Source organism: Gossypium arboreum, chromosome 13 (genome assembly GCF_025698485.1).
Source record: "Gossypium arboreum isolate Shixiya-1 chromosome 13, ASM2569848v2, whole genome shotgun sequence".
Classification (NCBI taxonomy): Eukaryota; Viridiplantae; Streptophyta; class Magnoliopsida; order Malvales; family Malvaceae; genus Gossypium; species Gossypium arboreum.
Genome location: NC_069082.1, coordinates 24707957 through 24780045, shown reverse-complemented (window position 1 = coordinate 24780045; position 72089 = coordinate 24707957). Strand labels below are relative to the sequence as shown.

The window sequence follows — 72089 nt, the reverse complement described above, 5'->3', positions numbered from 1 at the left end:
GTCTGCATCTTATCCCATGTTTGGGGCTATTGAATATCCTGTAGTATTCCAAATGGTTCAACAGGAGATGTATGGTTTATATCGAAATGATAGAGCTTATGGCTATGTTATGAGTGGTACAGGCACTTACATGAAATTTATGATATGTGAATTTAATTCATGATGCATGATTAATAAGGAATAAATATGAGAAAGTATATGAGCATGTTGAGTAACACAGGTATGTATGTCAAACTCATGAGAAATGATTTAGGTTTATGATGCACATTTGGTGAGGATGTAAATAGGTAAGTCATGCCTATGAGAATGATTTTGTGATGACCTTATGATTATAGGTCTATACTTATGAGTTATAAACATGTAATTTTACCAATGTGGTGAAAATGAATTAATAAGGTGTGATAAACTTAGTATCATTAATTTACATTAAAACAGTTTTGGACAGTAGTAGTAGTCCAAATTTGAAAATCCACCAAAAAATTTGGAAATATAATTAGAGGCTGAATAAAATATTAAATTAAATCTTAATGAGTCTAGTTTCACATAGAAGAAACAATGTAAGCAAAGGAGTCTCATACTATGAAATATTTAAATTATGGTGAGACAGAGTCAAAATGATTTCAAAATCCCCTATTTTGATTTACGAAATTCATTGAAAATTGTAAACAAATAGTTATGGATTATAATTTATATGCTTAGAATTCTTAATGATTCTATTTTCAAGATAAATAGACGATAACACCATCTGAGTCCCATATTATGAGATAAATAATTTTTAGTGAAGAGGGGTCGGAACTGTCAGATAGCAAAAAAGGGATAACTTAAAGGAATATAATGTACTTATTGGCTAGACCAAAAATTTTGAAAATTTTATGGTAAGAAAATATGTCAGTCTAGTTTCAGGGAAAATTAGCAAATCTTAATTTGGAGTTCCGTAGCTCCAGATATAAATAATTTAGTAACTATGACTCGCAAAAATAGCTTGACTAGAACATAAGTAAAAATGCAAATAGGGTTGTATTACCTTGAGAAGCAAGTTGATAAATTGCTTATTATTTTCATACGGTATTACTAAGCTATAAAGCTTACCCTCACCTTTCCATTTCTTTAGTGTTGTCAGGTTAGCTCGGGGTTGGAGATCGTCGGAGGCAGCATCACACTATCAAGCGATCACCTTTGGGGTATTGTCATATGTTTATTATGTACCTTCAAGTGAGTGGCATGTATAGGAACTTAGTTTTAATAATAGATGTTGTTATGATCAGCCAAATGTATTGCCTTATATTGATTGTGGCTTGTAAGCCTAGTTATACATGATAAGTTCTAATGCTTGTGATTCGATGATGTTTTTATGCTTGTGGGACATGCATGTTGGGTGTTAAGACATGTGTGTATGATAAATGTTTCATGACCAATCAAAATGGTTATAGCCATGAAGTAATTGTATAGTATAGAAACAAGTCGATGATGATTGAACATGAATGCTTAATGTTTAAATAAAGTCACTCGACAAGGTCAATGAATATGGATTTATTGTGTCTAGACTTGATATTATATGAGGAGGTGAAACTTGTGTACGATAGCACATTGCAGTTGAGAATACACCTTAGTGAAGTACCCTAAATCATTAAAATGATGCCATGATGTATAACTTTGATGTGTTTACAGAAGTGAGGGATTAATGGTAACAAAAGGCTTGGAAAATAGCCTAAGTGTTAGCCATACGGGCAGAGACACGACCATGTGTCTCTGTCGTATGGATGACACAGCCTAGCACATGGGTGCGTGGCCCGACTGTGTGGTTCGATTTGCATGCTGACATCATAAGCAGAGAGTTACACTGCCTGAGGACACGGGCATGTCAAAGACACACGGGCGTGTCCCTATGTCCACACGGGCGTGTGACCTGTTTCATGGAAAAAAATTTTAAGTTTTCCTGAAACTTCTCAAAGTTCTCAGTTTAGTCCCGAATCAATCCCGATGTGTGTTTTGGGCTTCGTAGACCCAAATAAGGGATGACATGCATGTGTTTGAAAAGTTTTGAATTAAAATAAATTTTACGGCCTAATTTTTGCATGTATGTGTATGTTTAAGTCCTGTAATGCCTCGTACCTTGTCCCGGCATTGGACATGGGTAAGGGGTGGTACAATCTTTGCTCACCGTAGATATACTATTAATTGATAGGTGCACTTACCTTAGTTGGATTTCTAGTTGGCTTCATGGACATCAACCCCAAAAATGGTGGATTTTCTAGTAGTTGATCATTCGGCCACCTAAAACACCATTTTCGAGAGGCCAATCATGCGGATGACAAAGATGGTGGTAGTCACCTTTTGCATGATGGCGAAGTTTCCAACTCTTACAAGGAAAAGGTACATGAAAGCTAATTAGAAAATAGCTCGAGGGTGCCTATTGTCTCCCTACAACTCGCTAAGAAAGACCAAAACAATTTGCCTCCCCTTCCGACTTGTTGCATGTCGCACTTTCATGAAACTGCCAATGCCAATGTAATTGGAAGAGCAAAAATTTATTTAGAAGGTCTCGAACCTAGACCAAAGACTCAATTCCTCAAAGCACAACTGACAAATGCATCAGAGCCTGTCAGTTTGTACTAAGAGAAGCCCGAAAAGGTCACTTAAATCGCCTCAGTCCTTTCCCTCAAAGAGAAAGAAAGTTTGAAGTCCCTGATAATAGAATGCTGGGACGTTTTTGCCTGGACAATGACAGACATGCCAGGGATCCATCTTTCAATCATGTAGTAGTCCTTGGAAGTGGATCTTAGTTCTTGACGAGTGAAGCAAATTAAGAGGCAATTCTTCAATGAGAAGGTCTCGACTACTAGGGAAGAAGTGAAGAATATGCTAGCTATAAGTTTCATCCGAGAAGTCACCTACCTAGATTGCGCCTTGACAAACACTTTCTAGGTCTACAACCCAATTGCAAGTTATATTCAAGTAATAAAATCTCGAGAGTCCAAGATCGATCCACAGGGAAGTTGATTAGAACTTAGAAGATTACAAGTATTATGTTAGAAATATATTTAATACTTAACTTTGGAATGGGTGTCGAAAATAAAAGCAGGAGCAAGAAACACTAGAAATAAAAATAAAAATCAAAGGAAGAAATTAACTAAAAAAAGCAAATACCTAGAAGAAAATATGTTGAGGTTAGAAGATCCACTTTTTGTGTCATATTATGATTAAATTTTAGTACTCAGTGTTATTATTCAATTAGAATCCACACAAAATTAATGGATTTTTTACTATTATTGATTTTTCTAGATTTTTTTTGCACCTAAATAAAAATCAAGTACTAAACCCAAAATTAGTGGCATCTTATCCAAGAATGCATCAAAGTTAAACACACAAGTATATCCATTGGGTACAGTGTCACTTAGTGAAAGTTTAGGTTAAATACCTTAAATAAATTATTTAAATATAAAATAAATAATTATCTAAATTTGCAACTATTATTAATTATTTAAATAATATCTTAGCACCTTAAGTAAATGAGTACAATATTAAAATCGAATGATTATGACAAATTATATAGGTTATGAAATTAATTAAGGTTACACACAAAGAGAACATAAGAAATGATGAGAACATGGCGATGCACAAAAAATATACAAACACTATGTATTAATGTGCATATATATAATCTAAAGAAAAGTAAGTTTGCAACTTGTTCAAAGATACAAGTTTAAATAAGATAGAAGATAAAGATAAATAGTAAAGAGAGTAAAGAAAAAGATAACACTCAAAGTTTGTTAACGCAATTCGAAAAATAATTCTACTCTGTTAAGTCTTATTCAATGAATGATTTATTCTAACATTTGACCCAACAACCTATTGGCTCAAACCAAATTTACCTTACACATAAAACAAATTGTAACTCATAACTAGTCCCAACTTATTACAACCAATCACCCAAAATCTCAATTACAATTAGATTCAACTTTCACAAATAATGCCTATGTGCTAAGTGCAAGAATACAAGAAATTTCGACAAGTAAATCAAAGAGATAAGCTCATGCACTCTTCAAAGATGCCTCTTCAACATGCAAATTGCTGCCTATTTATAAACCAAATGAGGCAGCCTTCTAGATCAGTTGTTGTAGAGATAAATACTTCAATTTAATGTATAACAGTCCAGGATAAAAGTCTCCAAAATGTATCCTAAATATAGCTTGATTATCCACGTAATTTCATCCACAAGACAAGGCTTAAATGATAAGGATAACACACGTTGATATCATGGTTTTCAAAATTGGTCAAATTTGATTACCATAGTTTGAGATGAAATAAAATACGTCAAGGGATTCCTTTGCTTATGGAAAAACAATCATGGAGACTCAAGTAAACAATACCAACATCCAACTTCATCTAAGTTGTCATGAAATTCTGTCTAGGCTATTGTTCAAATGTTTGTCTGGATAGCTGTTTAAACAAAGGAATAAATAGACAATTAAGATGCTTAAACAAAGATCAAACAATCAACATTGGACAACTGTAGTCCCAACAATAATCTATAATCTATAGTACATATAATCACGAATTGGGAGAAACTTTTAAACTGACATATATATAGCCTTTTTATTCATTATATTATAAAACTTACCATTTTAAATCATTTTTATTATTTATTAGATTTAACACATTTATAAATAATAATATTAATTTTACTAAAATATTTGGTTAAATAAATTTAGTTGATGATAAAATTTTTCATGGTTATAAATAAGAATTCTGATGTATTAAAAATTTGTTAAATTACTTTATATTTACTAAATTACTTGATAAATTTACTTGTTTAGTTTAATATAGGTTGATGTGATTAAAAAAAATGACGTAAAATGAGTAAATCTTCTTTCCATGGACATGGCCATTCGTATACAACGTAAGTTTGAAGTAGTGGAAAAGACAAAACAATTTCGATTGTGGAGGCCTGCATTCAAACCATTTTAAAGTTTCTTATAAAATGACTAAACCAGAAAGCCCACTTATTCCAGCCCGGTCCGAATTGGGCTGGATTTAGATGAGTTTTTTATCTCCATTAAGATTAATATTTTATGCACTTTCAATTTTAAGTGTATAAAACATATTTTAAATTTATAATTATAAAAATATATTATATTTTTTATATTTTTAAAATTATAAAGATTAAATAATAAATTATTATTTTAATTATCATCATTTTCTCATTTCAATAATTTTTGCTAATAATATTTAAACTACTTTTTTTCCATGTTGGTACCTCTAATAGTCCACTGTTAATCAATCAATAATAATGTGGATCAATGGCATCAAAGTCACATAAGCACCACTTGTTGATCAGATGTTGGCCGTTATTGACTGTGTATTGATCAGCCAATTCTAATAAATTTTAATTTAATTTTTAATTTTTAAATATTTTATCATTTCTTTCAATTTAAACTTTTTTGTATTTTTGAAATTATTTGATATAAATAAATACATGATAATAGTTAAGTAGCTTTTGTGCCATGGGAAACTTCTAATCTGTTTTTTTTTTTTTTTATTGTTAGAGATAAATTTAGATAACGAATGTATAATTTAGATACTACTTCTAACAAAAGAATTAAGTATCTATAATTTAGGTATCATAATTTGTAATTTAAGCTAAATTATAATTTAATAAAATTTTCAAATTCGCTCAAACGATTTTGAGATATATAGAGATAAATATAAGTTTAATTATTGTTTTAGCCCTTCAATTATGTTTAAATTTGATATTTAATCTCTCTACTTTAATTTAATACAATTATTTATTATCATTAAAGTAAGGGTCAATCTTTAAACTATACATGAACTTTTGTTTAATATGCAATTTTATATATAAACTTTGATTTTGTGCAATTTTATACAAGAAATTTTGATTTAATCTAATTCTCTCAAATTTTAACACAATTACTAATCTAGCATCATTTTACATTAATTATATTTATCCAATATAACAATAAATTAATGTATTTATTTCTTTAAATAAATATGACTAAATTAAAATTAAAATTTCATGTATACATTTAAACCACAATCAAATTTTCATGTGTATAATTACACCAAATTAAAATTCACGTAGTAAATTGTATATTGAATCAAAGTTTATGTATCATTTTAAAATTTATCCCTTAAAAATATTATATAGATTCTAAAAGAAAAAAAGGAAAACCTTAAACATTTAATTCACATATAATTTTATTTTGTTAAATATAATTTATTAGATTTTCATGTAGTTTTATGTGATCAAATAGAAATAAAAAAATCTATATCATCACATGAATTATATCAACTAACAATATTATGGATTTGAAACAAATAATAACATTAAAAAATAAAACAATGAGAAAGGAAATTTCAAATTTTAGCAGTACTAGAATCCAAAATTAGAGCAAAAATATTTTGGGGGTCAACTTCATGTAAGATAAGGAGTTCCGAAAAGCTACGGTCCATGTTGGATGAGGGGACGATACGGTCAGCAATCAAAACCTGCCCAAAATCCACCCTCACATTTTGCTCCATTAAATGATCTTCAACTTTTCCTTATACTTTTTATCCAAAAATCATGACCTCCTTCACTAATTCAACATTCTTCATCCATGTCAACCAGAAATTCCCTACACCCCAAAGTCACCATTGCAGCAGACTCTCCCTCCCCATAATCCGAGCATCGTTTCAACCCCAACAAAACAATGTAATAATCAGCAACCGGCGAAAACTTGTAACAACGTTTCTTGCTACTTCACTAGCAGCACTAGGGCTTAATGGCACACCTGTAGCAGTAGCAGAGAATTGGGGCACACATTCGTTTCTCAGGGAACGGTTTTTCGAGCCCGGGTTGTCTCCGGAAGATGCCGCCGCCAGAATTAAACAAACTGCCGAGGGGTTACATAGCATGAGAGACATGTTGGACACCATGTCATGGAGGTATGTCATGTTTTATATTCGACTAAAGCAAGCTTATCTTTCTCAGGATTTGAAGAATGCCATGAGTACATTGCCTCAAGGTCGAAAAGATTTATACGTGAAAACAGCAAATGAATTGGTGGATAACATGGCTGAGGTACGTTCATAGATTATGAATTGGTGGAACCAGCCTATGAAATCATTTGTGAGGTCAATTTCTTATGTTTTTCTTTTTTTGTTCATCTTAATTTTTGTAGTTCGATTATTACGTTCGCACACCGAAAGTATACGAATCGTACTTGTACTACGAGATGACATTGAAATCCATAGATGATCTAGTTGCATTATTGGGGTAGAACAATGGTAGCAGTGCCGGCTGGAGATATTTACAATTTGCTTCATTGTGACCATAATTGTGATGCAGATGTAGTAAGACCAGGAAATGTTGAGTTTCAATCAATACTAAGATATCATCAACTTTTAGGACATGTGTTATATTCTTTTGCAGCAATTTTTCATACGCTTACATGAGAAAGGCTGAAGCTACCAAGAGACTAGTTTCAGTTACTTCAACTAAAATGAGGTTGAATTGCTGTGTCATTTCTTATGACACGAATTTTATAGATTTTTGCAAACTAGTTTGAAAACTAGACCATTTTCTTTCCATAGACGGTTTAAAGAAACACAAATGGTAAGAAATTTATAACTCCAGGACAGTAAAAGTCTCAAACCAGCTTCTAGAAGAGGAAGACAAATTCAGACTCAAAACCAGCAAAAACTTGGAGATGCAAGACTCAATCTTTCACCGCTGCTTGAGATATAGCAATGGCTGATGAAATTATTATCAGTTCGCGTTCCCGTTTTCCTTGCGTGCTAAGCATTCAATTGTTGCTGCAGTATAAGGTCCAGCAGAGACCAAAGCCAGCAATATTGCCTGTATAATAGATTACATGAATATAATAGCATAAGTTCCGGTTGAAAAGAAACAAATACAATGCCCCAGTGTTAAAGCTCAGTATCATCTTCAGTGTGTTGAACATAACCAAGATGATTCAACTGTTTTTAGCTGCTCTCGTGATAAATGAAAATTTGGTCGAAACTAGAAAGAAAAGTGAGGAGAAAGCACAAGATAGGCACAGGAAACTGGACTGGCGTAAGGGCATATCATGGTGTTAATAACTCAGGTTGTTGGTGTTTTGAACAAGGCTGAGTTATGCTTCAGCTTTGACTTGTGCAGCAAGCCTCGTGGCTTGGGGAAGAAACAAGAGCAGAAATGTTGCCTAAGAGCAAGAACAGAATCGAAAGCAATGAAACAATGGAGAATATGAGTGGAAAACAATTATTTTTCATTAAAATTGAACATTGGCATATTGCCATTACATATACCAGACAATGGCTGGTCAAAATGAACTAAAACTCACCTAATGACTACCTAACTCCACTTAGTACATTGGAACTAGGTGAATTATGCTTGCACACTTAAACAAAGCTGGAGATCAGCTCTTTCACTATCAAATTACATCAAATACAAACTAAACTAAGTTCAAAATGAACTACACAGCATTACATTAACTAAAATTACAAAATGAACAAAACAAAGCAGCTGCAACACTTGGCTCGACAGCTTTCTGCATGGCATGAGCTGCTCGATCTACTTGTTGGTACATGAGCGGCATGGAGAGCCATTCTCTAACACTCCTTCTTGGTCTCCATGCTGTTAACTCCTAACTGCTTCCTCAATTTGATGAACCTTGACACATTAAAGGCCTTTGTGAAGATGTCAGCAATTTGTTCTTCAGAATTGCAATGAATTAGCTCTATCTCTCGAGCTTGCTCCATTTCCCTTACCACATGTAGCTTGATGCTAAAATGCTTCGTTTTTCCATGGAAAACAGGGTTCTTTGCAATTGCAACAGCAGATTTGTTATCACAATAAATCTCTGTTGCTTCCCTTTGATGTAGGTTCAAATCAGCTAGGATTTTCCTTAGCCAAATGGCTTGATTAACTGCACTTGCAGTTGCAACATACTCAGTTTCTATTGTTAATTAAGCCACCATCGATTGCTTCTTTGAACTCCAAAAAAACATTACTGATCCAAGTGTAAATGCATAACCAAAAGTGCTCTTCATATCATCCTTTGAACCAGCCCAATCACTGTCAGTATAGCCTATCAACTTCAAGTTTTCAGTTTTTCCAAACTGTATTCCATGGCTCAAGATTCCTTTGATGTACCTAAGCACTCTTTTTGCTGCTTGAAAATGCTGCTTGTTGCAGTAATGCATAAACCTTGATAGCATACTTACAGCAAACATGATATCTGGTCTAGTTGTTGTCAAGTATAGTAAACAACCAACTAGACTCCTATAAGCAGATTCACTGACCTGTTCATAATCCCTTTGGCTTGACAGCTTCATCCCAATAGCTATAAGTGTGCTTGTTGGCTTGTAATTCTCCATGGAGAACTTGCTTAAGATCTTTACAACATATGTTTTTTGTCCGAAGAAGATTTTAGATTGTGTTTGCAGCACTTCCATTCAAAGGAAATATGTCATCTGCCCTAAATCAGACATCTCAAACATGTCATTCATTTTGGCTTTGAAATCAACCAACATAATCTGGTCTCCTCCTGTCACCAAAAGATCATCTATATAAAGGGACACAATGAGTTGTGTTTCAGCTTGATCCTTCTTGACATACAGTGTTAGTGTAACACCCCTATCCCGTAACCGTTGTCGGAATAGGAAAGGGGTATTACCAGACTTGTAACTCATGTCGAAACAAAGGAAATTTTTTTACTTTTCTTGAAATAAAGATCATTCATTTAGATAAATGCTAAATACTGACCGAGGATAAAATTAAACTTCTATAAGTACACATTCAAAAGATGTCATTTTTGCATGGCTTATATACATTAACCAGAATATTATTCCGCTACTAGTTTATTCTATACATGCCATAAAATAATCCAAAACATAGTAGTACCAAACAAAGGATAGTGATAGTGTGACGAGTTGTTGACGATCCCCGAGCAAAGGCCAAATTTGATAATCTATAAAACAGAAACGTAACAACAGAGTAAGCTTTCAAGGCTTAGTAAGTCTTAAGTAAAACAATTAACTTTGTTGGATTAAATACATTTATAACTTACATAAAATCCAAGTGAAGTCTCGATGGGCTTAATAAGCCTACACAAGTACATAATACATACCGCCAACTTAATGTGCCGATCATCCGTAATTGTTGATTTATTACTAAGTCGCTTAAGATTAGGCCTTACACAAATCACGTTTTGAAATGTCAAGATATATCACCATTCGGTCAAATAGATTAAACCCTATGTATGCACATGTAATTCATCTATTTCATCCAAATTTCAGAGTATATACCCCTTCGCATTTAAAAATATCCATGCTACTTTTAGTTTAATCAGTCGAACTAAAACATAACACTATAATCACATTCGGTTTCCATATTTGGAAGCACATATTCATGTTTTCATCTTACATAAACAATTTGATAGAGTCAATACTTGTTGAATATAACTTATAACCATCTCATAAGTGATTCCCCAAGTACATTTGTAATACAAACGAAATCGAGTTCACATAGCAAGTAAGTGTCACTTACCATATACTTAACCTTTGTACACTTACCGTTTCCATAGTTACCAATTACCAATTCAATCTTTCAATGTGACAGCCTTAAAACGACCCTAGTCGAAATGTGGTTTCGGGACCACAAAACCAAGGCATAAAAATAATTTAATATTTATTTTATTGCCTATAATGTGTGTTAACTCATGTGTGATATTTTTTATGCTTTGATTTAGAATTATAGATGTGAATTTCACTAGAAAGGACCTAGTAATAAACTTTGAAAGTATGAGGGAAATGTGTGATGACTAATTAAAGGATGCATGCAAAACAATGGACTTGCATGTCAAATTTCCCCATAGCTAGTGGCCGGCCATGACAAGGATTTATGGGCAAAATCATGTCATGAAACATGTTTGGTAAATGGGTTATGATGGAAAGAATAAAATAAGGGTATGGAATAAACAATTAATGTTAGTAGATGAGAAACAAAAAAAAGTGTCCATCTTCCTCCATAGCTTGGCCGAATGTCCTAAAGGAAGAAAGAAAAATTTTGTTCATCTCTTTTCACTCTCTTGTTGGTAAAAATACTAAGGTTAAGGAAGGAGTTTTGCTTCATACTTGGTTTGGAAGAGGATTAGGAAGAGGTTGGCTAAACTTGCATCAAGATTAAGGTATGTTTGAGGTTCATGCATGTTTTTAGTTGCTAGCTTAATGTTCTTGTTAGCCCATGGTTCAAATCCTTGTTATGTCATGGGAATGAAATTCGCCAAAGTGAATGTGGTGTTAATGCCATTGCATGTTAAATGACAAGCTTGAAAGTGATACATGTGATGGAGGATTGAAGATTCTTAGATTTTCTTTTAGCATTTTTTTGAATGAGATACTAAGTTCTTTGTTTCACCATGACCAAATTGAAATGGTGTGGTGTTGTGGTATTCGCCATGATATATCCATAAGTATAATTCATGCATGTTGCATGGTAAGTAAGATTTAAGCTTTGGAAATGTGTATATATTTGGATATAAGCCATTTGAGAATTCGCCCTTGCACCTACATGAATATATGTTTGCACATGATGGATTGGTATGACATATATACTAATTCAAAGTGTATATTTGCTTGTGATGATGTGTTGATTATGAAGTAAATAAGAGATGTGCAATGAATTACGATATGTAATGTGTTAGTAGTAAAATGTATGTGTTTTTCTTTTGTGTGGTATTAAGTGTATATTCGGCCACATGAGGGTAATTAGTGTGCATGCATTCGGTTTGAGGCAAGCATATTGATGCCTATTCTTGGCTTAGAAAATTCGCTAAGAGGAATATTAACTAATGTGTTGAGTTCGATTTATGATTTCGTACATATGCAACTTTGATGCCTAATGTATATAAGGGCCAAGTACTTTGAACTTCACGTTGATGTTTGAATGTATTGAATTGCTTGTTGTGATGTAAAATGTGCATGACCATTGTGTATTTGAGCTAAAGGATGGCCATATGACCATTTACACTCCTTGTCATATTCGCCATAAGCTATCATGATGAGATTTTAATAAGTTAAATTTGTGTGAATTAGCTCAAGAGCAAAGGGAGCTAAATCCGATAAAGGGAAGGAAAAGTAGTTGAATAGCCGTCGAAATCGCTCGACAACATCCAAGGTAAGTCTTGAGTGATGACCCTACTTGAATTATATCAAAATTATGCTCCTTGTTTGTGTGGCCATTGAGCCGAAATAGTAAAGGTTGATAAATATTTTGTGTTAGAGCTTTAGTAACTAAAATGAACTATGGACGTGTCTTGAATATTGATATATGTGTAAGTGAACCTTGAAAATATATCCGGCTAAGACCAAGGCATTCGTATGAAGTTGATATATCCGGCTAAGACCAAGGCATTCGTATGAAGTTGATATATCCGGCTAAGACCAAGGCATTCGTATGAAGTTGATATATCCGGCTAAGACCAAGGCCTTTGTGCAAGTCACCAAATCCGGGTTATGACCAAGGCAATCGTATGAAGTCGCTATATCCGGTTAAATCCGAAAGTATGTGATTCGAAGTGAGCAATCTTGCTGTGAAAATTTCAGCTTATACACTTGTGAAAATTCCAGCAATGAGGTATGTTTGTATGTACTTGTACTAATTGAATTCTTACAAGTAAGTATGCGCTAAGTTGATAAACGAGCTACCGCCTTGGGCTAAGTTGTTCTTTTGTGTATGAACATAAGGGTCGGTGATGTGAAATAAGTATGAGTATGGGAATGTGAATTAGTAAAGTGGTTTAATTAGCCATGTGAATAAAATACCTTAGTCAAAGCTGATTTCATTGCTTGAGACTTACTAAGCATTAAAATGCTTACCCGTTGCTTTGGCTCTCTGTTTTATAGGTTTCGCTCGTTAGCTATCGGATTCGGGATCAAAGAAGTCAAGTCATCCACACTATCGAAGCCCCATTTTGGTACAAATTTTGGTTGAACTTTGAAATGGCATGTATAGGACCATCCTTTGTTGAAGGTCATGTACCTTCGGTTTGTGTAAACTTGGATAGCCATGCGAAAATGGCTTATATACGCTTTTAGCATAGAACTATAATCGTTTGTATGTTGACCCTTATGAGGTATGGAATTATTTTGAAACGATTAGCCATTGGAATGGTTAATCATGATCACGCTTTGTGCTATGTATGTAAAAAGGGCCAATTGAATCATGGAAAGTATGAAATAGGTAAAGCCTACTAAAGGCAGATGCTGACAGCAGCAGTGACGTGGATGTGAAAAATCACTAAAAATAGTAGGAATGGTATTAAATAGCAAATAAATTATGTAAGTGTACCTTGATGAATCTACCTTCATATGGAAGAAACGAAATGGTCATATGAGTTATAAGTTAACAGATTTTAAAGTTCTTGTGAAATAGGGCCAGAACGGTTTCTGGATCCCTGTTCCAACTTTAGAAAATCATTGTAAATTAACCAGAGATAATTAGGAGTCATTCCATATATGTGTAGATTCCTCTCTGAGTCTAGTTTCTATAGAAACAAACGGCATTAGTATTGAAGCCCTGTACAGGAGATATCCAATTCGTAACGCACAAAGGTCAGTGTAGTCGATCCCTACAACAGGCGAGACTTTAACTAATAAACTGTACTAATTGGCTCGACCAAAATTCTAGAAAAAATATGTAGATGGACATATGAGTCTAGTTTCAGGAAAAATTTACGGAACTGATTTTCGAGTTGTAAAACTCAAGTTATGAATTTTGGAGCGACTAGTACTCAGATTGGCAGCTTGTCTGAAAATTGTCAATAAGTGGGTTGAAGTCATTAACACCTCGCGTTCGACTCGGCATGACGGTCTCGGGTTCGGGTGTTACAATTTTATTGGTATCAGAGCTACGGTTTAGTCGATTCTAGGACTACCGTAATGCGTTTGGGTCTAGCTATACATGCCATTTTATGTGATTATATGATAGTGTGGTGATTTCGACGTTTGAACTTGTGTTTATTTATAGTAATGGATCCCGATCCCAACCGAAGCGATAGCGATGATGTGGAGAGTGTGGCGCTGCTCCCGCACAAGGGACAGCGCTGGCGGACTCTCAACCTGTTGCTAGCAATCCGAATGACGAGGCTAGACAAGCCTTTTATAAGCGTGATGAATGATTGGTTCAACCAATACATTCGAACTAATACTACTGCTCCACAACCTCCATTCCCAACAAACACACCCAAGACCTACAATGCCTCCTAATTGACCAAATAAGGTCGAATAAGCCCCAGTTGATAGAATCCGAAAACATGGGGCTACTGAATTTAAAGCTACGGATAGTGATGATGCCGAGCAAGTCAATTTTGGTTGGACAACACGATCCGGGTACTCGATGAGCTATCTTGTACACCGATGAATGCCTAAAGTGTACCATCTCCTTGCTACGTGATTCTGCCTACTATTGGTGGAGTACTCTGACTTCTGTTGTGCCCCGCGAACAAGTAACTTGGGAGTTCTTCCAAACCGAGTTTCGGAAAAAGTATATCATCGAGATTTATGGACCAAAAACGAAAGGAATTTCTCGAACTTAAACAAGGTTCCATGTCGGTTATCGACTATGAACGAAAATTCGTGAGGCTTAGCCAGACGCGAGAATGCATTTCTTCGAAGTCGTGTGTAAACGCTCAAGATGGACTGAATGATGAGATAAAGTCGTATGTTGGCATTTTGGAAATCCGAGAGTTTGTGACTCTCGTCGAGCGAAAGCGGCAAAGCCGAGGAGTTTAGTATGGAGAAAAGGAAAGCGAAGCGGAGCAAGGAGTTTCAGAAGAGGTATTCGGGAAGCCCTTCCAACAATCATCAAAGAAACTTAGAGATGGCTTAGGCCGATCTAGAGACACTTCGGGCTTTTCTAGACGAGATCGCGATCGACCCCTGTGACCACACGAATCACTTGATCGCCAGAGTGGGAATGATCGACGAGAGAGGACGAGTGCCGATTGTGGCAAATGGCATTTTGAAGTCTGAGATTCCGTGACCGCTCCTGTTACAAGTGTGGATCAGTTGACCACTTCATTAAAGATTGCCCGAGGTTGTCTGAACAGAATGTAGATCGGAGTGGGAAACCGGGTACTACCACTGCTCGAGGTAGACCATCTGGAAATACGGGCAAGGCTAGTGGTGGTCAGAGAGGATCTAGAGATGCTGCGACCAGATCCGAGGCTCGCGCTCCAGCTAGGACTTATGCTATACGCGCACGCGAGGATGCCTCCTCGCCAGATGTTATTACGGGTACTTTCACTCTCTTTGATACTAATGTGATTGCTTTGATTGACCCTGGTTCTACTCATTCTTATATATGCGAAACCTTAGCATCCAGTAAGACTTTGCCTATTGAGTCTCATCGAGTTCGTAATTCGGTGTCAAATCCTTTGGGTCGTTATGTGCTGGTCGACAAAGTGTGTAAGAAATGCCCCTAGTAATTGAGGTACTGCTTTTCCGCGGACTTGATGCTTTTGCCGCTCGATGAATTTGATGTTATTCTTGGGTTGGATTGGTTGACCGTGCATGATGCGGTTGTGAATTGCAAAAGCAAGACTATTGATTTGAGATGCGCAAACAACGAGATGATCCGAGTTGAGTCTACGAACTTGAAGGGTTGCCACCGTAATATCATCAATGTTGGCCCGAAATATGTAAGAAAAGGGTGTGAAGCATACCTTGCGTATGTACTTGATGATAAGGAGTTAGGAATAGAACCCAAATCTGTGCGGTGGTTTGTGAATACCGGACGTTTTCCCAAGAATTGCCGGTTTGCCACTGTTCGGAGATAGAGTTTGGCATTGAGCTTGTACCGGACCACACCGATTTCGATAGCTCCATATCGTATGGCACCAACGGAATTAAAGGAGTTGAAAGCTCGATTGCAAGAGTTGATGGATAGAGGTTTTGCTCGCCTGAGTTTTTCACCTTGGGGTGCACCAAAGTTGTTTGTGAAAAGAAGGACGGAACCATGAGGTTGTGCATCGACTATCGTCGCCTTAATAAAGTGACAATAAAGAACAAGTATCCGTTACCACGTATCGATGATTTGTTCGATCAACTGAAGGAGCCTCGGTGTTCTCAAAAATAGATTTGAGATCGGGCTATTATCGATTCATGAATCCGAGATTCGGACATACCCAAAACCGCCTTGAATCGAGATATGGTCACTACGAGTTCTTAGTGATGCCGTTTGGGCTCACTAATGCCCTCGCGTATTTATGGATTTGATGAATCGGATCTTCAGATCATATTTGGATCGGTTCAGTAGTTGTGTTCATCGACGACATCTTGGTCTATTCAAGAGATGAGACCGAACATGCGAGCACCGAGATTAGTGTTGCAAATTTTACGGGATAAGCGGTTATATGCTAAGTTTAGCAAGTGTGAGTTCGGTTAAGAGAGGTTAGCTTCTTGGGTCACGTGGTATCTCGCATCGGGTATTCGAGTCGACCCAAGCAAAATTTCAGCCATACTTAATCTGAAACCTCCAAGAAATATTACCGAGGTTCGAGCTTTTTGGGACTTGCTTACTACCGACGGTTTGTAAAAGGATTCTCGATGATAGCCACACCCATGACGAAACCGCTTCGAAAGATGTCAAGTTTGAATGGACGGAAAAGTGTCGAAAAGTTTTGACCAATTGAAAACTCATTTGACGGAAGCTCCAAGACTAGTACAAATTTCGAATCGCAAAAGAGTTTGTCATCTATAGTGACGCCTCCCTACTTGGGTTAGGTTGCGTATTGATGCAAGAAGGTCGAGTTGTGGCCTATCGTCGAGACAATTAAAGCCACATGAGAAAAATTATCCGACCCATGATCTCGAATTGGTCGCCATCGTATTCGCCTTAAAGATATGGCGACATTACTTATTTGGTGAGAAGTGCCATGTGTATTCGGATCACAAAAGTCTCAAATATTTGATGACTCAAAGAGACTTAAATCTGCGACAAAGACGTTGGCTCGAGTGTTAAAGGATTATGAGTGGTCATTGACTATCACCCGGAAAGGCTAATGTGGTTGCGGATGCCTTAAGCCGAAATCACCGTTTGCTTTACTGACGATGAATGTACACTTGTCTATCCTACCCGACAATGTGTTAGTAGCGAATTAAAGGCCAAACCATTGTTGACTCATTAAATTCGTGAAGCTCGAAAGTTGATGAGGAGTTGCGTGCAAAACGGGTGAGTGTGTTCGAACAAGGAATCGGAGTTTCAAATTGATGATGACGATTGTTTGAGGTTCGAAGTCGTTTGTGTGTTCCAAAGAATTGAACTTATTTCGATAATTCGAACGAAGCTCATTGTAGCCGAATGGCAATCCACCCGGGAGTACGAAGATGTACAATGAGTTGAAACGTCGGTTTTGGTGGCATGGTATGAAACGAGACATCTCCGACTTTGTTGCAAGATGTTTAATATGTCAACAAGTGAAAGCGGAGCATCAAGTGCCTTCGAGGTTACTTCACCGATCACGATACCCGAGTGGAAATGGGATCGAGTCACAATGGACTTTGTGTCCGGACCGCCGTTGTCGCAAGTAAGAAGGATGCAATTTGGGTTATTATTGATAGACTAACTAAGTCGGCTCACTTTATCCTGTGCGTATGGATTTTCATTGGATAAACTAGCTGAATTGTACGCTTTCTCAGATTGTGAGATTACACGGGTACCGATTTACATTGTGTGGGATAGAGATCCGAGGTTCACCTCGCGATTTTGGAAGAAATTACAAGAAGCATTGGGCACCAAGTTGCATTTCAAAGACCGCCTTTCACCCCCAAACCGATGGTCAATCCGAGCGATAATTCGGATACTTGAGGATATGTTGAGATGTTGCATCCTCGAGTTCGAGTGGTTCGTGGGAACGGTACCTACCTTTGATTGAATTCGCTTACAACAATAGTTTTCAATCAAGTATTAAGATGGCGCTTACGAGGCTTTGTACGGGCGTAAATGCCGTACACCATTGTTTTGGACCGAGCTCGGTGAGAACAAAATTTTGGAGTGGATTTGATTAAAGATGCTGAATGAAAAGTAAAAGTAATCCGTGAAAATCAAGATAGCCTCCGATCGTCGTAAATCGTATGCGGATTTGAAACGAAAGGACATTGAGTATCGTGGGAGATAAAGTGTTTCTTAAAGTTTCGCCGTGGAAAAGATACTCAGATTCGGCCGTAAGGGCAAGTTGAGCCGAGATTCATTGGGCCGCATTTAAATCTCCGAACGAGTTGGCCCGATTATGTATCGTTTGATCTTGCCCCGAACTTGAAAAGATTCACAACGTCTTCCATGTTTCAATGCTTGACGCTATAGATCTGATCCGTCGCACGTAATTAGTCCATCAGAGGTTGAAATTCAAGCCGATATGAGTTATGAAGAAGAACCGATTCGTATCCTAGCTCGTGAAATGAAAGAGTTGCGAAACAAAAGGGTTCCGCTAGTGAAAGTGTTATGGCTCAAACACGGGATAGAAGAAGCTACTTGGGAACCCGAGAACTCTATGAAAGAGCAATATCCAAACCTATTTACCGGTAAGATTTTCGGGGACGAAAATTTCTAAAGTGGGGGAGAGTTGTGACAGCCTTAAAACGACCCTAGTCGAAATGTGGTTTCGGGACCACAAAACCAAGGCATAAAAATAATTTAATATTTATTTTATTGCCTATAATGTGTGTTAACTCATGTGTGATATTTTTTATGCTTTGATTTAGAATTATAGATGTGAATTTCACTAGAAAGGACCTAGTAATAAACTTTGAAAGTATGAGGGGAAATGTGTGATGACTAATTAAAGGATGCATGCAAAACAATGGACTTGCATGTCAAATTTCCCCATAGCTAGTGGCCGCCATGACAAGGATTTATGGGCAAAAATCATGTCATGAAACATGTTTGGTAAATGGGTTATGATGGAAAGAATAAAATAAGGGTATGGAATAAACAATTAATGTTAGTAGATGAGAAACAAAAAAAAAGTGTCCATCTTCCTCCATAGCTTGGCCGAATGTCCTAAAGGAAGAAAGAAAAATTTTGTTCATCTCTTTTCACTCTCTTGTTGGTAAAATACTAAGGTTAAGGAAGGAGTTTTGCTTCATACTTGGTTTGGAAGAGGATTAGGAAGAGGTTGGCTAAACTTGCATCAAGATTAAGGTATGTTTGAGGTTCATGCATGTTTTTAGTTGCTAGCTTAATGTTCTTGTTAGCCCATGGTTCAAATCCTTGTTATGTCATGGGAATGAAATTCGCCAAAGTGAATGTGGTGTTAATGCCATTGCATGTTAAATGACAAGCTTGAAAGTGATACATGTGATGGAGGATTGAAGATTCTTAGATTTTCTTTTAGCATTTTTTTGAATGAGATACTAAGTTCTTTGTTTCACCATGACCAAATTGAAATGGTGTGGTGTTGTGGTATTCGCCATGATATATCCATAAGTATAATTCATGCATGTTGCATGGTAAGTAAGATTTAAGCTTTGGAAATGTGTATATATTTGGATATAAGCCATTTGAGAATTCGCCCTTGCACCTACATGAATATATGTTTGCACATGATGGATTGGTATGACATATATACTAATTCAAAGTGTATATTTGCTTGTGATGATGTGTTGATTATGAAGTAAATAAGAGATGTGCAATGAATTACGATATGTAATGTGTTAGTAGTAAAATGTATGCTGTTTTTTTTGTGTGGTATTAAGTGTATATTCGCCACATGAGGGGTAATTAGTGTGCATGCATTCGGTTTGAGGCAAGCATATTGATGCCTATTCTTGGCTTAGAAAATTCGCTAAGAGGAATATTAACTAATGTGTTGAGTTCGATTTATGATTTCGTACATATGCAACTTTGATGCCTAATGTATATAAGGGCCAAGTACTTTGAACTTCACGTTGATGTTTGAATGTATTGAATTGCTTGTTGTGATGTAAAATGTGCATGACCATTGTGTATTTGAGCTAAAGGATGGCCATATGACCATTTACACTCCTTGTCATATTCGCCATAAGCTATCATGATGAGATTTTAATAAGTTAAATTTGTGTGAATTAGCTCAAGAGCAAAGGGAGCTAAATCCGATAAAGGGAAGGAAAAAGTAGTTGAATAGCCGTCGAAATCGCTCGACAACATCCAAGGTAAGTCTTGAGTGATGACCCTACTTGAATTATATCAAAATTATGCTCCTTGTTTGTGTGGCCATTGAGCCGAAATAGTAAAGGTTGATAAATATTTTGTGTTAGAGCTTTAGTAACGAAAATGAACTATGGACGTGTCTTGAATATTGATATATGTGTAAGTGAACCTTGAAAATATATCCGGCTAAGACCAAGGCATTCGTATGAGTTGATATATCCGGGCTAAGACCGAAGGCATTCGTGCGAGTTGATATATCCGGCTAAGACCAAGGCATTCGTGCGAAGTTGATATATCCGGCTAAGACCGAAGGCCTTTGTGCAAGTCACCAAATCCGGGTTATGACCAAGGCAATCGTCTGAGTCGCTATATCCGGTTAAATCCGAAAGTATGTGATTCGAAGTGAGCAATCTTGCTGTGAAAATTTCAGCTTATACACTTGTGAAAATTCCAGCAATGAGGTATGTTTGTATGTACTTGTACTAATTGAATTCTTACAAGTAAGTATGCGCTAAGTTGATAAACGAGCTACCGGCCTTGGGCTAAGTTGTTCTTTTGTGTATGAACATAAGGGTCGGTGATGTGAAATAAGTATGAGTATGGGAATGTGAATTAGTAAAGTGGTTTAATTAGCCATGTGAATAAAATACCTTAGTCAAAGCTGATTTCATTGCTTGAGACTTACTAAGCATTAAAATGCTTACCCGTTGCTTTGGCTCTCTGTTTTATAGGTTTCGCTCGTTAGCTATCGGATTCGGGATCAAAGAAGTCGAAGTCATCCACACTATCGAAGCCCCATTTTGGTACAAATTTTGGTTGAACTTTGAAATGGCATGTATAGGACCATCCTTTGTTGAAGGTCATGTACCTTCCGGTTTGTGTAAACTTGGATAGCCATGCGAAAATGGCTTATATACGTTTTAGCATAGAACTATAATCGTTTGTATGTTGACCCTTATGAGGTATGGAATTATTTTGAAACGATTAGCCATTGGAATGGTTAATCATGATCACGCTTTGTGCTATGTATGTAAAAAGGGCCAATTGAATCATGGAAAGTATGAAATAGGTAAAGCCTACTAAAGGCAGATGCTGACAGCAGCAGTGACGTGGATGTGAAAAATCACTAAAAATAGTAGGAATGGTATTAAATAGCAAATAAATTATGTAAGTGTACCTTGATGAATCTACCTTCATATGGAAGAAACGAAATGGTCATATGAGTTATAAGTTAACAGATTTTAAAGTTCTTGTGAAATAGGGCCAGAACGGTTTCTGGATCCCCTGTTCCAACTTTGGAAAATCATTGTAAATTAACCAGAGATAATTAGGAGTCATTCCATATATGTGTAGATTCCTCTCTGAGTCTAGTTTCTATAGAAACAAACGGCATTAGTATTGAAGCCCTGTACAGGGAGATATCCAATTCGTAACGCACAAAGGTCAGTGTAGTCGATCCCTACAACAGGCGAGACTTTAACTAATAAACTGTACTAATTGGCTCGACCAAAAATTCTAGAAAAAAATATGTAGATGGACATATGAGTCTAGTTTCAGGAAAAATTTACGGAACTGATTTTCGAGTTGTAAAACTCAAGTTATGAATTTTGGAGCGACTAGTACTCAGATTGGCAGCTTGTCTGAAAATTGTCAATAAGTGGGTTGAAGTCTGTTAACACCTCGCGTTCGACTCCGGCGACGGTCTCGGGTTCGGGGTGTTACATTCAATACCTCTAACCACTTAATCATATGCACTCATTTCGTGCACATACATAATTGTATATATGTATTTAGGAGCTTAGTTCTTTAGTTCATATTCACATTAATATTTCAAATAATCAAATCATGACAAGTATTAAAGTTTCGTATACGTATATAAAGGACCAAACATATTCCTTATCACATATACATAAATGACCAAACGCAATCCATACCTTGTATTTGCACATCCTGCCGAATACAACTCAAATTAGTAAATTTTTATGAAACTAATTAAATCCTTATCTTAAAGATATACAAATGGTCTTCGGTTTGAAATATTTCAAGGCACTTAGCCATAGCCTGCTAGGTTTTTAAAAAAAATCCGAATCCAGTTACCAGTACCAAGCTTGCGGGACTTTAAGCCCGGATATATCATCATAGTTAATTCACAAATTTGTATACACATCAATTCACATACCTTCGATTTTTCCAACACGGAAACACATTAATAAGGTATCACTTCATTCGAACTTATTCGTATCTCAATATAGCTAGTCTCATTTCACAAGAGCCATTAGGCCACATCACGTAGTAGCGAGTCTTAACCCGGATACTTTCCAAATTCCATGTATATTTAATCACATGTTACCACATTTCACACAAACTATCACCATTGTAATTCATTAACCTCATTCGAATATAAGCATATAGCATGTACCTTAACTTCATGTCCTAATATCATTCGACTTTAACACATATTTATATATATATATATATATATATCCCTTTCAATAAACTTCCAACTAAATAAGAAAATACACACATGACTTACATTCTTCTCATGACAACCATTCGGCTAAACAACATATAAGTCACCACACCTTCAATTTATAAAACTATCAACACATATTACATATACATTGCTTAGGTTTATAAAATAGCCATTCGGATAACTTGCACACATTTAAATTTTAGCCATTTTGGCCTCACCACCTATATATTTATCTTGTACATCAAATCAGCAATAGCTTATAAGCAACTCAATTAGTTTCATCAATGTTTACAACAAAATCATAGATTCACTACAAGCTGTTTTCTTGAGAACAATCATTAAATTATTTGTAACTGGAGCTACGAAACTCCAAATGAAGTGCCATAAATTTTCCCCGAAAATTGACTCATATATCTTCTATCCATAAAATTTTCAGGATTTTTGGTTCGGCCAATCAAAACCAGAATTTTCTTAAAGTTTCCCCTATTTCACTGTTTGACTATACTGACCACTCTTCACTACGAATCAAATTTCTCATTGTACAGATTTCAAAATATGTTCTTGTTTATTTCATTTGAAACTAGACTCATTGAGGAGTCTAAGAATATAAATTTTATCTTATAACAATTTTTGTACAATTTATGGTGATTTTCAAAAATCATGCTACTGCTGCTGTCCTAAGCAGATTATTACAATTTGCTCTTAAATTTCCAAGTCCAAACACTTAAGAACTTACCATTTGAGTTTAAAACATATCATCATATATAAGTACTTCTTATTATCACATACAAATCATAATTTAAATATCACTTTTCTAATAACCAATCGGCTAAGGCTCATAGAGGTAACTTATTCCTTATCATTTTGCTATAGGTAATTACACCAATTCATAGTCCCATCTTTACCCGTATTCCATATCATTCTTCATTATAACTAAACTTATATGCTAGAAACTTATTTATTTCAATATGTGATTCAAGTAGAACCATTAGGTCACATTTTATTTATTATGTTCATATAAATATATATCATCGTTTATCAAATCTTAAGCTAAGTTCCATTACTCAAAGACTTACCTTATGTCGGATGAAACAGTTCCAAACGGCTACTCAATACACTTTGTTTTGCCCTTGCTTGATTCTCCTCCTTTGGGTTCTTTAGCTTAAATAAATAAATTAACTAGTTTAATTACCTTGCTAGTTATTTATATCCCATAACATTAATAGTTTCATATCAAAAGAATCATACGGCAACATTTGATTTTTTATTCACCTTATGCTTTTACTAACTTTAAGCCATTCGGCTATTGATCACCTAAGATCCAATTACTATAATTAACCCAATAAATATTTCAATAAAACACACATAAATATTATATACATGGCAACCACCCTTGTTAATTACTCATATATATTTTAATAATTTTCGTTTCATCTTACAACCATTCTTGTTCAAAACATTAGAACCTTAACTAAAACTTATAGATTGTCTCAAGGCCGAATGCATTCTTACTTCCAAAGTAACATAGTCTATGATATATTTTATTTCAAGGTACATATTCATAAATCAAATTTAACCATATAAACCAATATCACCCACTTGATCAATTATAGAGAATTAAAGTTAATATCACAATGTGTACCCTATATGGCCCATTATACATAATCAAATTTAACATCATCTATATATTTACTCATATGGCCGAATATACATACCCCCATATAATATTATTTTCATTTCATTTAACACTAAATTTCCACCACATAAACACTTGGCCGAATAATCCTAAACTAGCAAAACTCCATATTTGTTCATACCATCTTTTAAATTCACATATATCTATTTAGGTAGCTCATATTTTCCCCTTTCTAATATTTATATCCAAAACATCAAAACACTATCCTTTTAGCATTTATCCAATAATACCGTATGCACAATTTGTCACCAAAACTAAAGAAAAATCAACATATGGGTTACAATAAGAGCTTGACTACTAACTAGATTCTCATAAAAAGCAATAGAAATAACATGAACTCGTACCTTATTTAACCTCCAAGATAGCCGAATGCCCTAGACAAATTCCTTCCTCTTTCCCTTTTGTTTCGGCTTTGCAAGAAGGTAAGGAAGTTGAACACACTCTTACCTTTATTTCTTATTTTATTCATCTTTTTCTTATAAATTTATTACATCATTTTCCAATTAAAATTGTTTTTAATTTGACTTAGTGGAATAGCATCATTTCATGGCCGGCCACTACATGCTTTAAGGGTAAATTGACATGCAAACCCAAGCTTTCTCACCTCATTGTTTTTGGATCCTTACAAATTACCTACCATCTTTTCTAAATTTTTCAACTAAGTCATTTCAAGAAAAATTTACATTCCTAAGACTAAATTGAAACTTTTAATTTTTCATACACTATCACACATAAATATATGCAACAAAAATTAAAATGAATTTTTGTGACTCGATTTTGTGGTCCCAAAACCACATTCCGACTAGGGTCTAATTAGGGATGTCACAGTTAGCTCACTGATGCTTCTCTCGAATTCCAAGCTAACCAGGTGGCTATCAATTCTAGCATATCAGGCTCTAGGAGCCTGTTTCAGGCCATATAAGGCCTCTTTAAGCCTGTATACCATATGTTCTTTGCCAGACACAACAAAACCTTGAGGCTGGTCAATGTAGATTTCTTCTTCAAGGAAGCCATTAAGAAATGCAAACTTCACATCTAGTTGATGAATGATCCACTATTTTTGTGCAGCCGAAGCAACTAACAATCTGATTGTATCTAGCCTGGCTACTAGTGCAAAAGTCTCCATGTAGTAGAGGCCATATCTTTGACTGAACCCCTTAACAACAAGTCTAGCTTTCAGCTTGTTTAAACTGCCATCAGCATTTTGTTTGGCTCGATAGACCCATTTCACACCAATGGTCTTTCTGTTGATAGGCCTTCCTACCAATTCCCATGTTTGATTCTTCTGAATCATCTTGATTTCATCAACCATGGCTTGCTTCCACCCTTTATGAGCTTCAGCTTCTTCAAAACTACTTGGTTCAACCTCAGCAACATGAGCCCTTTTATAAATTTCAGCTAAGGGTTTGGTGCCTCTGACTGGCACATCATCGATGTTCATTTCAGGACCAATTTGATCAGTTTCAACCTGATCAGCCATTAACTCTTCAGAAAAAGCCTCTGGCTCATTTCTTTCCCAGTTCCAGCATGCTTTTTCATCAAAGACCACATATCTGCTCACTTAGATTTTGTTTGTTGAAGGATCTAGGATCTTACACCCTTTCTTGACCATGCTGTAGCCCACCAAAATACCAGGCAGAGCCTTCTTAGATAGCTTGTCCCTCTTCACAGCTGGTATATGGCTATAACATAGGCAACCAAAGACCTTTAAATGAGCTAATGATGGCTTAAACTAGAACCAGGCCTCAAATGGTATTTTGTGAGCTAGTGCCTTTGTTGGAAGCCTATTCTGAATGTAAACAGCAATGTTAACTGCTTCAGCCCACAAGTTCTTAGGCAAATTCTTCTCAAACAGTAGATATCTGGCCATATCCATCAAGCGCTTATTTTTCCTTTCACTGACCCCATTTTGCTGAGGGGTATAGACATTAGTCAGTTGATCTTTGATGCCTGCATCATTGCAAAGAGCTTGAAACTGAGTTGAGGTATACTCAGCTCCATTGTCTGACCTGATGGTCTTAAGTTTGCATCATGTTTCTATTTCAGCTGCAACTTTAAACTTGAAGAACACTTGAGCTACCTCAGACTTATATTTCAGGAAGAAAATTCAGCAATATCTAGTACAGTCATCAATGAAGAGAATGAAGTACTTGTTACCATTGAGTGATTTAGTCTTCATGGGGCCATACATATCAGTGTGCACAAGCTGCAATTTGTCTGATGCTCTCCAGGTTGATTTTGTAGGAAATGGCTGTCTAGCTTGTTTTTCTATCTGAAAAACCTCACAAACATCCTCCTTTTCAACTATATTGGTGAAATTTTCAACCAATTCTTCACTAACCATTTAAGCCATTGATCTGAAGTTGGCATGACCAAACCTTTGGTGCCAAAGCTTGGAATCTTCAATAGAGGCAGTGCAGGCTGAGTGTGAGTCACTTGGCAGTTAACTTCAAAACATTTATCAGTCATAGTGACTGACATGAAACTTGATCCATTTGGATTAGCAATTTGGCACTCCTTGCCCTTGAACACAACTGAATAGCCTTTTTCAAGCAATTGAGCAATGCTATGAAGGTTCCTGTCAATCTCAGGAACCAACAGCACATTTAAGATGACCTTGCCACCTTTGAGAGTGCATATCAACACATCCCATTTTTCCTTCAGCCTTGATAAACTTCCTATTACCAACTTTCACTTTGGTTTTGCAGCTTCTATCCAAGGTTTTGAAAATGGTTGCATGTAACAGCTCGGTTTTGACCCTAGTCAGAATAGTGGTTTTGAGACCACAAATTTGAGTTAGAAAAATATTTTAATATTAATTTTCGTATATTTGATAAGTGAATTGATGTGTGTGAAGGTCTCGAGTGAAAAGTTAACTATTTGTGTGCTTAATTTGCAAAAAAGACCTAATTGCATAAAATATAAAAGTTGTGTGCTAGATGTTTAAGTGCTTATTTGAGTTGGCTTTCTAGAGTAAAGGTCCTTATGTGGTTAATTGACCATTGGAAGTTTGAATGGACATAAAAGGGCATGTGTTAGGTGAAATTATAATGGTTTAATAAAGGTTATAATGGTCAAATGTTTAATATGTTAATATATGTTATAACAAAACTTGAAAATAGGCATTTTATGCTTTGTTTGTGCCAAAAATTGAAGAACAAAAAGAAAAGATAAAGAGTTCTAGGGTTCGTCTAGTTGGAAGCTTAATTCGGGTATGTTTTTGCTTCGATTTTTGATAATTTCTACGTTTTTATGATCGTTGCTAAGTGTACTATAAAGCCCATGCCTCAATTTCTAATTTTGTTGATGATTTGAAAATGTTCCATGGATGAATTCATGAGTTTTGTGTTGTTAAATTGTGAAATATGAAAGCATGATGTTAGGTTTACATGTTTTGTCTTTGGATTTTAGATGAATTTGAGCAAATTGGGCTAATTTGTGAGAATGTTATTTTGAGGGACTAAAATGTGAAATAAATGAAATGTATGGACTTTTATGAGAGCCATGAAAATTTAGCTAAGCTTGTGTGCAAAAAAAATTTGTGTATTTTGTGAATTTGTGAAATAGGGACTAAAGTGTCGAAATGTGAAAATATGAGGGATAGTTTGTAAAATGACCTAAATATGTGTTTATGGATTGAATTGAATTATTTGGTGAATAAAAGGGTTAATTTTGAATACATTTAGATCAAGAAAGGAGGAATTCGGACTTAGATCGAGAAAAGTCGAAGGTTATCGAGTAGACGATCTGAAATGACAAATTCGAAAGTCGAGGTAAGTTCGTACTTAAAATATGATGTTAAGTATATTTTGATGTATGTATTATACATAGGTTGTATATAATTGAATTGGATATTATGGTGATGAAACGGAAGTTTTGGCACTAAGTGTGTGATTTAAACTAGATTTGGCACTAAGTGTGCGATTTAACTAGCTTCGGCTATTTGAGGCACTAAGTGTGCGATACCGACTTAGGCTCGGTTATTTGAGATAGCACTAACTGACTTAGGCTCGGTTATTTGAGATGGCACTAAGTATGCGAAAATATTTAGCTTCGGTTAACCTTATAGCACTAAGTGTGCTGATATATAAAATACAAATAACTTATGGAAAGTCTTATAACATTCAACATGAGGTAAGTACAAAAATGAATAAGTACGGGAAGCTTCAGGTATGTACATTGCCTAAGTGGTAGACGATGTTATGTATATGAATCTCATTGAGTTGATATAGTTATATGGATTGAAATTGTGCGAATACTCATACGTTATCATTTTATGTTCATATATTATGAATGTTTTGAGTACGAGCTTACTAAGCTTTTGAAAGCTTACTTTGTGTGATTTCTGTCTGTTTACAGTTATCGTAGCTACTGAAGGCTCGGGGATAGTCTAGGATCATCACCACACAATCAATCTCATTTTGGTACTTTTAAAAATGAAAATATTTGAAATATGGCATGTATAGGCTAGTAGTTGTGAAGTATGTTTTGTGATGTATTTAGTTAGCCATGAGATTTGGCTAATTTGTGTTTGAACTCATATTTGATAATGGCTATTGATATGTGATTTAATTTTCAATTATGGCATGTCTCAATTAGATAAAGGAGAAGGTAAGTTTGGGAAGTTTATGGTATGAGAATGGATGATGTTTTTGATATAATCTTACATTATGTTTTAGTATAAAAAGGTAGGGTTTATAAGTATGTAAATGATTGATAATATTATGGCATGAATGATGTATGTTTTAGCTTAAAGAATGGTCGATTGGGTTGTACATATATGCTTGATTCCTTGTTTGTAGGGTGACCCATAATGGGGTGGCAAGTTGGCTTAAACCAAGCCTGCATTATGCCATACAGTCAAAAGCCACGGGCGTGTAGTGTGGCCGTGTTTGTTTGGCAGTAACCTCTTAAAAATCACACGGCTTTGACACACGGACGTGTCATATAACCGTGGGCATAAGTCAGTAGCTAGCTAAGTATCACACGGCCATAGCACACGGGCGTGTCTATTGGCCGTGGATGAAAGTCAGTATGATCACCCTGTTTTGGCACGGCTAGTTCACATGGGTGTGCCTGATACTCACGTAAGGCACACGGCCTGGTCACATGGGCGTGTGACCTTAACAGAATAGAAAAATTACCTAAGTGTTGAAAGTTGTGAACATGTTCGGTTTAGTCCCGACCTCTTCCTAATGCATGTTTAAGGTCTTATTGACCTAAGAAAGGGACTTATGTTGATGTTTGACTATGATGCTATGAAGTTTGTGAAATGAATGCGAAGTGTTTCAATATGTTTGGTAATGCCGCTTAACCCTAGTCCGGCGATGGATACGAGTTAGGGGTGTTACATTGCATCTGGTGACATGTAGTTAGTGCAGCCACTGTCCAATAGCCATCCTTTTGAGCCTTTCTTCTGACTAGCTAAGCATGATACAGCAAAGACCTGCTCCTCATGGTCACTACTGTCTTCAGCCACTCGAGATTTAACATTTTTCTATTGTGCTTGATTCTGCCTAGGTCTGCCTTTGTTTTTGTAAACCCTTTCAACATGCCCCACCTTCTTGCAATGATGTCATTGAGCATCTGGTCTAAACTAGCATCTTTCTTCTGGATGACTAGGCCTTTTACAATGCCTGTAGGGTTGGTCCCCTCTTCTTGCAGCATCAGGCTTAGGCCTAATTTTCCAAGTCTTTTTGCCTTTGTAGGCAGTGGTGCTCGAGGCAGCTTTGGCCTTAGCTTGAAAAGCACCTTCTTAGTGCTCCTCCATCCTACTAGCTCTCCTTTGCTCCTAAGCATAAATGGCATTGATAAGCTCAGTTAAAGAGATGTTTACTAAGTCTCTCGAATCCTCAAGGGATGAGATTTTTGCCTCATATCTTTCAAGCAATGTTGAGAGTACTTTCTCCACGATCCTTGCTTCACTGAACTATTTTCCTAGCAACCTTATGCTATTCATCACAGCCATAATCCTATCTGAATACTGCTTCACTGTTTCTTCCTCTTTCATCTTCAAATTTTCAAAATCTCTTCTCAGATTCAACAACTGCTGCTGCATTGTCCTCTCTGTGCCTTGGAACTCCTCTTTGAGCTTGTCCCAGGCTTGCTTTGGCGTCTCACAAGCCATAATTCTTGTGAATATGACATCTGACACACGGTTCTAAATGCAGGACATGGCTTTGTGCCTCTTGGTCCTCTCATCAGCATGTTGTCTGATCTGAGCCACTATGAGATTGGCCCTAAGTGGTGCTGGCTCAGCATCGGTGTTTACAACTTCCCACAGATCAAATACCTACAAGTAAGTCCTCATCTTAACCACCCATATATGAAAGCCTTCTCCATTGAAGACTGGTGGAGCTGTTGGAGAAAAACCTGAAAAAAGCCATTCGAGTTATGATTCAAATCCAACAAGTCCACTAAGACAATGGCTCTAGATACCAATTGTTGGTGTTTTGAACAAGGCTGAGTTATGCTTCAGCTTTGACTTGTGTAGCAAGCCTCGTGGCTTGGTGAAGAAACAAGAGTAGAAATGTTGCTTAAGAGCAAGAACAAAATCGAGAGCAATGAAACAATAGAGAATATGAGTGAAAAACAATGATTTTTCATTAAAATTGAACATTGGCATATTACCATTACATATACCAGACAATGGCTGGTAAAAATGAACTAAAACTCACCTAATGACTACTTAACTCCACTTAGTACATTAGAACTAGGTGAATTATGCTTGCACACTTAAACAAAGTGGGTGATCAGTTTTCACTATCAAATTACATCAAATACAAACTAAACTAAGTTCAAAATGAACTAGACAGTATTACATTAACTAAAATTACAAAATGAACAAAACAAAGCAGCTGCAACACTTGGCTCGACAGCTTTCTGTATGGCATGAGCTGCTCGATCTGCTTGCTAGTACATGAGCTGCATGGAGAGCCATTCTCTAACACAGGTGACCATTTTTTACTTATTGTTTGGCATTAAAGTGGATGGACTGCTCGACGGATGCTTCAATAGAATCAAGCAGCCTTATCTTCATTATATTGCTGAAGTTTTCAATAATGTAGACTGAAACTAATTGCTAGGTAAAGCAAGGTGAAAGATATGTTCATTTCTAAAAAGTTAGACGCCAAAGCATATCTGAATTTTCCCTTAGACTACACCAATAAAAACTCAATCAAATTTGGAAATAGATCAATCTTGACATAATCGGAGTTTGCTTTTGTAACATGTCAAATGTCACACGTTGCATAATCCTCGTTTTAAATTAGCTAGGATGTTGAATCATTGACCGCTTAAATCCCATTTTGATCCTGCTCCTACTTGACTAAATCTCGGATATATCAGTATATGAAAGACAAAATTATTAGGACATTAGCATACTAACCAAAAGCATAATAGTTCTCTAATTCAGTTCTGTTAAATGGAATTACAAGTATCATGCGTTCTTGGTTTACGACGAAAAAAATAAACCTATGAGAAATTAATGAAACCTTTAAGACATATATCAATGTAAGTTTCTTTAAGGTTCTATTCGCCCCCCCTATATTTTGGTGTGCAAAAGAATTATTGGAAAATAAATCTCGAAAATACAATGAAACTCAATGACTACCTACGCTTTGCACTGACGGAAATAGTCCACTGAGCACTGAGCGAAACATAGCAAGGATACGAATTTCTATAAAGAATTTTTATTGTAATTATTTATAGAACAATCTAAGAATATAAAAGATGGTGGAACAATAGAAAGAAACTTTGATGTATTTTTCTAGTGTGTCAAACAAATGAAATTTGTCTCCTATTTATAGGAGTCCTATTATCTTTTCATAGGAACACAACTATTTAAATGGATAATCACATCTTTTAGCAATAAACATTATTATTCAATATATGTATCCTTGAATAATCATGATTCATTGTTCGTAATAAAGTTATATAATTTTAAGAGACATAATTCATCACTACGAAATGTGATAACTCTTGGTTAATAATCAAGTGATATAACTTTTGGTTATCTATCACTTTTCGTTTGTAACTATTGGAACACTATATATATTTTGAAAATGTTTCAACAATTGCCTCCTATTTTTAAAATATTTTAAATTTTGATGATTTTGAAAATCTATTGCATAAATAAAGGTGTCTTACAATTGAACTTTCATTTAGTGCAAAAATGTTAAAGTTAATCGAATTGCACGATAGACTATGGTTTGAATCAACTATTCTATTTGATTAACCGAACACATATCATACAATGATTTCAATACCAGTCAATGCATAGTATCCAGGGACACTATTATGGTCATATGTCTGTAACTTCTTCTCATGAGTGATGTTAGTAACTTCTTCTTATGAGTGATGTTAGAGCCAAGCCCTTGAACTCCTAGAAACAACTACACTTCCACTCACACAGGTAGGTCCCATCAAAAATGCTCCCCTAATTATAACATTTTAACATATTTATGTTATGAGTCTATTAAGAGTATAATGCGCATCCTTCTCCTTATCATTACAGGTACCTAACAATTTTTACCTTGGGATAATATATTATATATTATTTTATAGTGCTAACAATCACATACTAATAATGTACTTTGTCCTATTGAATTCAAAACTTAACGCTACACCAAGCGTTAAATTGAATTATCATCTAAGGTGACTCAAATATTATAGGTTTGTACCTCATCCCTAAATTTTCAAAATTTCAACATAGCTATGTTAATTTTCTATATCACATGGTGAAACTTTATATTTATTTGTCTTAAAAGTTCCCAAGATTAACATTCTCACCATGTTCAATTACTTATTCTTTCGCAAAAGAATGCTATCAATGATATCTTTTCTACTATTGTCAAATTACAGTGATCATTTATCTTTTCTTATCATGACAATTTCATATTTTGCTTCTTTATTTATTTCTTGATATCCAGGAAATTAATTTCACAATTACCAAATATATAAAACCATACATCATGTTATTTTCACCAAGCAATTTGTTTTAAAGAGGCCTCGAATCCCTTAGTGAAACTAAACAATATATTTTCTATTTGTCATAGCTTCTTTTCAAAGTTAATACATGGCTTTAAAATTTTTTTGCATTCATAGTCAAATAACATTATTTTTCTTAACATACCATATAAATATATATATATATATATGTGTGTTTATATATATATATATATATATATATATATATATATAAAATAAGGGTGTGACATATACAATCATATTAGAAGACCATCAATTGTCCAATCAAGTTACTATAAAATCACAAATTTATTCATCTTTCACCATGGACATTATTAATTATTTTTAAGTATTATCAAAATCATGTCCACACCTAAATGGGTTGGTTAAATAACATTCATATTGCTATTTTCATATTCACAAGATTTTTATTCATGACTTCCAAAGTAAATTTCAATTTTTATTACATCTCAAAATTTTATAGAATCACGAGATTACAAATCATATTCAAGCCATATATATAAATACCATGTGCACTATCATTAACATGCACAATATGATATCGTTTTCAAATGATTTATCACGTTCACATTTCCACTAGAAAATTTCATACCCAAATAGTGATTTTCTTATATCAACTAATGCTTCCACTATTCTACCTTGAAGAGAAAAATTAACCATACATATGGCATATGACATATTTCATTTCTAGTCAAAATCACTTTTAGTCCAAATTTTAAAACATAGAATAAAAAAATGTGCAATCATATATAAAACCCATTTAACTTATGGTTATTTAACAAAACAACCACCAAAACTATTTATATTATATGATCATGTGCAAACTTTTATTCTTAGCAATGAAAATAATGTTTCATCAATATCAACCAAATGCTAGTTACTAATATCATGATTTAAATAGACAAATAATTTCATTTCTCAAATTAAATATATCATAAAAATAAAGAATATTTTGGTACTAAAAATTTCACTCACAAATTGGATGGGATGAATTAAATTTCAATTCTTCAAACTTATTATTTATTTATAATACATTGATTGGTGCATAAGTGACTCTTTAAAATGACATCACTTTTCAAGTTGCACTTTTTTTATTTCAAGAGATTATTTTTGTAACAACCCGTTTTTGGTCAAATCGGACCAGTGGTTTTGGGACTACAAATCTGAAGTCAGAATATTTATTTTATTATTATTTTAATGTTTACAGCATGATTGAATGATTGTGTGGAAATTTTGTTTAAAAATTTTATCGTTTGATTGGTCAATTTGATAAAAATGATTAAATAGCATAAAGGACTAAAGTGTTGTTCTATTAGCTAAAGGTATCTAATGGCTATAGAACTTTAATGTAAAGGTCCTTATGTGGTTATTAACCCATTTATAACATAATGGATGTTAGTGGCATGGCATTTGAAGTAATTATTAAGTATTTTAAAGGTTAATTATGTAAATTGGTTAATAAAGGTTAATTAAATAAAACCAAATGAATTTATTCATGCATTCATCTTCTTGAAATCGATTCTTCATTAGAAAATAGAGCTAGAGATTCGGCAACTTTTTTTTCTTTCAATTAGATCAAGAAAAGTGAAATCCGAATCTAGATCAGGGGAAAACTAAAGTTATCGACTAATCGACGTATTTCGTCATTTTCAAATCCAAGATAAGTTCGTATGCAATGAGCTTTATTATAATCGTGTTTAAATGCTTTGATATTGCATAAATTGTTATTTACAATCTTACGGATACGCTCGACGAAGATTCGGCATTGAAAATCCCAGTTGAATCTTAGGAAGAAATTAAGATACTAATGACTTGTCATTAGGAGATACATTGAGTTGGCTTCGGGCCATGATATTAGCACTTCGGGTGCGAGTTATACCAATTTGGCTTCGGACCATAAATATCAACTGATTTGGCTTCGGGCCATGATATCAGTATTTCTGTTATAAGCTAAGTTACCTTGATTTGGCTTCGGTCTATGGTATAGGTACTTAGCGTGCGAGACTCTTGAGTATCCAATTTCTATTCCAAATGGTTCAACAAGTAAATTGAAGATGTGAATTGGTGAGAAATAGATAAATAATGGTACAGGTATGTACAGAAAAATATATGAGCATTGAATCAATGGAAGTTTTGAATTCATGATCAAGTATGCGGTTAAGTTCACGTAAGCTTGGAGTTAAAGCATTGTTGCATATTAGGTCATTTAATTAAAATTGATAAATGAATGGTGATATTTGCTTATTATTGTCATACGAGCTTACTAAGCTATATAGCTTACTTTGTTTAATTTTCTATGTTTTATAGTGACTTTAAAGCTAGCTCAAACTCGAGGATTATCAGAGACATCATCACACTATCAAGCTATCAATTTGGTACTTATGAGCTTGTGTTTTGGTTATATGGCATGTATAGGATTTTGGTCATTTTGGTTATAAGTTGATGATGATTTTAGCCATTTGAATTGGCTTTTAAATATTTATGTTATGGATTGTAGTTATTTAGTAATATGAGTTAGCTTATATTGGTAATTTTGATGATGTATAAAAGTGTGCAAATGACCTTTGTTTTGAGTTTGGTAATTGTCCTATAAATTCTAATTGTGATAGGTAGTTTCTGAATTAATATTTGGAGTATGAAATAGTCCATGTTTGAGGAATGACATGTTTGTGATATTAGGTGAAATAATGTATGTTTGAATGTATCCATATTGATAATTTGAGATTTTGGGTATTGGTATGAACTTAGATGGCATAATATGGTATTTATGTTTTGTATTAGTTGGTGTTGGAAATGGTAAAAATTATGCTTGATTTGTAATTGAATTGTATGTTTATTGATGCTATGTTTTGTGCCATATGAGTTGTGTAGGTATGCCTAAGTTTGGGTGGCAAATTGGCTTGGTAAATAGCCTATTTTTGTCCACACGGGCAGAGAAACGGGCGTGTGTCTCAGCCGTGTGTGACACAAGGTCATGTTACACGGCCGTGTGTCCCCTGGTGTTGAATTTGAAACTAAGTCAATATGCTCTACACGGCTTCACACACGGGCGTGTGACTTGGCCGTGTGACATAAGTCAGTATACCCTACAGGTTTGGTACAGCTTAGCACACGGCTTGGCACATGGGCATGTATGGCAAATTTTAGGGCATACGGGCTGCCGCACAGAAGTGTGTGTTGGCTGTGTGACCCAAGTTAGAGAGTTACACGAGTTCAGACACGGGCTGGGACACGGCCATGTGTTCCTATTTCGAATGACCACACGGCTTGTGACACGAGTGTATCTATTGGCCGTGTGAGACACACGGGCGCATGGCCTCTGTTTTATGCAAAAAAAAAATTCTAAGTGTGGAAAAATTTCCTGATGTTATCAATTTAGTCCCGAACCACCCTGAATGCTTGTTTAGGGCCTCGTAAGCTCGTATTAGGGACAAATGATTGGTTGTGAATCAAATGTTTATGATTTGATTAACTGCGTATGAAATGTAAGTTTGAATTGTGTTATAAGTCCGGTAATGCTCCGTAACCCTATTCTGGCATTAAATATGGGTGAGGGGTGTTACAATTTCAATCCAACATTTTGAAAGTAACTGCTGAATTCACTAACACAACTTTTTTACTTAGGAAGGTTTTTCCAAATGGTCATAATGCTTTTATTAGATAGAAGTATCTTCAACAAATGTTTGAACCATGTCATCACCATTCAAAACAAAAATATTGCTTTAATCCATTAATAGATTATTTCTCAACCATGCATTTACATTCCATCCATGCATTCCATCTAGGAGTGAGCATTCAATCGAGTCGAGTCGAATCGACTAAAAAAATTCGAGTTAGTCGAGTTGACGAATCATATTTTAGCAACCGAACTCAATTTGAATTTTTTCGACTCAAGTCAAATCGAGTGAAAAAATTTCGAGTTAAGTGGAGTCGAGTTAATGAATCATATTATTTATATTCAATGTTGCGTTTACATGGACTTATTATTTAACTAGTAGATGAAGTAAAAGATTATTTAACTACATAAACAATATAATTGTTTTACATTTTAACTTAATGGGTAAATATTTATCAAACAACGTAATTTTGCCTTTTAATTTAATAGTTTTGACTTTTAACTTTAGAAAAGGTAAACATTTATCAAAACGACGTAATTTTGCCTTTTAACTTTAGAAAAGGTAAACATTTATCAAAACGACGTAATTTTGCCTTTTCTTATTCAGATTTTCAGATAACTCGAATTGTGTAATTCATTTCAAGTTAAACCAAAAAACTTAATTTTTTATTCGAGTTGATCCGAATAACTTGATTAACTCAAATAACTCGAATTATTTAATTCAAAATTTAAATTTTTTATCGAATTTTTCGAATCGAATCAGATTTTGCTCACACCTAATTACATCCATCTTTTTCCTTTCTTTCTTGCATGATATAATATATATTATATAATTACGTATCAATCATAACTATGCATGTAAGACATCATGTATATAACAAACTAGCATTTGGCTTTATCAAAAACTAATCCATGAGACACTTATACTTTTTGCATAATATAATTAGTCTCATTAGAAAATAACCATGAAATCCAATTCATGCAATAATAATAAACCAAAAATTTGGCATACCTCATATTGCTACAAAGATTTCTTCTAAATCAATAGTTAGACCACTAACCTTGATATTGTCCCATTACTGATAGTTATCCTAGTAGTACCATGATTATAGTGGCATGTGAATTCACGGTGAACAAACACGCCTTTAATTTCTCATAAATTGTAAAAATAGAATTTTAAAATTGCTGGTATGTGGGGATAAAAATAAATTTATGAAAAATTAACGAAAGCTTCAAGGCATATATCAATGTCACTTTCTTTAAGGTACTATTTGCCCCCACTTATTTTTTGTGTGCAAAAGAGTTACTTGCAAATGAATCTCGAGGATAGAATGAAACCCAATGACTATCTATGTTTTGCACTGATGGAAACAATCCACTAAGAACTGAGCAGAGCATAGTAAGTATATCAATTTCTATAAAAAATTTCATGTAGTAATTTTTTATAAAACAATCTAGGAATATAAATGATAGTGGGAGAATAGGAAAAAAAAACTTTGATGTGTTTTTCTAGTGTGTCAAACAAATGAAATTTGGCTCCTATTTATAAAAGTTCTCGGGTCTCTTCATAGGAACACAAGTATCTAAATAGATAGTCACATCTTTTAATAATAAATATAATTATTCAATAAATGTATTCTTGAATAATCATGATTCATTTTAATAATAAAGTGATATAATTTTTGAATTTAAAAGATCACTATAAAATGTGATAACTCTTAGTTAATAACAAAATTATATACTTTTTGGTTATTTATAATTTTTCATATAAATATTTAGTAAATGTTACCAACACATAGTGCCGTGTTTTATTTGGTAGATAAAGCACCAACTACTGTCCACAAGGGAAGCATAAGTATGCTAGTTACTGATTATCTGGTTTTCATATGGCTTAAGTAGAGTGATTTGTAGAAATGGGAAAGAGGTAGACACATTTAATTAGTTTAATCAATGTTATTAAGATAACATTATATCAGTTTTCTGATATGATAGTAGTTTTCTTAAAAGCTAAACGGAGAGGCGTAGGGAAAATGTATCTGATGTCCTGGAACAGGGATGGACCCTCCAATACCAGGACTGGTTGCTAGTTATGAAAGTCACATGAGCCTAAGGCTAGCCAGCTAAATTTAGTAAAACAATCCATATGCAAGCAATCAATGTCCTGTTTTCCGCACAGCATTTGAAGAAACCATATACTGCAACTTGATCACCGACAGGCAAATTCGGACCAACAAGCATAAAGGAGAATTTTCTCCTGTATTATGTGGGTTCATTTCTTGACTTCAATTTGTAAAACGTTCATAATCACAGACACGACATTCTATAGCAATCATACAACAGAGAGTTGACCTTTTCCGGAAGATCTCAAGCATTTTAAAACACTTCTGGAAGAAAGATGATAAGGGGACTCCAAGAGGAAAGGATCATGCCATTCATACAGTCTTTCTTTCAGTTTGTGGCAAGAACTTCCACATTCAGTAAGCTAAAAGCTATTGATGTTTATTTGTTTCAAGACAAGCACCCCTTGTCTAAGAACAAAAAAGTGATTAAGGCCGATAACTTCCGAAGGCTGTATCAGCATTAATAGAAAAAGTTGGAGAGGGGCATGAGTTAGTACCAGAAGGAAATACTGGTCCCTTTGAACTACGTACATGCCTCTATCCTTCCATACATTTGTAGATAAAAAAGTTGCTAAGAACTAAATTAAGTCCCTACAACTTAAATCCTAGTTTCAATTCTAATATTGCAGCTACCACAGTGGAAATGCAAATCATATTTCCTGTTTAAGGTTTCATCAGTCGCATATATGATTCTGTGACTGCAACATGTAGAAATAACTTTACAAGTAGCAGAATCTTACATCGAAGCTGAGATAAAATGCCATCACTAACTATATCTCTTCTTTAAACTTTTCATTTACTTTAACTCTTGAATAGCCTTATTATGATGATGAAGTTTCCATAGAGGCAATTGTCTCATACAATAGCATACTGAAATGGATAAAATTATATAATTAGATGATGTATGTATATACAAGGATAGGAACCTACTTGATAATGTGATCCAACATGCTGAAATGAATAAAACTATATAATTAGATGATGTATGTATATACAAGGATAGGAACCTACTTGATAATGTGATCCGACCCTGTCACATAAGGCTTGAACCTCCACCATTATTGTTATTGAAAGTGCTTCACAATCAGCATTTCCAGTTTTATAATCATCATAGATCTAATATGGGAGAATGAGAAAGAAACGTAGCCAAAGACAACTTGCCGATTATCTCCTCCAACAAAGGTTTGATTCATTTATGTATTAAATAATTAACTTCATATTCCCATGAACAGTTCAAACCATTAACATAAATAGTTTTGAGTAATTAACGAGTATCAAAAAACAACTCAGATAAGTGGAAGAGAAAGCCTAGCCGGAAAATCATCCTTGGCTGCACTACTTTACCTCATTCCCACATGCTAAATCTTAGATGAAGACAGTATCGATCCAGCAATGGATAAACAACTTTTTCCTCAACGTACTAGCAGCGATGTAGTTTGCAGAGTGGAAGTTTGAAAATTTGTGGGTGCATATAACCAAGAATGGGAGGATAACATATATATATATTCGTGAAGGACATGAGGGAGTGAATGGGCAACTGCATGTGTCTAGAAGTCAGCATACACAAGCCTTAAAAAAGTTACTTTCAATCACCCTAGAGGCTCATAGCAGCCTCTTACAAAGTTACCATTGCCCCATACACAGCCTCTTTATGTTTTGATCTTTTTGGGGTTCAAACACTGCTGTTTCTGGGGTTTTTTTTTAACTTGAAATATGCAGTCATTGGACACATTATCAACTAGTTTCTCTAATGTTGTTTTGGAAACAAAACCTTATCACTTTCCAAGTTTGAGTTTAGATCGGGTTTTTTTTTTAACTTGAAATATGCAATCATAGTGACACATTATCAACTAGTTTCCCTAATGTTGTTTTGGAAACAAAACCTTATCACTTTCCAAGTTTGAGTTTAGAGAAATTTACGCTCTAAAAACCCTTAAAACCAACCAAGTCTTTTGAAGCCTAAAATATTTATCAAATTGACATTGTGTTTGACATGTCATTATCTGGAGATATGGATGAGAGTGAAGGAAGGGAGAGGATAAAGGTCGATTCTGGTCTGTATGTAACAGGAAATTCGGAACATCGTGATCTTAGAAAATGGTTATTATGGGGGGTGACATGGGCTGAGGATGGCCTTTGGGTAACAATTTTGGATAACATATCTCTGAAATCACCGCCCACCACCCATCACTTTTTTCCTGCCTCTTTTTCAGGTACACATGCACATTATTACGTCCACTTGCATTTGCTAAAATGGTTGATAGAAAAACTTAGAAGGGCCTCTTGATGCATTGCAATCAGACCTATTCATAAGTCTACTTGGTTTCATTACGAATTTTATTCACTTCAAATTTAAATTATATCAAGTTGAAGAAGTTTGAAGTTCAAACTAATTCAAATTAAACTAAGTTTGAATGAATAACTTTTATAAACAAATTAAGTTAAATGAAATTCAAATTGATCAACTTGAATTTTTAAATTCAGCTCAAAATTATCAAGACTAATCGAAACTAAAATTACAAGGTTAATATAACTTTTAATCCATAACCTCCATAATTAAGTCTATTTTGATACTTGTAACTTTTCAAACCACTTTAATACAACTTTTCTTTTGTCCAATTTAATACCTAAACTTAAAAACTATATCCATTTTGGTCATTAAACTTGACAAATATAAAAGTTTAATAACATGTACTTAAAATTTAACATTGTAAAATTATGCCACATTATTACTTAAAATTTGAAAAATAAAAATTTCAAGTAATGATACGAAGGAATCCAAGTTCTAAGATATAATCTTTGATCCAAGTTAGAAAACCAGTCATTTTTTAAGATACAGTGATGAAATAAAAACAGGGTTTATCTCCCATATTTAACCTGAGATTAAGTACAGTATTTCTTGAATTTATTAAATATTTTTGTTGGGATTTTGTTTATACAATGATCGGTTCAGCCTGTGCTTTCGTTTTTTCCTCACGGCTTCATCTTCAAAGGATCAAGGCTGCATACTATAAAAAGTAGCTTTTAAGAAATTAGAGATAAGCCTGGTCACAGCAATTTCAATCTCCCTTTCCCCAAAACAACAGATATAATTGCATGATAGCAGACTGCAATTGGGATAGAGAAACCTGTCAGTTATCAGTGCATAAACCTGATAATATGTGAGAGCTCTAAACAAGGATTCTCATCTACATCGAATGCATATACAGACATTCATACAAGTTCATAAGCCTACATGAATTTAAGAATATCCAGAAACCGGTTTGCGCATGGAAGAGATATACCACACATGAAGAGTTTGCAATTGAAAGATGGCAGTAAGAAGAATTAACCAACACATAGAAATCAGTATGAGAGTCAACTTTTTTCCTGACTATTAAGCAAAAATATATGCCCTGGAACAGTTATTCTAATATTGAACAACCAGACAAACCATTAGTATGGAAGTATTAATATTGTAATATTCAATCTGATTGTTGTAGAAAGTTATAAACTAAAACTGTTCATGCTACCATTACGGAACACATCATTCAAATTTCTCCTCAGTTCTTAAATTAGGATTTCACATTTCAACTTTATGGTTAGTGGACCAACTCTGTTTAGTTTATATCACAAATACAAGCATATTGCAATTGACTACAAAAGTCACTTACCAGTTACCACATACAGCTTGCCAGCTCCAAATGCCAGAGGAAGCTAATGATATAAACCACCTGCCAAAAGTAGCACAAAGAACTAAAGTTGCTTACCCCATAAAATGAAATAAGAGAATTAGGATGCAATACCAAGAATAAGCCTACTTCTTCAATTGATTCCATTTCAGGTTTCTTTGCCTTCCTCTTTAGCTTTCTCTTCAGAAAACAGCCTCCAAAGCCTTCTCTTTTTTCGCTGGGACAGCCTCCAAAACTAATCTGAACACATAGCCTAACCAAATATTTCTTACCTTAAGTGATTTACAAGCTCATACAACCCTTATATAACTTCCAGCTCATTTTGTGCAAGTTCAAATTTTAGATCATGCGATTAAGGGGATAATTTTTGAGGCACTTTGTTCAACAGAAACATGGCCTCTCTTCTTCAAGAGAAGAAATGGGACCAGTACATCCCAGCAAACTCCAGAAAAGTACCAGCCACTTGAGCTACATGTAAAATATAATCAAGAAACCAAATATGATGGCATTTACACCCAACATAAGCTACAATTACATTGCTCTCGGGATTATGGCAATCTAAACTTTCCTACCTGGTGCAACTCTCAAGCCACATGCATACATAAAAAAATCCTAAACAAGTACATGCTACCTTGACTCCATTATAAAACATAAAAAATCACTTCATCAGCCAAATTGCCAAAAGTCAAGGATACAAGTGTAAGGGTTTTACATGGAAAGCAATTTATTAGAAATGTGTTACAGAGCCTGCAAATCATGAATCCAGGCCAAAAATGATTGAATGGTGATTTGCATCATCAAATGATCTTATTCTGGTCACCCAAGACAGGAATAAAGGCGAGCCAAAGTGGAACATAAGTTCCTCAAACCCGATTTTTCTGGTCTTCTGGTCTAGGCTGGCTTCATCAAAAGGGACAAAGGTCTGGCTTCAAGATTTATGACGACAACTGTTTAGATAGGGGAGAGAAGGCAACAAGTGGGAAAGGTGCAGTAGAATCCTTGGCAGGGGATGGCTGGCCGGGTTTAAGATATCATTCTGCATCTTCATTTAAAAAGAATTAAAAAAACTAGCATATCAATACCCGAAGTAAATAAATGAAATCAGACAAATATTTACCTGTCAAGTCTAGAACCCAGGACTAATACCCATGCTTCCTATGTGAAACTTGATTTAGATTGGACAACCTGGTGACAGCAAAAAATAAGGCAAGGTGGTAACAATTGCTATTAGAGAACAATCAAAGGTATTCGAAGTTTTCTAACTAGATAGGTAAACGTTACCCCCGGCTGGAGTTGCGACCACCATGATTTCCATATATATCACCTCCACTCTGAAAAAAGATAATATACGACAATCAGAGGAAGTAAAATAACATGTGAGATAGAAATTAAGCACGCAGAACATCATAAATTTGCAATGAGATGGATTGTTCTCAAATGCAGAGCTTGCACTTCAGAAAAAACCTGGCTGCAACAACCAGATGCATCCTAATAATAATAAGCTTAAGCATCTTTGCAAAGAAATGTTAAAGGAAGAAATGAATGAAAAGACAAGCTTACAAGTGAACCACTATAATTTCCTTTACTGTCACTTGCAGTCAAATCACTAGGGCTGTATCCCCCTGAGTAAGAAGAGTATCCACGATTACGCGGTTGACCATCTTTGTTACCATATTTAGGACCATCTGAAATGTCTAATGACATGGGAATGTAGGGAAGAACAGGCAAAAGCGTTGTTGCTGCTCCTTCTCTTTCAAATATATTGGCTCTCAGCCGCAACAGTACTTGCGAAAAGGCATTGCTAGCAACATCAAGACCTCCAGTAATCTGTACAGCATTGGAAGATAAAAATTCTATCAAAAGTCTGACTATGACATCGAGTGTGCACACCAAAAAGCATATTATTCACCTGCACCATTTCTTCATCTTCATATGCAACTTTGGGAAGGTTTTCCTTAGAAAGTATGCGAATACTAGCCCTAGTAGCATTCCTCATCCCAGATATTATTGCCCCACCTTTACCGATAAGGCATCCAACCTGTGAACTTGGAACAAGTAGACGGGTGGTGATTACAGAATCACCTGATTCTCTTTCTGTTTTTTCACTGCATCGTGATTGCAAGCGCAAAGCAGCATTGATGGTAGGGGATGGGTCTTCAATGAACTGCAGAGATATAAATAATGAGGCATGACATATAAATTCCACAATGAGAATCTAAGCTTAACTTTAAGCATTAATGTATTCTTACCTCTTTTGTTGATATGAATATAATGCAATCATCTCCTTCAGCTGCAGAGCTATCAACTTTAATCGATGCCCCAGACTCCTGTCTAATCTGTTTGATAATACCACCACCTTTTCCAATCACACCCCCAATATTTCCAACCGGGCATACCAAACGAAGAGAAAACTCCCTTGCAGAACCATCATCTCTTCTAGAAGAATAATTTCCATAAGAACCAATAAGGGGGGCATTCATGTACATCCCACCTGATGGATTCATATTAGATAGAGAGGAGAGAAGCAAGTGCTGGGATCTTGAAGGGTTATCATGAAGGCGAGATGCCACCTGATAAAGAGCCTTCCTCACAACAGAGGGCTCTCCAATTATCTGAAATCCCCATAGAGAAACTGAATGAATAAACAAGAAGGCCGCAAGATGATTCAAAATCTCCTAATATGCAGGCAACTCAAAACATTTTCAAGAATGCTAATAATATACAGTTACAACATAAGGACACATTTTTAGGTAAGAACTGTCTGGTCAGAAGCCTCATGGAGATCAATCAACAGATCTTCCAAATCCCATCACTTATAACAGGAGAACATAAAAGTAGAAAATAAAGACTCTTCCCTTTTCTAGGAAGACTGCTTACTACCATTTCTTTTCAACTTAGCAACACTGTGAGCAATAAAAGCTGTTAGCTAAAACCAACTTCTAGACCTTTCATTTCCCTTTAAAGGAATCTTCCATTCAAACACTCGTCATATCCATACATCTATTACCTATGGTTAAGTCTTGCAATAAATTAAGAAATTAACTCTACAGGAGATAATATTCAGGTAAATGGCCAATATTTTTTCTCTTATTTATTAAAAAAAGGGCATAACACATGCTATATCTTTTTCATATGAGAAAACAACTTTACCTGAAGAAGCTCATCTGAAGTCAATGCACACGGAGGTAAATGCTCATTGCTTAAAACCCGAATCTGAGCATGTGTTTCACTCCTTATACTTTGAATCACTTGTCCACCTTTCCCAATAACACAACCAATCTGGTCAGATGCCACAAGCATTCTCACAGTAACCACATGTGTCTGCTCCTCCAAATCCTCATCAGCAGGCAACTCTTCCGCGACAACCCTATCGTGTACCCTAAACAAAGCATCCTGAGCAGGCGAAACAAGCTCATCACCAAATGGATTTGTTTCCTCACTGGAACTATAAATCATAACAACCCTCTCCTCGCAACCCGGCAGAGCTTCACAAATCCTAATGTTCGACTTACTATCTAACCTCAACTGTTTCACAATCTCACCACCTCTTCCTATAATACTCCCAATCCTTTTCACATGACATAAATAACGGTAAACGGTATCTTCAGGCCCAATCCCATGCTGTTGTTCATTTTCCTCACCAGCATTTCTTCTCTTAACACCTCCTCCTCCATTTCCAGCGTAATCAGGCTGAAAATGAGATCTTTTACCGTAATCATTTCTTTGACCAGCCATAACAACCAACTTAGTTTCAATTTCTCGATCTTACAACTTCTTAAATTAACTGCAGCATTCCAAAATAAAAAATCGGATTCAGAAAAAAAAATATTGATCAATTTCCTAAACTCCCTTAAAGACTTAAATTATAACATGCTTAATTATAACAATATCATTAACAATCAGACATTAAAAAAATTGAAAGAACAATTAATAACTAAAAATAATAGAACAGATCGAATAACTATAATAATAAGAAAAATAAATTAAGAATGGAAGAAAAATTACGGGGGAAACAAAGGAACGGAACGGAAGAAAAGAAACAGAGAAACGTCGGGGGGAGTTCGATTGCTGTATCGAGAAATATGAATACGAAGGTACTCGGTGATTGTTCTGTGGGAAATATCTTCGGTTGGTGGTTTTTTATTTCTTTTCTTTTTAGGGTTCGAAGCGTGACCGCATGTTCACGTGCCTGACAGATACTTCCTTTTAAACAACACTTTAAACGATTGGTTTTGACTCTAAATTATATTGGAAAGGGTATACTATAGTATAAGTTTTTATTTGATCACTTAATTAAAGGAAGTTACAATTTGATCATAGAATTAAAAAAAGTTTTAGTTGAAGTCACTAGATTATTAAGTTTTTTTTTAAAGTTCTATTAGAAATTTTTAAGTGACGATTCGATGATCCATATAGTAGATCAGTATGGTGGATCAGTAACCATCAACGAGTAGAAGAACATATCTTAAATCCAAGTCGATCTAATAGTTAGTGTCAAAGATCGGAGAAAAAATTATTTAAATTTCTGTTCGTAGATTTGTGATGTCCAAAATTATTTCATAAAAAAACGAGCTATAGGACAGAAGGGGAAAGAGAACTTTTGATTGATGTATGTAGTGAGAATAGAGAAAATCATATATCATTAGTTTTAACAGTTCAATGACTTAAATGAAAACTTTTGAATTGTTCAATAATCAAATTGTAACTTTTTTAGTTAAGTGACCAAAACGAAAACTTACTCATAGTTTAGTGACTAATGGCGTAGTTTACCCTATTAGAAATTCTATTACAAACCCATGCATGTAAAAATCACGTTTTTAGAGCCCAAATGTATATTTAAAAATAACATACAATAAAAAATGAAATGTATGGTTTGAAACTAATTAATAATATCATATGAAATATATACGTTATAAGAATAAAAATTAAATTAAATTATAAGTAAAACAAAACTTAAACACATAATACATCATATTAAGAATACTAAATGAATATATCAATCATAAGTTGGTTTCTAGTTAAATAGCAGTATATATATATGCAATTGATGAAGATAATAAAATGCGCACAATAAAATTAAAATATATAAAAAGATTGAAATAACTCTTTGGTTTAGTGGTAAATTTAAAGTTTTAGCAATGCAATTGTGTGGTTCAAATCTCAAAATATACCTGATAACTTCATATTTAGAGTTATCCTAGTATAATTTTTATAGTATTTTAGGAGGTAAATAAAGCATTTAGGTTAGAATTTATTACATTTTATAGTTTTTTCGAATTAATTATATTTTATTTGAATTTTAGTCTAGTATTATCATTTTTAGGGTTAGTTCGGATTTACTTATTATTTTTCTCTCTAGATTGTAGGTACCGGATGAAGAATGAAAGACTTGGAGTAGTGAAGAGAAGTTTTTGCTCTACTGGATTTGTTTTAGTGTAGTGAAGTATAAGCTTCAATACAAAATTTCAGACAGCATGCAGTTTACTCCATCGCAGTTCTACTTATGGTGGAGTAGAATTATTAAAACCCTAAAAATAAAAGGTGACATGATTTAAGGGAAAAAGGGGAAAAAAAAGGAAGAAATCAACTTGGAGGTGAAGGAACAATTCTTTCACACTAAAGGGAACTTCAAGCTTGTAAAAACGAGAAGAGAAAGAGATTCAGAGTGCTCAACATTAGTTTGATAATCATTTTTATCCCTTGATTATTTTCTTTATACTTTTTTCTCAATACAAGCTTGTTTTAAATTTCTACTTGTGATATTTTTTCAACTCAACATGAAGTAAAATCTATTTTCTTGGAATGGTAATGGATCCTATTCTCTTAGTTAATTAAATATTTTCTCTTTAATTGTTTTTATCTTTGTTAATTATTTATCAATTTCATGCTTATTTAATTTGTTTGTCTAATCATCAAGTTGCATTAATTTAATAATCTCGATTTATCTTGAAAAAGAAAATTAAGATTTAGATCTAGATTGAATAGATTAAGATTAAATTTAGTAATATAGAGTTAATTTGCATCTAAGATATAAATAACCATGATGCCCCCAAATTAAACTTTTAGTGGCGTTTAGAGTGAAAACTCCGCAAAGGTTGAACTTTTAGCGATGTTTATATCGAAAAACTCCACACAGAAGAACGCCGTAATAAGTCATTCTATAGTGGCGTATATGGAAATAGCGCCATAAAAGGTAAAGAAATAGTGGCGGTTTTTCCTAAACGCCGCCAAAGGTAGAAAGGAAAATGGGAAAGAAAATTGCGATTGACGACACAAAACAAAGCAGGAGCAACTTAGCTGATCTCCGTCTCCCTGCCTCAAGAGAAAAAGGAAGTATCTGAGAGAGGGAGATACATTGCCATGATTCTCGTGGTTTTATTCGCCAATTCTGAAGGCAACATCTTAGTTGAACGGTACGTCTGCCCCTCCATTTTCTCCCATCCCATCCTATGCTTTGATTTCTTTTGCAAATTTTTCCAACTATGCTCTTTATCGCTTCTAGTTTGTTGAATTAGTTGAATATTTTTTGTATAGATGTAGATCGTTAATGGGGCTTTTTTTTATGCAAATCAAATAATTTTATTCTACTTTCTGGTTGGGATTTGATTTGGTAGAAATTGGAAATGGATGATGTTTGGCAAACACAAGATCTGTTATGTCTGTTCATGATCTATGAAATTGGAAATGGGATTTTATTTCTTTTTTATAACATAATTGAACATTACCTTAGGGATTATGTTTTATTTCAAAGATGTGGTTTTCTTCAAAACTGTGTTTTGTTATAAAATTTAAAATTTAAAATTCTAAATTCAAAATTTTTTTGTTTAATGCCATGGAAAATTAGATTTTGTTTTTAAAATATGGAATGAACCATTTCATTTCACGAACACAATTTGCTCTACATTTTCTTTCAAAATTTTTCTCACATCTTTCAATAATTTTTTAAGCTTTTGATTCTTATCAATCAATCTTGAAAAGTTTTACTTCTAGCAAAAATTTCTATGTTTTTAAGATCAAAACATGATTTTTCATTTTTTTCTATTTTTGTAAGAATATGGAAAAGAAGGGAGATCGATTTCTTGACTGTTCTTGACTTTGATTTCTAGAAAATCCAACTAGGCAATGATGATGTAACTTATTAATGATTTTCTATCCATGAAACTTAATTTCCAATGATTTCCTCATTTTTAAAACTATGCTCATGTTCGTTGGGTTAGAGAGAGTCGAGATTTCTAAGATTTCTTGTTGTTTTGTAGGTTAGATTTACCGTTCTAATGAGATCTCTTGTTGTCTAAGTGAGGAAAAGTTGAGTTTTCAATAGAGAATTCAATGTTTTTAGGTTAGTTTTAAGTTCTTAAGTATGAATATAAGGTTAGATTTGAGTTATGGTAAGTTTCAATTTGAATTCTTGAAAGTGGGTATTGAAGTGAGAAAGTGTACTGCTAAATCACATTGCATGATTTTGTTGAATTTTAAAGTTTTTGATAGTTGTGATTTTGTTGATCTGTTCTAACATGATTGAACTATGCGAAGCACTTGCATCTGCCATTAGCACAAAATTGATAGTTAATTGCTCAAGTCTTGCATGGGTCGTAATGAGCACAACATTCATTTTTAGTTCTTATGTAAATGTTTTAAACATGTAGCTAAAGTTTGTTAAGTTGTAGATAGTCTAAGGTATAAACAATGGTTCAACAGGCCTGATTCACTGGATTTCTTTACCAAACTTCCATCTTTGCTCGTGTGGCCTGGTAACTTTCATAAGTGGAAAAGCTATTTTGAGAGTAAAAAGAAACATAGTCTGTACTTACGGATACGTTTTAAACTGGGCAGTGGGTTCTTCTAATTCAAAATACAGTATGTTTTACTTTTTTCTACCCTGAAATTAAGTTAATTCCATGAGTTAATTCATCAGGGCCACAAGTTTCCTGTCTTTGTTGGTTGTGGATGGATCTGTTTCCTAAACCTTAATTAAAGCCATCCTGAGATATCAGTTTAAATAAATGAACAAAAATGTTCTTTTATCAGGTCTGTTTACATTTTTTACATGACGCTTGAAGATGTCAACGTCTATGTTGTTGGCAAAGATGAGTATGATGAACTTGCATGTAAGTATATATTGCCCTCTTTACATGTACAATCTTAGTTTGTGAGATTTAATAAAGCAGAAAAACCTTGAAACTTGACTAAAGTATGCAGTTTTCATGTTGTTTGAGGTGAGAGAGCTTGAATGGTTCATAGGTTCTTTGAAAAAATTGTTCTGAATAATTTGATATTAAAAAGCACTAGGTTTTCTATACCGTAACTTGCACATATCTCTGTGCTCTTAGTTACATAAGCTTCTCTGTGATGTTTAACATTGCTTGCTCATAGTGTGACCCATTCTCATGGTCTGTAAATTAAAATAAATATTGTTTTTTTTTAATTTTTTTTCTTTTGAAATGTAATTTAGCACTCCACAGAATTAAAAAGAAAAGAAAGTTAACACTGATAATTGTAGTGCATTTGAAAGGGAATAAAAAATATCATCTAACATGGTGCATTAGGTTACATACTTGAATTTTATTACTGATTTACTTCCTAAATGGTTTTGCTCTAATGGCAAAGGTGATCTTTGTTATAACCTTAGCTGTAAAGGATGTAAGTGGGAAGCTACCAACAAAGCGACTTTTTCTAGATAAATACAGAAGGAAATGCTTGACTTTGGATGAAATTATTTGAAAGGTGAGGTCACAAGTTGGTATTCTAACTATAGTTTTGGCATTCTTCCTTTTGATCAGAAGCTGTTGGTACTATTTGTTTTAATCTGACTTGCACCACTTCAGTGAGGCTTAAGAAAACTAATTATGATCTTTCATTTGGCCATGATTATCAAAACGCTAGAATTAATGTAGCATGTGGCAACTCACTTTCTTGTGCTGCTTAATCACATCTAATATCTATGTGCCAGGAAACTGTGATTTTTTGTCTAATTGTCAATTAGCATCCTTTTGCATTTTCTTTGATGGATACTGCTGCTAATGTTTTGCCCCACCCTTTTTTTTAAATATTCTCAAGGGATATTTGGAGAACATGGATAAAGATAGGATCAGGAGATTAGTACGTTTAAAACCTCCAACTGAGTTTTAGGCTGAGAACACCCTATTGTCACAGCCCATTTGGAGGTAGTAGATTCAAAGTCCTGTACTCTGTTGAAAGGCATGGTATATCCTCTACTGTAGTATACTTTTGTTATACTTTTGTCCTTGATCCCTTTGCATATAGATGTGTCTAATGTAAGAATTTATGGTTAAATTTCCTTTGGATTTGTTTTATTCTTTATTTTGGGGATAAGGAACTTAAATCAAGGAAATCATTAAATGGGTGTGTTTCTTGTTATTTTTTTTAATAATTATATGCATTGTTGAATATATTTTGTCATTTCAATTATTAATTTAGATCATATACATATTTCTTTCATCATAGTATCATTTAGATTTGAAGTTTGTTGTTGGATTTGAAGTTACAGGAAAGTATGTTGAAAATTCGAGTTCTATATGAAATAAAATAGGTTGGTAAAATATGTTAATGTTAGTGGCGTTTCTAGCTACAAACGGCACAACATGCTCGACTTTCTTGCAGCGTTTGTAAAAAAAAAGCACCATTAAGGATTATCTTTAACGGCGTTTGTAATAAAATCGCCGTTAAAGATCATGTTCTATAGCGCCGTTTTTCTACATAAACACTATAAATTTTAGCGGTGCTATCTAAAGCGGTGTTTTTTATGTCACTTTTATAGGGCAAAAAAAAGCCGCTAAAAACCTGTTTTGCTATAGTGCCTATTCAACCCAGTAGGTTTGCTTGCAATAACTTTGTCCTACTTGCCTAACATAGGTATATAACTAGTGTGAAAGGGAGATTACTAGATATTGGAAGAGTAATTAATGCCATTGAATCATGGGTTAATAATTACATAAATTGAACAATTGAATCTTGGGTTAGCTAGATACTTGATTCGACGTGTGCACTTGTGTAATGAATTTTCACACATCAAGTTTTTTGCGTTGTTGCTAGAAACCAAAGTTTTAAATTCTATTATGCTAATTTTAATTTTATTAATTAGTAATTATGAGTCCATATTTTTATTTATTTATGTATTTGTTTATTTATTTTTAGGTAAAAAAGACTTATGTGAAGTCATGTTCTATTGTGATTACCGGTGGTCATCTAGGTCAATGAGTTACTTATCTAAGCAATCCTATAAGCTTTGGAATCAACCCCTAAGACTCCTATAATGCATTTATGCAAGATCCTTACACTAATTTTTATTCGCAACCCCATTGTTCTTGGAAAGCTATGTTTGAACCTCATTATTTATACTCTTCTAGCTTTTATCCTTACGATCAACTTTCTAGTGATCCCTTAGCATAAGAATTTAAACCACTTAGGTGAAAGGTTATCCTTAAACTTGTAAAAAATATTTTATTTAGGGCTCATGAACAACAATATAAAGTAAATGATAGTTGAATATCTAATGATGTTATGTCTTTAAAAAAGGTTTTAACAACAATTTCTATATTTTGACAAAACAATACTAACACTTGGGTGTCAATATTTTACCCAAAACGAAGTAAATAAGGAACACTTATAGAATAACAAAAAATTAGCTTGGATCACATCTCAGAAAACTACACTGCCCACACTGGTAAGCAACTAATCTGTAATGGGTAAAAAAGGGAGTGGGTGAGCTTAACAAACTCAGTGAATGATTAGAATAACCAAATCATTAATATATCACCATGCATCCTCAAGACAACCATATAGAAGTACAATTATAATAGGCCTATGCCTAATGTCGTAGAGTACCTATCCATGCATTACCTACTGGTTCATCTACACAACATTTACATACTCATGCAAACATATATCATGTAGCACACATATTTAATCAAGTATATATCACATTTCACACAAGTCACATATAACGATAAATTGACAATATAGCATATACTCCATTAAGCATACAACATGTTCCTCATAGTTACATATAATATGATAGATTGACACTTGAGTTATAAAACATATAGTGAGCTCTATCATCACTTATCAGATACACGGATCTCCAACACACCAAACATAGACTCTTAGATCCAAACATGTCCCAAAAGTGTAGCATAAAGTTAACACTCTCTTTATTTCCCCTCACGTCCCGTTGAATGGAGTTTAGCTCATATTCCCTTATCCCTCCAACATATCCCAGAGTTTTAATGCCCAAAAATCACTATAATATAGGTGAGTAGTCAAAACTCTATCGCATGCCAACTATATCCAATGATTTCAAAATCACAAGGCCAAAATATTCGAAATCGAACACATAACACTTACCGATTATTCCTGCACTATCATTGCATGTTAGCATCTTTTGCAAAAACACTATCATTGTCATATAACATGTATTTAAGGTATACATTTGTACCTTTCACTATAGTTACCACATCCACGTATCACACATTTGAGCTTCTTATTACCATGAACAATTTCATAATCATATAAGCACAAAGCCATAAAGCAAATATAGATTCAAGAAAACTTACACTCGGAGTTTAGAGTAAGGCTTTAGGTTATTACTAAATTCCCAAACGACACATGACTTGGTCTACGAGCAGTGATTCCAAACACTCACCACTATGCTTTCGCCGAAAAGTTAAAAGCTCAAACTATCTCTTCCTTTAACTTGTAGAAGGCTCCAGTGAATCCGAGAATTTACACACAACAACCATACAATATTCACAATCAAATAGTAGCCAAAGACTCACTTAAACCAACTAAAACATTGACTTATTTTAAATTCTCATGTAACCAAAACGCTTAACATAACAAACTTAGAATGCTCATAACTTGGTTTACGCTTAACATTTTTGCCTTTGAATTTCATTCATCTAATTAGTCATCTACGCCTAATCCTCAACCCTTAAACCACTGAAAACTACCCAATTCATGGTATCAAAAATTTTTGACAATTTTTTGGCAATTTTCACAAAATTCATTAAAACATAAGAAATCATTAACAAAACTTCAAGGTAAGTTTAGAAACCTTCTAATAATGACAAAATGAGTTGACAAACACTTTGAAACCATGTATTTATTCAAAATCTCGAAATCCACCATTAATGTGCAAAATTTCGGCTTTTATTAAAAACTTGCAATTCAAAGGCTAATACTTCAATTTTTAGGACTAGATATCATGAAAAACTCATAAGAATTCAAAACATTACCTTAGATGGAATATTAAATGAGTTTTGATGCAAGTCTAAAAAACCAACATTTGAAGAAGATGATGAAATCTATAGAGTTTTTAAATGTTTTTCTTGGAGATTTATGAAGGTAATTGACTTGGGAATGATAAGGAAATCAAAGTATTATGGTTTGGGAATCAAAAATCAATTGAAAGATCAAGAGGATAACAAGGGACAACAAAAGCAACTTAAAAGAGTAACTATCGTGAATTAGAACTGGGAATGGGGGTTTTAAGGTTGGGTTTTTAAATTTTGGTAAAATTATAGCATAAATGCTCACAGTCAAATCAGTCATTTTTCTAAAATTAAGGGTTTACAAAGCACATTTTGAAAAATTAATTTAATAGCTAAGATGCCATAGTCAAATATAATTCTTATTTACCATCCTATTAAATTCTTAGCACTCTAAGGCTAAAATTTTTAAAATACCCCTAGAACTCCTAGATTCTATTTTGGGGTGTTACACCTAAATTCACCACTAGAGATTGGGGAAGCCGCTAATGTTAAGGATATTGGAAGGGAATAGGTCTTTGGAGGAGTATAACTTGAACCTATGAAGGTTGAAAGCATGATTGAGATACATTATGAAGAGGTTCAAGTTGGACAAGTGATCACAACTAACGTTAGTCTTGAACCTCTTAGAGTTAATATGGTGAATGCAGGAAAGGAAGAAGAGGTTTTAATAGAAAATATGGTGCATGTAGATAGTTACCGCGTTGAGCTTGAATTTGTTGGTTTTGTATTTGTTCTAGATAACAGTAAACTTAATGATAAAACGACGTTGTTGGATGTCCTACCAAGAATAGTTTCAACAATCATTTCGATCACGTATGTAGACACCACCTTCTAATACTCATTTTGAAGGGCCAACATAACTTTTATTCAAACCTAAGCCTACACTTTTTCAAAATTACACATAGGTTAAGAGGTAGTCGATAAATGTATTAAAATGTCCATAGCACTTCAAAATGACTATAATATTCAAGGTTTTTTTAGGTTTATCTTCTGATAATCCAAGGAGTTATTTAAGTATTTTGGTTTAGAAATAACATTAAGGTAGTCAAGCTAATGACTATAAATCAGGCGCTTCTTGGGAAGCAACTAAGATTTCAAACTCTCCCAGCCAGTGTGTCCGCCCATGTGAATACTTGAAATAGGGCACATGGTTGTGTCGTAAGTCATGTGCTAGCCCGTATATATATTTGAATTATGGACACACGCTCGTGTCGCAGGCCATGTGTCAGCCTGTGTGCATTCAGTGTTGGGCCATACAGTCTTCTCGTAGGTCGTGTGTTAGACCATACTACATACTGAATTGAGACATATAGATCTGTCTTAGACCGTGTGAAACTTGGACCTAAAATAATAAATATACACATTCGTATGGGTTGACCGTGTGTGGCATATGTTCGTGTGACAGCCCGTGTCTCAGGCCGTATGCTACAAAGTGTGCCCCTAAAACAAGTCATTTACAACCTATTTGCTTGGGTTTCAAGACAAACCAAAAAAGACATGTTTACAAGCCTTCAAAACAAATTCAAATATACTCAAAACATCCTAAAATAATCAATTTATGTGATTAATATTAGTGTAATTTTACATATATTTTCAGAAGTATCCTATGTGTTTTGATGACTTAATATGCTTGTAAGCTCATCTTTTGGTTGAATTTTGTATTTTGTTGGATAAAAAAAGAGTTGGAATAATTTGGAAGCCATACAGAGGTTTTTATGGGCAAAATGAAGTTTGGGTATTTTATGGGCTAAAAAGATGGTCAGAAAAAGTTGGAGAATAGGGCATGCCCACGACTTATGCGTGGAGAAGCAAAGCTGCATGATTTTTCTGCAGTTTTCAACAAACCCCTATCTTTATGGAAAAATTCTTCAAAGCCCTAGTTTTAGCGATTGATTAGGATTTGAAATTTTAAAAGTTTATTTTGAACTCTTATCTAGGAGATCTTGGAGGGTATTTAAAGAGGCTTTGGGGGGGCATGGAAAACATGTACAAGACTTTCGTATTTTCTTCTGTTATTCTATTTCTCTTCATGGATTGTAAATTCTTCATTCTAGTTAAGGGTTTTATCAAGGTTTTTGATTCATTGAATTGTGAGATTATCGTTCTTCATTTTTTTTAGATTTTTTAATATTTTTACATCTTCTGTTTTTTATATTATTATTGATTTGTGAATTGCATGAACTGATCACTTTTCAATTTGTCAAATTAATATACAACCAATTAGGATATTCTCATTCATAATTGTGGGAAGGTTTTAATCTGTGTGGTGAATAACTCAGGTTATGAATGTGTAGAATCTAGTTTAAATTATCTGCGCTAGTGTGAGATGGTTGGCTAGAATTGGGTCCTCTAAATCATAAGGTTGTTGGCATGTTAAATCCCAGAAGTGTCTTCGTGGGATTGTTTATCAACAAGAGAAGTAATCATTTGAGTGTTTCTTTGGTTACCGAGGATCTAAGGAGTGATTAGGCTATTAAAGCGTCTCGAGTAGTTATAACAAATTTATTCAAGGAGTTTAAAAAATCATTTGCAAAATCAATGATCAATTCATGAATTAATAACTACGATTTCCCTTGGCTGGATATTTATCAAACCTTGAATTTTCCTAAATCATATTGTTTTGACTACGTTATTTGCTATTAGTTTTTATTCTAGTTTGAACTTTAATCCCCTCCTCAACTTTATTTTCTCATTTATTTTTTAGGAATTAGTCTAATCCCACTTCCTGTGGATTCGACCTTTCTCACAACTCTACAAAAGTTTATTTTTGTTTTTTTAGCAGGATTTATTTTTGAAGGTCTCAACAACCTACCAAATTTTGGCGCTGTTGCTGGTGAGTGGTTTCAATTAGATTAATTTCTATTTACATTGTTAATTTTATGCCTCGTTATTTACATGCAGGTGAAATTGAATTTGATCTTAAAATTGAGAAAACTGTAAAACGATTAAGAAAAGAGGCTAAGTATCACAAACGAGTTTCACGGTCCTCAATTCCTCTCTTGCAAACTGTAGAAGAAGAAGAAGAATCAATTCATTCAACTAGAAATTCTAAAGAAGAAGTTATGGCCGAGCAAAATCTACGACAATTGAACGCACTAAATGTTGCGTAACAACCACTGTATATTGATTATCGCAATCAGAGGTGCCGTTTGCACTTAAGTGTGGGCTTATCCATTTACTCCCGACCTTCTGTGGACTTGAGAATAAATATCCTCACAAACATTTGAAGGAGTTCCACATCGTTTGTTTGAGCATGAGACTGCAAAACATCACCGAAGATCAAATCAAACTACGTGCCTCCTATTTTCATTAGCCGACCATGCAAAAGATTGGTTATTCTACTTGCCTTCTAGATCATTTAACTTATGGCAAGGCTTTTCCTTGGCAAACATTTTCTTGCCTCACTAGCCGCTGATAACACTTGAAAAGAATTATAATTCAGGCCTCTAAACTGAAGTATTTTCTTGTAATTAAGAAAATATGCTTGCATTTTAGACTTATTACTAGGGCATTACATACTAAATCTTGAATTGTGTTTAACTATAAATTTATGTTACTTTTAATTGCTGGAAAGAGGTTTGGTAGTCTTTGGTAGTAGGTGCAGGTAGGATGAAAGAGGTAAGAAGAGGGAAAAAAAAAACGAAAGAGGTGAAACATTGCCATGGCAAATGGTAGGATAGATTGTCAACATAAATGTCATGAAAATTCTAGGAAGATGACGTAACACTCAATCCACTCACTTTCAGCCAGTTGTACGTGTACTAGATAAATCACCCTGAAAAGATGAGCAAAATAAGTGTGCTGAGAGGGACATATCTACCCTATAAAAGGAGTAGAGAGAAGAGAAGAAGGACACATGGATTGTGAGGAGAAAAGAAAAGAAAGAGAGCGGTTTCTCTCTCTACAACAAAATCTTGAGGAGAAATTGCGTGGAAAGTTCAGTAGAGAAGAAGAAGATATCAGCTAAAAAGAGGAGATCATAGACGTGAAGAAATGGAAGAGAAATCTGCCCTGAGTTTTGCGTAAAATCTTGATAAGAAGCTGAAGTGCAATGAGAGCTTCCTGTAGTTCTGCCTTTGTTCTATTTTTCTTGGTTTTAATTTCTGTGATTCGTAAAACTTGAAGAATGTTGATGAATGATTTAATTTTGGATTTCATTGCCCAACCCATGAGCTAATTATGTTTGGGTTGGAATTATTTGGGTGAATATTGAATTATCTATAATGCCCATGATATGATTTTGATTAAAATTATTGTTTCAATCGATTTATGCTTATTTTGAATGCATGCATGTAAGCTCTAGACATATTTGACTATATGTGATGTTCTTAGATGAATTTGAATCTGAAAGGATTAAATACATCAGATTATTAATCCATTGATATAGTCGAGTATTTGAAAGAATAATTGCAACACCCTAGACATAGAAGTGCAAATTGTACAGGTGAAGAACGTTAGTTTGGTTATCATTTGTGAGTCTTATAGACATACACAAACTTAGAATAATAACTAAAGTCTGACTTTCAAAAGAAATAGACTACAGTTGTAATTCTCTGGAAAGTAGTTAGTCAAAATTTTGCCTTCACATTATTATGTTATAAAAATATTCCCTGAGTAATTCCAACATTTATCATTCAACAATAGAAATATTCTCTACTTATTCTTTGTAAATTGCCACGACATTTAGATTGCTTTGTCATTTTTCATTTATAATTGATATTATTAGTTCATTCATTAATTCCATTCATCAATTTATACTCTGTTTCTTTTGCATAGTTTAATTAGTTAAATCTATAGTAATACTTTACAAATTGTAATCAATTTCTGATCCCTGTGGAGATGATACTCACTCATCATTATATTACTTGAATCAACGTGTACATTTGCACACTTGTATTACATATTTACACGCAACATCCTCTAATATACAGGGATAGATTTGTGGCATCAAACAACGAGACACTCAGACACTCCATGGTTATTGGGAAATATTTAAACAGTTGTGTGATAGTTGCCCTCAACATGGGATCTCTGAACAACTTCTTATTTAATACTTTTATGCATGGAAAGGAAGATGATGGATACAGCAAGTGGTGGATAAATTGTTAACAAAACTCCTAGAGATGCTAGGGAGTTGATCAATGTCATGGCCGCTAATTCACAACAAGTTAGCTCGCAACAAGACACCACATTTAGATGAGTGAACGAGGTAAGTATCTATGTTTTTCAAATTCAAATTTTTAATCTTAGCTCACTTGTGTAGCAAATGTCAATGGGTAACATAAAAAAAAGTGAAAGCTTATGGTATTTGCACGAGAAATGGACACCCAAGGGATATGTGTCCCACATTTGAAGAGGATGCAACCGAGACCGCCAATATGGGTGGTGGATTTTATGGCCCACCTCAGAGGAAGTATGATCCTTACTCAAACTCCTTTAATTCGGGGTAGAGGGATCACCCGAATTTTAGCTATGGGACAAAACCATATAATCCCCCACAAGTTTGACATGGACCATCTCATGAGTCGTCTTATTAACATTCATCATCAAAGATAGGTATGTCCATTGATGAAATAGTTTATTCTCTTGCTACTGGCACAGAACAATTCCAACAAGATACTAAGGAAAGCATAAAAAATCTGGAAAATCAGGTATGTCAACTTGCCTTATCTCTTAGCCGATTGGAACCTCAAGGTAAGCTACCTTCGCACACTATTGTCAACCCAAAGCAAAATGTAAATGTGATTATTTTGAGAAGTGGAAAAGAATTAAATAAAATGAAAGCTCGCATCTAAATCTTGAAGAAAGGAATTGAAAAAGAAGTAACACATACAGATTCCTTTGATGAAATGCCAAAGACATTGGTGATGCCACCTCCTTTCCCTCAAAGATTGGCCAAAACCAAAAAAGATACACAAGAAAAGAAAATCTTTGAGACTTTTGCAAAGTGGGTGTAAACATCTCATTACTTAATGCTATTAAACATGTACCTCACTATGTAAAATTTCACAAAGAGTTGTGCACCAATAAGAAGAAACTCCACAATAATGAAAAGGTAAGAATGGGAGAAAATGTATATGCATTTCTCCAAAAGAAGTTCCCTCAAAAATGTAGGGATCCGGGTATGTTATGTCTAATTCCACTTATTCTACTAATAGAATGGGTCTTTTAAAAGAAACTAGAGTAATTATCAAACTTGCTGATCAATCAAATGTGTATCCAACTGGTGTTTTGGAAGATGTCTTGGTTCAATTTAATGGATTGGTTTTTCCTGTAGATTTTTATATCATAGACATGGAAGAAGAAGACTCTTCTAATCCTAACTTGAATTTGTTAGGAAGGCCATTTTTGAAAACATAAAAAACAATAATTAATATGCATGATGGTACTCTCACTATGGAGATTGATGGGGAAGTTATCAAATTTAACATTTATGATGCCATGAAATATCAAATTTAACATTTATGAAGGTTTTCAAACTAATGAGTTAGATCTGATCCACCTGGAATGTCCAAAATACGAGTTAATAGGGAGTCACATCTAGCCAAAGACGTTAAAGAAAGGTGCTTCATGGAAGGCAACCTAGGGGATTTCTTGTTAAGTTCATATATTTTCCAGGTTTGATTTATTTTTAGGTAAGATTGAGAGGGATCAGAGATTAGGGTGAATTAAGGATAAGGCATGCCCACTCTTTATTATTGGTAAACATTAGGAAGTAACACATTTTTTTCATAGAAGAAACTCTAGAACAAGGCGAGCCCATGACTTATTCTTAAACTTCTTCTGAAAATAAAAAGCAAATCTCCAACGCCTTTTCACTTATTTGTTTCAATTTTTTTTAAAAAAAAAAAAGAGAAAAAAAGAGCAATCCCTACTAATAAAAAGAATCCCAGCTGCTCAAGCAACTCTACCCAAAATCCTCCCACACGAGCAACTTTGAAGCCCCATCCCTCACGAAATCTACACCAGTAATTTTACAAACAACCGTAAAGCATAGCCCTCTCGCATCCAGTTCGTCGAGTCGTTCAAAACCCAACAGAAAGACTAGCAAACTCTACCTTGTGCAAAGGCCACTCTCATGCAAGAACTCACATTGCACAACCTTAAGGGAACTAGATTTGCCATGAATCAATGCTCATGGACCTTAAGGGAGTTTCTTTTCCTTATTTCTCATAACTACTTAATCCATGTGCATCCATTTTATTTTCTACATAGCGGACAGTGTATGGTCTAAGTGTGAAGAAGCCTTTGATTGTGCATTTAGGAATAAGATTTAGTTTTGTTTTTATTTTCTTCTAATATGCTTCATGTTACTTTTTTTTTTTGTTAAGCTCAAGTTTTGAAAAAAAAGTTTGCTTTTGTTCTTACTTAGTTGATGATATTTGTCCTTTGAATCAAGTTGAGAAATGTGATAAGATTCGAGTTTGGGAATGGTCGAGTTTTTGCTAATAACTGGTGAATGATTTTCTTTGTTGATTAATTGAATGAGAACTGACATAAGATTTGAAAAAAATTTAACCATTTCTGTGAGTTATTTGAGCAAATAAGCATGCATCATTATATGCTTCACTTTATAATTAGATGTTTCTAGAACTTGCATGAGAGGGAGGGAGGGAGGGAGGGAGGGAGAGAGAGAGAATGAATGAATAATAATTGCTACAAATATCCTGGAATCCTTCTCTACTTTCTCACACATACAAAAACACAAAATAAAGGAAAAAAGAAAAAAATAGAAAAAGAAAAAAAGAAGAAGACAAAAACAAAAAATATATATATCATGGTAAGGTTCTCGGGTTAATCAGTTGTCTCTCCCACCGGTTACTTCCTTATTACTTGAGTCGGAAACATCAAATTTCAAGTAAAGAGTATATGTATTTCTTTGATAAATAAGCCCAAAAAGTCTCTTCTTTTCATATCTTGACCCAAACCCCGTTACAACCTAACAAAGACCTTTTGATCTTTGCATCCGATTCTAACTTTAGTGGTGGAGATGTGATATATTTGCAAGCTGATGGTAACCATTTTTTTATGTTATGGCTCGAGGGTTGACAGTACCATAAACACTTTTGAGCGTTAATGAAGGAATCCATGGTGAATGTGTCAGATCTTACTTCGTTTTGATTTCGAAAAATTGATGAGATGATTGTTCATTTGTGTTGGTTTGTATGGACATCTTCTATGAACGACTTATTTGTTATTTTCATTTTTTTGACTTGACTACTAGGATTTAAGACTTTGAATCATTGCATATTTGAGGGCAAGCATTGTTTAAGTGTGGGGGGATTTGTTAGAGTGTAATTTTGCATATATTTTAAGAAGTTTCCCATATGTTTTGATGACTTAATATGCTTGTAAACTCATATTTTATTTGAATTTTTTATTTTTTGGATAAAAAGAGAGTTGAAATCATTTGGAAGCCATATGGAAGTTTTTATAAACAAAAATGAAGTTTGGGTACTTTATGGACTAAGAAGACGGGCAGAAAAAGTCGAAGAATAGGGTGTGCCCACAACTTATGCTCGGAGAAGCAAAGCTACATGATTGTTCTGCAGTTTTCAACAAACTCCTATTTTTATGGAAGAATTCTTCAAAGCTTTATTTTCAGAGATTGATTAGGATTTTAAATTTTAAAAATTTATTTTGAACTCTTATCTAGGAGATATTGGAGGGTATTTAAAGAGGCTTTGGGGGGCATGAAAAACATGTACAAGACTTTCATATTTTCTTTTATTATTCTATTTCTCTTCATGGATTGTTAACTTCTTCATTCTAGTCAATGGTTTTATCAAGGTTTTTTGATTCATTGAATTTTGAGATTACCGTTCTTCATGTTTTTTAGATTTTTAAATATTTTTACATCTTCTGTTCTTCATATTATTATTGATTTGTGAATTGCATGAACTGGCCACTTTTCAATTTTTCAAATTAATATAGAACCAATTAGGATCATCTCATCCGTAATTGTGGGAAGGTTTTAATTCGAGTGGTGAATAACTCAGTTTATGAAGGTGTAGAATCTAGTTTAAATTATCCGCGTTGGTGTGAGATGGTTGGCTAGAATTGGGCCTTGTAAATGATAAGGCTGTTAGTAAGTTAAATCTTAGGAGCGTCTCGGCGGGATTGTTTATCAACAAGAGAAGTAATCATTCAAGCGTCTCTTTGATTACCAGGAACCTAATGAGTGATTAGGCTATTAGAGCGTCTCGAGTAGCTATAACCAATTTGTTCAAGGAGTTTAGAAAGTCATTTGTAGAATCAATGATCAATTCATGAATTAAAAAACTGCGATTTCCTTTGGTTGGATATTTATCAAACCTTTAATTTTCCTAAATCTTACTATTTTGACTACGTTATTTGCTAGTAGTTTTTTTATACTAGTTTGAACTTTAAACGCCCCTTAAACTTTATTTTCTTATTTATTTTCTAGAAATTAGTCTAATCCCACTTCTTGTGGATTTGACCTTGCTCACCATTCTACAAAAGTTTGTTTTTGTTTCTTTTTTAGCAAGATTTATTTTTGGAGGTCTCAACAGCTTACCAATTAACCAAGTACCCTCATTGACACCACAATTCAAATATCTAAACAATCCAAAACCAAGGCTAGGCTCTCAATTCACAAGTTTATACCAAATGATTTGCATACAATCTCAAAATAACATACATTGACTCATGTCAAAACTTACCATTTCCTTTTTCATACAATCACATTCACATTTACCATTACTCAACATTTTACAAACTTATATCAAGTGATCAGTTAGCACAACAATACTATATACACATTAGGGTCTAAAACAAGATCACTTATAAGCTATGTAACACCTCTTACTCGTATTCAATGCCGGAACAGGGTACGAGGCATTACCGAACTTACATCACCAGCAATCATGCAATTTCGAGTCATAAATTTTGCGTCTAAATTGAAACCATTTACCTTTAATCATAAAGTCCCTGATACGAGCCTACAAGGCCCAAAACGTGCTTTGGAAGTGGTTCGAGACTAAACAGACAACTCAGGAAATTTTTACAAAACTTAGAAAATTTTTGTCATGAACAGGGGTCACACGTCCGTATGGTTTGGGACACGCCCGTGTGGGTGGGCCGTGTGGTCACACACACTTGTGTCCCTAACCTGTATAACTCTTTGTTTTGCAATACCTGAACAAATTGATGTCACACGACCAAGTCACATGCCTGTGTGCCAGGCCTTGTGGTAAATTATATTTTCATAAAATAGGTGCAGACTTCACACGATCGGGACACACGCCTATGCCTGAGGCTGTGTCCCTCACACGGCTGAGATACACACCCGTGTGCTTAATTCTAAGCATTCTATTTTTCAAAATTAAGGTGCAAGGAGTACAAGGCTAGAACACATGCCCATGGGACAGACTGTGTGTCACATACGGCCTAGACATACGCCCGTGTGTCTACCCGTGTAGACAAAATAAAAGCTATTTACCAAGCCAATTGTCACCCTCTTTTACACCTACATATACACAAGTTCAATGGCATAATCCATGGAATGTTTAAGCAATGAAAACATCCATAAACAAGGCTAAATCATATCTTTCATTATCAACACTTAATATACTTACTATAGCATAATTTGCCAAATCAATTCATTCCAAACTCACATTCACAAGTATCAACATGAATACTTTCTTCATGCATAATTCTACTTAGGTTTGCTAGCACACCCAAGAACCCATCTCATCCATTTCAGAACAAGTCATTTATCCATAATAAACATATAGCAACCCATTACAAAACAAAAAAAAAACAAGAAAGCATTAACACACATACTTATATAAATGGGTTTACAACCATTTTAGCCAAAATAAGCCAATTACATGGCTAAATATCAAATCACCTTAAACAAATATAAGCCAATACATTTGGCCAAATCAAATGACACATATAACAAAAAGACCGAGTCTTTATACATGCCATACTCTCAAAATGTTTTAAAATCGTCGGTACCCAAAGGACAGTTTGATACTGTGATACGACTTCCAACGATCTCCAATCCCGAGCTAGCTTAGTGACAATATAAAATATTGAAAATAAAACGGAGTAAGATATATAACTTAGTAAGCTCTTATGAAGAAGTAAACAACCTTACCATACATTAATCATGCAAGTAATATAACATAAGATAACATAATTTACCATAATCTCATGATCATAATTCACTTTCATCACAACTTACCTTGAAATCGTCATTTCACAAATTAATAATCATAAGCTTTAAGTCCATACCTATACCATCTCGTAATGAATTTACACTTATTCTCATCTTTGACATACCCGTGAGCCACTTGGAATAATAATGTCGGATACTTGGGAACCTTGCACACTATGTGCCACATATGTAGCCAATGCTACCTCAACCTCATATCGCATAATTGCTCATTCTCGAGCTAATCAACGGGCCTACTCACACAAGCTGTGAGTCAAGACGTAGCTACTCGGTGCTGCTCACACAAGCTATCAAGTAACTGTAACATATACCGGTATACTCAACCACTGGTAGGACGTACGAGACTAGCACTCAGATCACATAATCACATAAAACATGGTAACCTTAGTGACAAGTCACTTGTATCCTAATCTATTCCTAAGGTTCAAACGAGATTTCTTGCTTATCGAATCGTCGTCGAACTTATCCGTAGAGTCAAAACCGACCACACCATTAATCATACAGTTCATGCAATATTAAAGCATTTAAATACAACTATATTAAAGCTTATTTAACATACGAACTTACCTCGGTTACAAAAACGACCAAAGGGAGCTATTCGTCAATTACTTTGTTTTTCCCCCGATATTGACCTGAACTTTATTTTTCTTGATCTATAATACCAAATTTAACTTACTTAATTATCACATTGTTCAATTCAGTCCAAAACATACTATGGTAAGATTTACATTTTTGCTCCTAACTTTTCAATATTTTATATTTTAGTCCCTAGGCTCGTAAAATGAATTTCATTCAATTTCTTCATTACCCAAGCCTAGCCGAACCCTTTTCATGCTCATGACAGCCCACATTTTCCATTTATTCACACTTTTATATACATTTTATATACTTTTACAAATAAGTCCCTATTTGACGTTTTTATCGAAAATCACTTTGTAAATGTTGTTTAACTATCAACAAACATGCATATTCTACCATTAAACATAAAAATTACAGACCTATTCAACATGGGTAAAATTTTAGACTTTGATTTCCTTCCAAATTAGTCTTTGAAATAGCTAAATCAAGTTACAACGATCTTAAAAATATAAAAATAATAAAAAACGAGACAAGAACGGACTTACAATCAAGCTTGAAAGTTGGCCAAACCCTAGCTATGTCTTCCTTTGTGATTTTTGGCCATGGGGTATGAAATTAGAAAGGATGAACACTTTTTATTTGTTAATTTTTGTCTTTATTTACCAAATGACTAAAATGCCCTTAATGATAAACTTCAAAATTTTGCCTAACCATGTCCAGTTTTGTCCATACTAAAATATAATGGTCTAATTACCATTTAAGGACCTCTAATTTAAGAATCCATAGCAATTAGGCACCTTTAAGATAGAGAACTCAAGTTTTGTATTTATCGCAGTTTAGTCCTTCTAGTCAAATTAGACACTCAATCGATAAATTTTCTTAACGAAATTTTCACACAATCATTCAATCATACTGTAGACCTTAAATAAATAATAAAATAAATATTTCTATTTCAAATTTGTGATCCCAAAATCACTGTTCTGATTTTACCCAAAAACAGGCTGTTACAAGCTAAACCAAAACATAAACATCATTTCATCAATCTAACCAACATCACATAAATACATCATCAAAACATATACAAATTCACCTATTACATGCAATATAAGCCAAAAGTAAGCATTCAACAACTATCAAAAGATATCCAGATAGTGTGATTTCTTTAACTTGATCCGATCGCCCGATTTCCATGAAACGCTATCTACAAGAAAGTAAGATGAATAACATGATTAAGCTTTTATAATGCTTAGTAAGTTCAACTATTAAACAATATGACTTACTGAAATAACATGAAAACTTAATTAGCAAAATTAATAGTCAGCATTTCCTGTCAACCACAATCCATAACAAGTGAATTAAACACAAACGAATACACCTTACATTCGAATATAATCAAGCGAATTCATTCAATCCCAAGCCATAATACTAACAGGAGTTCATCATTGATTTATTGAAAACTCAATAATAAATCATATAACAGTAGAATAATTTCTCTCGATGAACGATATACGGATATGAGTACACATTTATCCACCCAAAATACGCCAAACATTCCAACGAGCTAATCCATCCAAGAACATGCCTTGGCAGCAAGTGCCTAGCCTGAAGGCTATCATCCCTCCAGAAACATTTCTGGGCACTAAGTTCCAAGCCTGAAGGCTTTACATCCGCCTCTAGTAACACACCAATATAATTGTAATATAACTCGACAGTTTGCAACAAATGTTGAGTATATTCAGTGTAAAATCATAAATCAGGAATCGTCACTCCATCAAATATCCATCACGTATAATACACATTATAACGTATTGACATACCAATCGTACTCTATCTTATGTTCATCCGACACAAGAAATTTTCATAGCTAAACAGTGCTCCAACAGTTAACAATTCAATGTATACTAATTAACCTTAGCCACGCAGCAACCAATTCCACATTCAATATATATATTTAAAATTAAATTAGACTAAGCCAAACGAACTTACTAGGGCTAAACTACAGTAATGACAAAAGTTCAGGGACTATTTTGCAACCTTCTCTTTTCCTCGGTTATCAAATTGTTCTTGATATGCACTAGCTTGTGTTTTCCGAATATAAAGCTCTTTTAATGGAGTTTCTTGGTTTCAATTTTCGGTGGATGAACACAAGGAGATGATGATATTTTATCATCTTTTGTTTTATTTCAATATTAATTAAATTACTCTTTTAACCTTAATACTAACTTAGTTTATCAATTGTAACATGTATGAATCATCCCACTAACCAACATTAAGGTACAATCTCCACTTGAGTCCTCCAATTTTATTTCCATTGACACTTATCTTTGTACTTAATAGAAATTAACTTTTGTAATTATTACACTTTAGTCCTTTTTAATTAATCAACTATCTAAACATTAAAATTTCTTAACTAAAAATTAAGACGACACTAATAACAGCCAAATTTATTAATTATTTATTATTCACAAACTGACACGTCAGAATTGTGGTCCCCGAAATCACTGCTTCAGACACCATTGAGAAACAGGCTGTTACACATTGCATGAATGAATTTATGATATAAGTATTTCATATGTACATATGCAAATAATGAATTAGTTTATTTACTAAATTTCTTGTTTTAAATTAATTTTTTTCTTCTTTGAATAGATTTTTTGTTGTTTTAAATTGATTATTTTCTTTTTTGAATTGATTCATTATTGTTGTTTTAAATCGATTATTTGCTTCTTTGAATCAATTCATGATTGTTGTTTTAAATCGATTCTTTGCTTCTTTGAATCAATTGTTCATTGTTTAAACTTGATTCATTATTGTTTGAATCGATTCTTTATTGTTTAACTTGATTCAAACTCCAACATAAATTCACTGATGATATTCATTTCTTCCCTTATCAATACTTGCACAACATTTGTCCCTTATCAAGACTGACTTACACCAGTTTAAATAAGTTTTTTTCCCTCAAACCTCTTGTTGAAAATGTCAAGCAAAGGGAGGTTCCCTCAATATTCTATTAAGGGAAAATACGTAAATACACCGGTATAAGTAAGTTTTTGAATCAATTGTTTGTTGTGAAATATATAGGCATTTTCCTTTATTCTTTGGAAGTAACTAATGGAGACACTAGGTTGCGTCTCTCTGGATTACCTATGGAGATGTTTTCTCCCGTCTCCTAAGTTGTTGATTGTATAGATGTTAGTCATCATCTCCGTAAGTCTCTTTCGTATAATTTATTTTATAAAAACCCACTAACCCTCCTCTCCTATTCATCAAATTGTCCCCTCCAAAGATTTTTCCCTCCTCTCTTCTCTTTAACTTTCCCTTCTTTCAATTTCCGATTCAATATAATTTTTTTAAATCAAATCAAATTAAAAACTCAAATTCTTTTTAGGGGGTTTTTTTCTCCTTTTTTGCATTGCATCTGTTTATCCTCTTCTCTTCTCAGCAGAAAGATAAAATGATTTTGCTAATGGAAGTTATACAACAGATGCAAATAATAATAAAAAAAGGGGTAAACTTACCCGCCCATTACATTCTATTTCTTTGCCTTGGTGTCAAATGGACTTACCTATAAATTTTCCCCTTTTTTGTTTATTTTGCTAGATAATAAAAAAGTATACTAGTGATTTTAGCCAGCTACCCCTTCCTTTTGGAGCTCTATTCATTCATTCATCTTTTCTTGATTTTCTTCTCAAACCAACCTTAAATCTCATCACCCACTTTATAATTTTACGAGAATTAGGGGTGAGAAAAAATTTGATTTGACTCAAAAAAATCGAAAAAAATTTAAATTTTGAATTATTCGAATCGAGTTAATCGAATTAATCGAGTCAGCTAGATTTTTTTTTTCAAATTTCAAGTTCGAATCGAGTTGAGTTTTTGTATGCGAATAACTCGAATAATTTGAATAAACCGAATATTTAACTACCCCGCTTCTAACCCCCACCCCAACAACCCCTCGGTTTCTGCCCCACTAACTCTTTTCTTCAATTTTTTTCTTTCCCTTTCTCATCTTTTTTTTTTTTTACTTTTCCTCCCCTTTTACCCCATAAATAAAATCCGCCCCACAAATTTTTTATCTCATTACCTCCAAAAAGTTTTACTTTCCTTCCTCCTACTCTCAAAAAATTAAAATCTCCAAAAATCTTTTATTTCTCCCCCTTTGCCCCCAAACTCAAAATCCTGTTCTTTTCATCAGTTGATTTTATTTGTTTACTTTAATTTTTCTTTATATGATCATTTTTAAAAATTTTAAAGAAAAATATTTTTAGAAATTACATAAAAATAAAAAAACACCAAAATCATTTTTTAATTTAACTCGAACATATATATTCGATTCGAATTCCATCTCATTGGACTCGATTCGAGAAAATTTCAAATCGAGTTAAGATGATAAAATATGATTCGTCAACTCTATTAACTCGAAATCTTTTCATTTGATTCGATCGAATGCTCACACCTAGCTGGAATCACTTGAGATACTACTTCCTAAAATCATTTCCACCTTTAAAACCATCATTTTTAGCGAGGGTTTTTGTGGGTGTTTGAGAGAGAAAATGGAAGCTAGAGAGAGAAAACATCAATGAGGTAAGAAATATTGTTTTCTAATCCTCTTAACTTGTTATTTCGTATTGGTTTCCATGTGAAAGCTTGGAAAGCTCTTGTGTTAATAGTGGTTATATTTTTGTGTATGGAAAATGAAGAAATGTTGAGAAATGGAGTTTCAAGCTTAGTTGAGGTTGGATTCAAGTGTTGGAAGGTTGATTATTTGTAATATGTATCCAAGAGGTAAGTACCTTTTGGTACTCTTACACTATAGGAAATTAAGCTTTTAGCGGCGTTTGGATTAAAAACGCCGCAAAAGTTGTACAATAATAGCGCTAATCAGAAAATGCAGCAAAAGGTTAGAGCTATAACAACGTAAAAGGTCTAGCATTAGCGGTGGTTATGAGAAAAATGCCGCAAAAGGTCTGGCATTAGCGGTGTTTTTCTCATAAACGCCGCAAAAGGTCTAGCAGTTTCTTTATATTAATTAAAATACATTTTATTTTTAATTTAATATTTAAAAACTTTAGAAAAATTAATGACACGTAAAAAATTTAAAAGTAAAAACATAGAAAATATATGTTAAAAATGAAAAAATTTAAAATACTATTATTTAAAATAATTTTAAAGTTTTTTTGGTATATGACTGATTGTTTTTAATTTATATATTAAATAATTTCTTATATAATTGTAAAGAGATAATTTTAATTTTAATATATT

The 72089-nt window shown here is 34.1% G+C and overlaps 3 protein-coding genes across 16 annotated transcripts; 2 read left to right on the top strand and 1 right to left on the bottom strand.

Annotated features, from left to right (window-relative positions):
* Positions 1–6459: 6459 nt before the first annotated feature.
* On the top strand, positions 6460–7412 carry LOC108463203 (photosynthetic NDH subunit of lumenal location 2, chloroplastic). Its single transcript, XM_017763142.2, has 2 exons — positions 6460–7081; positions 7182–7412. Exons 1-2 carry the CDS (start codon positions 6584–6586, stop codon positions 7278–7280), a joined length of 597 nt encoding a protein of 198 aa, XP_017618631.1. The 5' UTR covers positions 6460–6583; the 3' UTR covers positions 7281–7412.
* A 34541-nt stretch (positions 7413–41953) lies between these two features.
* On the bottom strand, positions 41954–46989 carry LOC108464254 (RNA-binding KH domain-containing protein RCF3). 4 transcript variants are annotated; one of them, XM_053024096.1, is made up of 10 exons: positions 46761–46989; positions 45906–46539; positions 45005–45367; positions 44665–44919; positions 44316–44582; positions 44037–44086; positions 43873–43940; positions 42870–43797; positions 42738–42797; positions 41954–42191 (listed from the first exon to the last, which is right to left on the bottom strand). In XM_053024096.1, the coding sequence occupies exons 2-7, from the start codon at positions 46488–46490 to the stop codon at positions 43895–43897; spliced, it is 1566 nt and encodes a 521-aa protein (XP_052880056.1). In that variant the 5' UTR covers positions 46491–46539; positions 46761–46989; the 3' UTR covers positions 41954–42191; positions 42738–42797; positions 42870–43797; positions 43873–43894. The 4 variants fall into 4 exon arrangements, with proteins under 4 accessions (XP_052880056.1, XP_052880057.1, XP_017619932.1 ...); XM_053024097.1 differs by having other exon boundaries at positions 41954–42212; positions 42885–43797; XM_017764443.2 differs by having other exon boundaries at positions 42885–43797.
* Positions 46990–48781: 1792 nt separating this feature from the next.
* On the top strand, positions 48782–60118 carry LOC108464195 (uncharacterized). Of its 11 annotated transcripts, none has more exons than XR_008277339.1 (6): positions 48782–49168; positions 50784–50863; positions 51385–51479; positions 51813–51958; positions 57828–57878; positions 57947–59295. XR_008277339.1 is itself a non-coding variant. In XM_053024190.1 (4 exons), the coding sequence occupies exons 1-4, from the start codon at positions 49116–49118 to the stop codon at positions 60039–60041; spliced, it is 252 nt and encodes an 83-aa protein (XP_052880150.1). In that variant the 5' UTR covers positions 48787–49115; the 3' UTR covers positions 60042–60118. The 11 variants fall into 11 exon arrangements, 2 of the variants coding, with proteins under 2 accessions (XP_052880150.1, XP_017619839.1); XR_008277336.1 differs by having other exon boundaries at positions 48785–49168; positions 51363–51479; XR_008277340.1 differs by lacking the exon at positions 50784–50863 and having other exon boundaries at positions 48784–49168.
* Positions 60119–72089: the final 11971 nt, after the last annotated feature.

Excerpts from the sequence above, each read along its gene's own strand:
- LOC108464195 (XM_017764350.2), top strand. The coding sequence starts at position 49,116 with ATGATTCTCGTGGTTTTATTCGCCAATTCTGAAGGCAACATCTTAGTT. Across the intron at positions 49,169-50,783 it reads GGCAACATCTTAGTTGAACG|GTCTGTTTACATTTTTTACA; the intron begins GTACGTCTGCCC and ends TTCTTTTATCAG. Across the intron at positions 50,864-57,824 it reads TGAGTATGATGAACTTGCAT|CAGGATTTATTTTTGAAGGT; the intron begins GTAAGTATATAT and ends TTGTTTTTTTAG.
- LOC108463203 (XM_017763142.2), top strand. The coding sequence starts at position 6,584 with ATGACCTCCTTCACTAATTCAACATTCTTCATCCATGTCAACCAGAAA. Across the intron at positions 7,082-7,181 it reads TGGTGGATAACATGGCTGAG|TTCGATTATTACGTTCGCAC; the intron begins GTACGTTCATAG and ends TAATTTTTGTAG.
- LOC108464254 (XM_053024096.1), bottom strand. The coding sequence starts at position 46,490 with ATGGCTGGTCAAAGAAATGATTACGGTAAAAGATCTCATTTTCAGCCT. Across the intron at positions 44,087-44,315 it reads GAAATTATAGTGGTTCACTT|AGTGGAGGTGATATATATGG; the intron begins GTAAGCTTGTCT and ends ATCTTTTTTCAG. Across the intron at positions 43,941-44,036 it reads GGTCGCAACTCCAGCCGGGG|GTTGTCCAATCTAAATCAAG; the intron begins GTAACGTTTACC and ends TGCTGTCACCAG.